Source organism: Balaenoptera acutorostrata, chromosome 20 (genome assembly GCF_949987535.1).
Source record: "Balaenoptera acutorostrata chromosome 20, mBalAcu1.1, whole genome shotgun sequence".
Classification (NCBI taxonomy): Eukaryota; Metazoa; Chordata; class Mammalia; order Artiodactyla; family Balaenopteridae; genus Balaenoptera; species Balaenoptera acutorostrata.
This window is the reverse complement of record NC_080083.1, coordinates 51,335,004-51,404,968: the sequence shown is the minus strand read 5'-3', so window position 1 is coordinate 51,404,968 and position 69,965 is coordinate 51,335,004. Positions and strand designations below refer to the sequence as shown.

The following is a 69,965-nucleotide window of genomic DNA, read 5'->3' as shown; positions in this document are numbered from 1 at the left end:
GGCTGGGGTCGCGGGGGCGGGGTTCCCAACAGTTTCCGGAGACTTGGTCCTGCGGGCCAGCTCCGAGCGCTCGAAGCACTGCCCCCCGGGCACCTCTCCCCAGGCAAAGTGCTCGTCCAGGGTGGACAGCCCAAAGATGAGACCATTGCCTCACGCCAACCTGCACTTCAGGGTTTTGTTCAACGGATAATTTCAAACTCAGCAAAGTCTATTTTACAGTGAACACCACCCAAATTCTGCCATTAGCATTTACATCCAGCAGTCCGTCTACTGTTAGGCATATAAACGTGTTATAAACACGTAAAACATAAATAGCATACAAACGTTGGGGGGAACCATTTAAAGCAAGAAAATGCTAAATATCTTGGGGAGAGGGACGGGGAGAAGCACACGAATAGATAGATGCAAGTTATTGGAAATGCTCTAGTTTTGGTGCTGGAGGTAGATTTGCAAGTGCTCGTTATGTTATTAAACCATTAGAGTAAAAACTATATAATATTATTAGATTGTAAATATAAGCACAATTCCCCCCACATACTGCAGCACGCATACCATTAACATGTAGTATTTGTTTATAGATTTTTAACGTTAAATTTACAATGAAGTACATAAATCCTAATCATACGTTTGCTGAGCTTTAGCAAATACACACCACTGTGTGAGCCAAGATGCTATCCAGACAAACACAACATGTTCATCACTCCCAGAAAGTTCCCTCTGGCCTTTCCCATTCCATGTCCTCCCCTACCGTGCAGAGGCATCCACTGTTCTGATTTTTTCCACCGTAGTTTTGCCTGTTCAAAGAGTCATATAAACGAAGCACAGAGTACACACTCTTGTGTAAGGCTTCTTCACTTAGCATAATGTTTTTGAGATCCATCCATGTTGTTTCGTGCATTGATCGTTTGTCATTTTGATTGCTGAGTAGTGCCCCATTGTAAACATCCTGTTGATGGACACTTGGGCTGACTCCAGTTTTTGGCTATTGTGAATAAAGCTGCTGCAAACATTCTTTTTGCAGTCTTTGCATGGACATATGTTTTTATTTCCCTGGGCAGATACCCAGGACTGGGTCAAAGGATAGGAGTTTGTTTATTTTCACCAGAAGCTGACAGATCTTCTTCCATCATGGCTTTCAATTTGCACACCACTAACAGTGTATGAGGGTTCCAATTTCTCTACATCCTCATCAGCACTTTAAAAAAAATTGTAGCCATTCTAATAGATGTGAAACGGTATCTCAGTGTGGTTTTTTGTTGTTGTTGTTTTTTAAAATATTTATTTATTTATTTATCTTTGGCTGCATTGGGTCTTCGTTGCTGTGCACGGGCTTTCTCTAGTTGCAGCGAGTGGGGGCTACTGTTCGTTGCAGTGTGTGCGCTTCTCATTGCGGTGGCTTCTCTTGTTGCAGAGCACGGGCTCTAGGCACGCGGGCTCCAGTAGTTGTGGCATGCGGGCTCAGTAGTTGTGGCGCACGGGCTTAGTTGCTCCGTGGCATGTGGGATCTTCCCGGACCAGGGCTCGAATCCATGTTCCCTGCATTGGCAGGAGTATTCTTAACCACTGCGCCACCAGGGAAGCCCCCTCAGTGTGGTTTTAATTTGCATTGTTCTGATGATGAATGACACTAAGTGCTTTTTTCTTCTTTTGAGAAGAACAAATCTTTTGTCCATTTATTTTAAAAAAATTGGGTTGTTTAACTTTAAAAAATTTGTTTTCCAACAGTGACATTTTATTAGAAATGTACTATCACAGGTAACTTCCAGGAGGGCATTTAAAAGGGATTATTACACGGAAAAGGAATTTTCAAATACCCCTCCCTGTGTTTAACCCCCTGTTTAAGATAGCAAAAGTGTAGTTAGCTAATGGGACCACTTAAACTTCTGTGTTGCAAATAGTGTTGCAAAAGAGGACTTTCAGGCCTCTGGTAATTCTGGGCAGGCATACCTCACTCTGCCAGCTTCAGTCACATTGCAGGGAGGGTATTTGATAACTGAAGAGTAACAAGGTTAGTGTATGTTTTATTTAACTTTCTATCATGTAGGCAGTTAAACTGTTACATCTGAAAAAAGCACACATTCCAATTTCTGCCTGTGATATGATACATTAACTTACATCTGGGCACTTTTGTTTTGTGTCCTTCAGTTAATGACAGCTTCTAATTTACTTTCTTGGGCTGGTTGGCTCTCCTCCTCAAGGTGCAATGGAAATAAACCCCAAACCATGGACTTGATTCCATAAAAGACAGTCGTATTCATGTCCACTCTTTGGCTGGCCCTTTTTCAAATGTGGTCAAAAAAAACAAAAGTGAGATAGGATGGAGTTTTCCAAGTGGGTTGTTTGACTTTGTATTTGGAGCAGTGGGAGTTCTTTATATAGTCTGGAGACCAGTCTTTGTCAGGTATTAGTTTTGCAAATATTTGCTCCCATCCTCTGGATTGCTGATTGTCTTAACAGTGTCTTTTCAAGAACAGACATTTCAAATTTCAATGAAGTCGAATTTCTCTATTTTCTTAGAACTAAGAAGCCTTTGCCTGTCCCTAGGTCAGAAGATATTTTCCTTTGTTTTCCTCTAAAACTTCACGGTTTTAGCTTTCACATTTACATCTATTGTGCATTGTAAATTAATTTTTGTACATGATGTAACATAGGATTCATTTTTGCCACGTGGATGTCTGGTTATTGTAGCATCATTTGTTGAAAAGACTTTCCTTTGTTTGTTGAGTTGCTTTGGCAACTTTGTAAAAAGTCAGATGGCATATAAAGTGCGTAGTTGACTTGTGCCTGTCTCGGAGAAAGCAGCGTTGGCGCAGACCCTCGGTGGGGGTTTGGCATTGGGCCGTGCAAGGAGCCCCTTCACACCAGGACTGACTCCTGGGCTCTGGCCCACCAAGGCGGGGCTGAGCCGCGGCCCGGGGCCCCTGGGGCTTCGCATTCAGACGAAGACAACGAGGGCCTCCGGCCGGGGGGTCTCCCCCCAGGTATGCTTAGCTGCCTGGGTCGCTGTCCACCTGAGGCCGCGCTGACAAACCCGGCCGGAGCATCTGGCTTGGTCCCCAGCCGGCCTCCTGGCCCTCCCGCGATCCTCAGTGGTCCCCGAGGCGCGGAGCGGAAGCCCCCAGCTCAGCAGGCTCCCCCACTTCAGGGGCGCCCCCAGAACGCTCCAGTCCGGAGTGGCCCGGGCACTTGGCCCTCCCCACCCCCTCTGTCCCCCGAGCACCCGCAGGTGGGCGGGTGTTGGGCTCTGAGCCTGCGCCCCTCCTCCTCCCCTTCCCGCCCCCACCCTTCCCTTCCCGTCCTCCTCCCTGCCTTGCCCCTTCCCCCTCCCCGCGATTTTCCTCCCCGACACCGCCCCCTCCGCGTCTAGCGACCCCTGTGTCGCCCTCTTCCCCTTCCTGCACTCTCTCCCCGCCCCTCCAGGCCGCGCCCCGACGCACCCCTGCTGCACCTTCGCGGGCCGGGGCCAACGTCGGTCTCGGTTGCCTCTTTAGCACCCCAGGTAGTGGGCAGTTCTAACTCTTGTGAGACTTTAATTTTTACAGGTCTTCAAAGAACAAAGGGAACACAAGGTTACTTTTGTTTCTAAATAGAGTAAAGCGCCTCCTGGCTTGCACTTAACCACTGTGGCCCACTGACCCCTGTCTTATTTTTCCTGTATCTTGAGACATTTTGCTACTTCATCATCCTAAGAATGTTACCCAACCAAACTTGGGTCCGCTGGCAGGCTCGCAGTAAAGACAATCTACTGACACCCGGTGGTGAAGGAAAGTGCAGCATTTATTGTCAGGCGCCATACAAGGAGTCTGGGACAGCTAGTGCTGAAAGAGCCCGAACTCCCAGTGGGTTTCAGGGAAGCCTTTTTAGAGGCCAGGTGAGGGAGGGGAGTCCCAGGGTGTGTGATCAGCTCATGCACAGTTCTCTGATTGGTTGATGGTGAGGTAACAGGGTGGTGTCACAGGGGTTAACAGCATCCTTAGGCTCCAGGAGTCCTGGGGCTCATGGTCATCAAGTAGTTAACGTCTGCTTTTTGGTGGGGGGTGTAGCATCTGTAAGACTACTCTGGAAATGTGTGTCAGATACTGTTATCTAGGTGCTTCAGAGAGGAACTAAAGCAGAGGATGTGGGGGAAGGCACCATAGGGTCCTGCTCGGTTACAGGAATTATTTCATCATGACTCATCAACTATTACCAACTATGCCCACAATGACTAAACTAGTAAGAAAACGGAAGAATGATGGCATCACCTGGAAGGATGACGCTGCTTCTTCAGTTTCCCACGGGGCCTCGGAAGTATCAGCCTCTTTCTGCAGACACCGCTCTGTGGCTGCAGTTTGCTCTACTGAACACAGTGGAGGGTCCGGAATCTCCCATTTGCTGCCCTCAGTGCAAAGAGAAGAAACAGGGGAAGCAAGCGCATCAGAAGATGAAAAGGGATAGAGCAGTCCTGGGCCCCAGCGATGGTGGGAGGAATGGTCATCAGGTGACCACATCCCAGTATTTTGCCACCAGCACCTAGACCATCTCACATGACTGAAAGGACCCAGGACAGTACTGTTCCATCTTTAGTGATGTCTGTGCCTTTTTTTAAAAAAAATATATTTCTTTAATTTGGCTGCACTGGGTCTTAGCTGCGGCACGTGGGATCTTCATTGCGGCATGTGAGCTCTTAGTTGAGGCATGCATGCGGGATCTAGTTCCCCAACCAGGGATCAAACCTGAGCCACCTGCATTAGAAGTGCAGTCTTACCCACTGGACTGCCAGGGAAGTTCTGATGTCTGTGCTTTAAAACCACTTGATAAAAGGACAAAGAGGCTTTCTATGTTTAAATTCCTATTAAAATTTCTAAAAAAGAATTTTATTATCCTTTTATTTTTACTTTTGTGAATTATTTGTGTTGACTGAAAAATTATTCACAACCTAAAAGTTGAGAGTGATGTTTTATTCTATGGGAATTTTTAGGACTTCAAGCCGGGGAGGCAGCATCTCAAGTAACCCTGAGAGAATTGCTCCGAAGAGGCAAGGGGGGCAGCCAGGTTATGTAGAAGTTTTGCAACAAAGGGCAGGTAGTAGGAACAAAATATTACTATTAATTAAAGAAAACTAGATACCTCAAGTTCAGGAATTTAGCCCTTTTCTATGTATGGGAAGATGCAGGAGACTGGGCTCACTGAAATCATTTCTTTGATATGCATCTTAGCTATGGGGGCCAGTATCCTGTGTTTTCACAACCTGGGTTTCCTCAGGGCTCACTGGCTCACGTTGGAGGGCTGCAATGCTGATGACTGTGACATCCTTTGTTTACTGATATGACAGGTAATATTCCATTTATCATTTGTAATCTGAATTAAAATACAAAAAGTGAAAGGGGACCATTCTCTGTTTCCTGTCATACTGGGGTGAGAACTGCCCTCAGCACCCAGGGCTGTGCTGGGTGGGTGGAATCCCAGCCCTCCAGGTCCTTTCCCTCTGAGACCGCGGGGTGGGAAATGGAGGTGAGGGATGGGAGGATGAGAGAGTGGTGAGAAGGATGGGAAGGAGGTATTTGCCTGAAAAAGCTGAGAGGGGTGAGGTTGGGGGGAAGAGTCCAGGGCCGGGGTGGGGGGGCGCATAATAGGAGGGGGACCGGGTGCACGTGTGTAGCAGGTGTATGTGGGGGAGGAGCACACTGTGTGTTTCTGTTTGGGGACAGACTGGGCAGGCGTCCCTGGGCCTGAGACGGTTCCAGGAACCAGCATGTGTGCTGGGATGTGGGGCTCCTGCCTCCACAAGAGCTTCCTTTCCTATATTTCCAGTGTGTTCTGAATCATCATCCCAGGATGCTTATTTTGACAAGTAGGTTCCCATGAAATACCTGACTCAGCGGATCTGTGCTCGTAAGCCAGGCCAGCATCCCCCAGGAAGGTGGGGTGGGGAGCTTCTCTGAGTGTGCCCCCAGCTGTTATCCCCAGACCTTTGTCCAGGGCACTGTGCACCCCCCAGGACAGGGAGCAGTATGTAGACTGGTCTGGGGGCAGGAGTGAAGGGTGTGGAATGAGAGGTACATTTGAGGCCCTGTGACTGTGGCAGAGGCTCCTGGACGCTGGTCAAAGTGGTGAAAAAAGATTTGATTCTGTATCTCTGCCAGTAGGGAAGGAGCTGAGCTCCATTCCAGATCTGTGCAGAGATGATGGGATGTTTTAAAGGGAAAATGGGGAAGTAGGGAGGGGGATGGCTCAGTAGAGTCAGAGAAGTGAAAAATTGCAAAAGTGGGAAGGGGCTTTGTCCATGTGAAGCCTATCTGGGCTTGCTAACTGGTGCTTATCAGAGCTAGGCTCCTGCCCTCCCGCAGACGCTGGGAGATGGGGCTCTGTCTTAAGGTGTTGGCCAGAAGCCCCCTCCATGGTCAGATGAGGAGGAGAGGTCAAAGGCAAGGGTCTGGAGCCCTGGAGCAGGATGTCTGGGAAGGAACAGTGAAAAGTCCATTCTGCAGAACACCTGCTGCAGCCACCGTGGGGAAAGGTCTTTATTTCACTCATGAAGGGTGATGGGCCTAGAGGTCTGGGGGTTGGCACTGAAAGAGAGAGGCCTCCCCACGCTGTTGTAAGACCCTTGACGTTGTGACAGGCCTTAGCTCAGGACTTCACAATTATAGAAGTTTTCATGCCTAGACCCGTCCCCAGAGCAAGGAAGCCCTGGGCGACCTCAGACCCTCTCAACTTCGGGGACATTAAAATCCCCAAATGCCATTCAAGGAGCCAAGCTGAGGGCAAATGAGAGGGGCTGGGGGGGGGGGTGGTTCAGAGGAGCAGATGCTCCAGGAGGAGGCAGTTAGAGGTTTAGAGGAAAGGAGGGGCCCAAAGGGCAGGCCGGCAGAAGGGCAGGTAGAGGCCAAGGGGGCAGGAGCAGCTGGATTCCATGAGAGCAGCCTCTAGCCTGGATGACGTAGGTGTCCTGGGAAAGAAGCAGACGCCCCTCATCATGGAACCAAACACACCTTGCCGGTTCCTCCTTTCAGGCTGGTCTGGGGGCCACCAGTCGGCAAAGCTGCAGTCACAAATTGTGGCGCCGTCCCTGAGCCTGGAGCACGGAGCCTGGAGCCCGGAGCCTGGTCCAGGCTGGGCTCGGGCCCCTGCAGAGACTTTGGTGAAACGAACAAACAGTGTTGCCCATGCCCCACACCCCCAGACCTCGACATCGGCTGCGGTTGGACCGTCCAGCCAGTCTGAGGGGTGAGGTGCCCTCCACCTGGCTGGCTGAGTCCTCACGCCTCTCCTGGTAGGCGGTGGTGGCCACAGGTCCTGTGCTGACGGCCACGGGTCTCGGCTTCTGGGAGCTGTAGTCCCCCGTGCCTGTTTTTCTCGCTGAGTTCATCTCTGTAAACAAGACGTCGTGTGTGAGGGGTCTGATCCGCACAGCATTGCCCACCCTGTATTACAGATTTCTGAGACTTGCTAAGTCGTGGGTGAAAATTGCACTTGACAGCTGCCCTTTGCTTTTCTTTAATTGTGGGTGAGCGTTTTCATGCGTGTCTATGTCAGCTGTTACCTTGTTTGCGACCTGCCTGCTCCTTCCTCTCGTTCTTACCCATTTCCGGAGAGCTCTTTCCCACGAAGAAAATTGGCTCCTTGCCCTCTGTCCCTCTAGCTCCCCAAATCATTGACTTGGGGTGTGAGCCCTGCTGGTCCAGATAACCCCAGCCTCTCGGGTTGATTGTTAAAGTTCCTAAACCCTAGACCCCTAAACCATCAGGAACGTTGTGGGGATGCTCATTTCTTGGGGACAGGGTGACAGTCTGGTGAGAACAGACTGGTTCGTGACCAGCGCCTAGCCCGCTAGGGAAGTCGTCTTGAAGCTGGGGGGCTCCACCTCTTGTCAAAGGCCCCTGCCACCTCTGGGACTCAGTTTCCCTATCTGTCAATGAGGAGCTGAACTCTGGGAACTTGGTGCTTCCTTCCAGGCCTGGTGTGTCAAGCCAGGAACACTAGCTGGGCTGGCTCCCTGCCCTGTCCCCGTCCTGCCGCCAGAGGGCAGGAGGCTCTGCTCTCTGCATCGCTCCGAGGGGTGGCAGCTGCCGCTGCTTGGACCCAGATCGGTTAGGGCTCCACGGGCTCCACAGCGCCCACAGTGGCTGGGGACCCTGCTTAGAACCTGACTGACCACCATGCTGTGCCAGGCTGGGTGCTGGGACACCATCTGGGAGCTCGTCACCTGCAGGCAGTAAAGGCCCTTGAAGGCAGCCAGGGGCCAGCTCTGAGGATTGCAGCAGACAGCGAAGAGAGTGGGTCGCAGGCAGGCCAGGGGCCGGTGAAGGTGTGGGTGTGTGTGCAGGCTGTGCCATGGACACAGCGGCTCCTCAGGGCCCCACTCCTTGCTCAGACCCTGCCTTTGGCTCCAGAGGAAGTGGATGGAGAAGCCTTAGGTCTCACAGAACCAGCAAGGGGTTCTGGGGGCAATGGGAGGATAGCCAGCTGAGATGATGGGAAGGGAGGGGCCAGGACATGCAGGCCCAGCTGGACCTCCCAGCTACAGGCACACAGAACGGACTGGGTGGGGCCATCAGGGTTCGGCTCAGACACCAAGGGGCAGAAATGGGGACATCTTGGGGGCAGATCTGAGCTCAGAGCAGGCTCTCTGGGTGAAGAGGGAGGAGGTGACAGCAGCAGGGAACCAGAAGAGAAATGGACGAGTTGGGAGGGGCAGTGCAAGCTGGCGGGTCTTGGAGCCCTGGCGCTGGAACGGACAAAGGGGTCCAGGCAGGGGTCCAGCATGCTTGAGGTTGACCTGGGGGACATACAATGTCCTGGGAGGGGATGAGAGAGGCAGACCCCCTTCTAAGTGGCCCGGCTACAGACAAGAAGATGTGACCGACCATGTCACAAGAGAGCCCTCCCAAGCTCAGTGACCAGGACCAGATATTCTTTCTGATGATGCTGATGAGGTCCGAGTGAGGGGCATCAGTGAGTCCCCAGGACACCATGGCTAGAGGATCATAGGAACACAGCCAATTTGGGGGACTGACCACTGTTCTCCAGCCCTGTAGCTTGGCAAGTGACAGCCCCTTGGCAGGGACCCAAGGAGATGGGAGACTGGGCAGGGGATCTTCCCAGCCTCTGCCCGGTCTCCCAGGAGACCCCCCCACCTCTGGTGTGTGAAGACCAAAGCCTCAAGCCCAGGTGAAGAGAAACCCACTCAGGCAGAAGGTGTGTGTGTGTGGGGGGAAGGCAGTCTACTAGAAGACTCTGAGGTCAAGGTAGTCGTTCCCTGGACGTGCTGAGAATAGCCTGGAACTTCTTGCTATGATAACCAGACTGCAGCCATGACAGAAGCTGCTCCAACTTGAGCAGTACTGAATCTATGGCTAGCACAATTCCAAGAACTGGCCTCAAGAGAATAGGATTAATATTATTGCTCATAATAATCTATATCTTTGAGGGCATCAAAATAATTGTAGCTTGCTCTGCCCATATATGTAAGCGGGCAATTAAAATTGTCAGTAAAGAGATACTACAGGCCCATGTTGACATCTTCCACTCTAAGTATACAGTGCCGTATATCAGCATGAAGAAGTTACAGAAGATGGACCTTCACCCATGATCTCATAGAAATGGAATGATGTTTGACAGTGGGGAATTGAAAGCAGCTCTTTTGCCCCTTTTCTGTTTGCCCATTTCTGTTCCCCTCCAACCTTAAAAGAACCTAATTATAGGAACAAGATCACTAGGCAATTTAACCAAACTCCTGACTTATGCGCTCCTGAATGCACACCATGCCTTGCCTAATCTGTTGATTTGTTTCCTAGATAAAAACAATGAAGAATTGAGCAGTTAGGGACTTCCCTGGTGGTCCAATGGTAAAGAATCTGCCTTACAATGCAGGGGGCATGGGGTCGATCCCTGGTCAGGGAACTAAGATACCACATGCCGCGGGGCAACTAAGCCCGTGCGCCACAACTACTGAGCTCATGTGCCTAGACTGGAGAGTCCGTGTGCCGCAAACTACAGAGCCCATGCACCCTGGAGCCTGCCCGCCATAACTAGAGAGGAGCCCGTGCGCCGCAACGAAATATCCCACATGCCTCAACGAAGATCCCACTTGCCATGACTAAGACCCAATGCAGCCAAAAATAAAATTAAATAAATAAATAAATCTTAAGGGGGAAAAAAAAAAAGAATTGAGCAGTTAAAAAATGACTAGCTCTCTACCTGCAACAGTCCCCTTAGCAATCCTACGGGCAGATCACGCAGGCAAGATAATGTCTGAAGCGTGCACACAATGGAGAATGATGCAGAGCCCAACATCCTCCCTCAATGGTTCACTGAGATTCTTTCCTTTTTTCCCCTTTAAAAACTGTCATGGCTGAGCAGAATCTTCAGAGTTGGTCTTGGGACATGAATCCACTTCTCCCCAGATTGCTGGCTTTTGTGATTAAAGCAACTTTCCTTTCTATTGATACTTGCCTCTTGAATTATTGGCTTTTGAGCGGCGAGCAGCTGAACCTGAGTTCGGTAATAACCTGAAGGGAGCCCTCCTTCCTGGGCCATCCATCAGGGTGGGGGCTGAGGTGGGGGCCAGTCACCCACCCTGGCTTGGTTTTGTCCCCGGGGGGGTGGGGCAGGGCATGGCCTTGTGAGGACTGAATGCCTGAAGCCCAGGACTTGAGTCTGAGAAAGGCAGATGCCATGCGTGTGTCGGGGGCCCGGTCCAAGGAACTGTGGGAGCTCCAGGCTGAGGAGACAGGCCACCTGCCCATGGCTGTCCATCCCCAGGGAGACCAGGGAGGCTCAGGAGGCCCTGAACGCCATCCACTAGAGGGCAGAATGGTCAGAGTCTGCAAAGGGATGACATCCCTCAGCCAGAGGACTAAGAACGGGGAGGAGGAAGAGGGGAGGGGGAGGGGACCCAAGAGGGGGAGGGGGAGAGGGGGACTGGGAAGGGTAGGAGGCAGAGGGGAGGGCAGGAGGGTGGAAGGAGCCTCCAGGAGCTGGAGACAGGTGGGGAGGGCTGGCCAAGGGCTCCAGAGGAGGTGGGAGCAGTGCCCAGCTGGTGGCGGCTGGACCCACCAGAACTGTGGCTGTCCCGGTGGCTGGGTGGGGGCAGGGGGTCAGGGCAAGGTGCACAAGCATCCTTGGCCCATGTTGGGGCTGTGGGTTTTCATTTGCCAAGGTGGTGATGGGGGGACATTTTATTAGCCGCTGGTTCCCTGGTTTAGGTGTGAAAGACGGTTGCCTGGATACGGGCACCACTTGTGCTATTGCCCTTGTGGGTGTTGGGGGCTGGGGAGGATGGGGGGCTGCAGGACTGAGCAGGGCTGGGGGCGGATGTGAGGCCGGCGGGGAGTGAGAATTTGGTGGGGGGCACCGCAGGCCTTGCCTCTCCTTCCTGCACCCAGACAGCAGCTCCCGTCGCGGCAACCACAGCCTCTGCTGGCCAGGCTGACAGGTGCCTGTGAGCAGACTGACATTTCTGTGGCTGCTCACCTCTGCGCCTGTGGGGGAGGGTCTCCTCGTGTTTACCCTTCCCCCTCGCCCAGGCCTGCAGACCTGAGAGTCCTCCACAGGGTCAGTGAGGGCAGCAGATGGACTTATCTACAGCCCTGACCCTCGGTGTGGTGTCAGGCTGAGGCCCTCCCCTGGTGTCCCCACGCTGGCCCCATGGAGCATTGCCACCCTCCCCCCGCCCCTGGCTCCCTGCATCCCCCTCCTGCAGTATTTCTCACCAGCACCCAGGTGCCTCTTTCCAGATCTCTCTCCTGTCACCTAGGAGTGCTGGCTCCTTGGGGGAAGGGCCCCAAGTTTGTTTACCGCTGTACCCACAGCACCTAGACCTGTGCTCTGTGCAGAATGGCCACTCGGTCAGTATTTGTTGGATGGAGATAAAAGTTGTTCATTTAGAAGAACAAGAACTGTCCCTGGCTCCACCTTTGGACCCCAACCTGGTTACATCACACGGACATCTATAGGGCACAGCCGGCGTGTTCTTCAGGGGCTGAGCACCCACTGCCCTTTAATTGGGTGTTCCCTACTTGGGGAGCCAAGAGCTGACGCCACAGCAATGTGGTGTATGGCAGGGCTGGAAAGTTCCTCAGTGGGGTAGGGGCTTGGGGTGGCCTCAGGCCTGATGGTCCAAGACGCTCACAGCAGACCCTCAGGGAAGCTTCAGGATGTGGGGCTGAGCTGGGTCTCTGACCTGGGATTGGTGCTGCCCCTCAGGTACCTGGGCCCCATCTCGCCTGCTGTATAGAAATGACCATCTACTCTGTGGCATCTAGAAGCTGTGCGTAGGTGGCTTGAGCTGGAGCTCAGGGTGGACGTATCTCCCAGAAGCACCCTGGCCGGTGGGCCCAGGCGGGTTTGCTATGTGGTTCTGACACTCAGGCCTCAGCCCCTCCCAAGGCCTGGAGGGTCAGGTGTGACGTAAAACTTGGTAAAGGTGTGTAACCACGGTGGTTCAGACCCCTGTCTCCTTCCAGTGTGCTCGTGTGTCAGGTGGCCTCAGGCTGGCCCAGAGCATCTCTGGGGCCTGGCTAAGAGGAAGTTGGGCTGGGGATACATTTAGTTGCTTAGTGGGTCTACTTATGAGTGTGCAGTGGCTTCAAGATGCATGAAGATTTTGCTATCTATCTGGGAGAGGGATGGTGCACTGAGGGTGAATGGTACCCCCCAAAATTCATGTCCACCCAGGACCTGTGAATGGGACCTTATTTGGAGACAGGGTCTTTGCAGATGTAGTCAAGTTAAAAGGAGACCATTCTGAATGGCCTTAATCCCGTTATGACTGGTGTCCTTATAAGAAGAGAGAAATTTGGATACAGGGAGAAGGCCATGTGGTAATGATCTTGGAGAGGCAGCAGTGAGAGGTGGCTTGAAGGGAGATCTTAGTTCCCTGCCCAGGAATTGAACCTGGGTAACCTGTATGAAAACCTTAGCCACTATACCACCAGGGGCTAGAGGCTAAGAAGCAAAACTCCCCCGGCCCTTGCCCCCATTGAGAAAATGCATTTCTCAAGGAGGCAAAAACTATAAAAACAGGTACAAAGCTTACTATTAAAGACACAGTACAACAAGTGGGAGAGCACACAGGGAAGCAGTTTGTTTAGTTAAGACAGAAGCAAGGCAGAGATACACACCCAGAGAAAAAGGGTGTGGGCGTCCCCCCTAATGAAGAGGAGCACGGTAAGGAGGCGGTGAAATAGTTTATACAGGGCAGTTCTTCCCGGTCTTTGTTTACCTTTGACCAATCATCTGGTTGCCTTTTCCACACCTGACGCCCTAGGACCCTCCCCAACATACGTGTGCAACATTTTTCCAAGATGGATTCCAGCCCAGAGGCCTATGGGGGGCCTTGGCATCACTTATTCTGGGGTGGTGCCCCCTCTTTTTTGACCCCCAAGGAGCCTTTCTGCGCATATGCAATGTCTCCCTTGCCCCAAGGATTGGAAATACATAACCTCTTGATCTTTTACTTAAACAGGATTTAGCCCCTCTCTGTTCCTGACGTGACTGTTATCTTAAAGTGTCCTGGCTATTTACCCTGTTTCTGTTGTTACTTCTATTTTGAAGTGCAAACAGGAGGCTGGCCGTAAGTGTCCGGCCTGAAGCCCATCTTCTTCTCGCCCCAAGGAACATAAACAGGAGGCCAGTTGTAAATGCCTAGCCTGGAGCCCATCTATCTCCTGTCTCAGTGACAGGGGCAGAGAGCAGAGTGATGCGGCCACAAGCCCAGCAAGCACACATCACTGGCACCACCAGGAGCTGGGAGAAGCCTGGAGCAGATTCTCCCTCGGAGCCTCCAGAAGGAACCAAACCTACCTTGGTTTTGTACTTCTGGCCTCCAGAATTGTGAAAAAATTAATTTCTGTTGTTTTAAACCACCAAATTTGTAATTCATTACGGACTCCACGGGAAACTAAGACAGGTTTCTTCCCTGCACACCCCACCCCCACCCCCACCCCCGCCCCCGGCTCCTGGGCTGGCTCTCCGGCTTCATGCCAGGAAGGTTTGGGTCAAGGGGTGGAGGACGGAGGGAGCCTGCGACTTTCCGTGCCTGGCAGTGCCAGGTGAGGTGTGTAAAACGTGAGGTTGTTGGCAGAGGCCTTGGTGCTCGTCCACGCCCGTCAAAACCTGTTTCACCTCCAGGACCACCCTCCATGATGCAGCCCGACACAATTACAACAGCACCGTCCGTCCTCCCTTTTTCTTCTGGTACGAGACTCTTGAAAAATAGAATTTTCTGAAACCCCTGTGTTTGTAGGGAGCCAAGGCACTTGTTCTGCATCTCCAGCTGGCCAAGCACATCCTGATCCAGCGGTGCTTGCAGAAGAATGGTATTTCTCTGTGCTGTTGTTGTTGTTGTTTTTAATATTTATTTATTTATTTGGCTGCGCTGGGTCTTAGTTGCTGCATGTGGGATCTTTAGTTGCGCCATGCAGGCTCTTAGTTGTGGCATGTGGAGTCTAGTTCCCTGACCAAGGATCGAACCTGGGCCCCCTGCATTGGGAGCGTGGAGTCTTAACCACTGGACCACCAGGGAATTCCCTCTCTGTGTTCTTTTGTGGTCATATCAAGAGGCCACCAAAGAGTAGGCAGTGAAATTATGGAGCATAAAATAGAATTGTTAATGATGTTCATTAATTTTAAAATATTGTTATTTCCTGGATATTTTGGATGCTTTTTAAAATTTGTGATTTCCTTTCTTTGTTCTAAATAAACATTTGCTTTTGTACCTGGTTTTGCACTGGTGATTTCGTGTTTATTTCCTTAGAGAGCCCCTCTTGGTGTGCATGAGCTCAGGCTCCCCTGGGCTGCACCTCTGCCCACACTTTGGAGTGAGCCTCTCTGCCACACCCTGGGGCGAGCCTGAGGTGGTACAGGGGGGTGGCCACATGGCCTTCAGGCTGGGTCCCTGACAGAGGCCCCTCCAGATCGTCCAGGATAACTCACAACCTGCCCCTCCTCAGAAGCCCAAGGCTGAGTTTATCACAGGCGTGTCTAGTTAGGATAAAATGTGCACCACTGTTTTGTGTGTGTGTGTTTGTAGCTCATGTCAACAGCGTTGGGCCTGTAGACCTCATTCTGTTTCTATTTTTGCTCAGCTCCTCTTGATAGTAAATGATCATTTTTTAAAGTTTCACATATGGTGTACAGTCATGTCTTATTTTCTGTTCGCTGAGTGTGGGATTCCACATTAACTAACAGCATGATTCAGATCTGAAGGAGCAAATTGAAATCTCAGGCTTAATTGGTTGATTTATCTATTTCTCACAGTGGTTACGTCCTTCCTGTTCTTATGCATTTTGTTATTTTTAGATTCATGGGTTCAAACTGGTTATGTGTTTTTGTTCTATTGTCGCTTTGCCAGTATTACTATTTTGCCAGAAGGTAGGATTGATAACTCCAGCTTTCTTGTGGTTCATGTTTGCTTTTTATATGTTTTCCATTCTTTTCCTTCCAACCTGTGGTGTCCTATTGTTCCTATTGTTCTTTGCAGACAATATAGTGTTGAATCTTTTCTTTTAAATACAGTTTGAGACTATCTTTTAATTAGTGAGTTTAGCCCAGGGATTTGGGGCAGGCCAACCTGGAGTGGGAGGGGTGCACCCCTGGGCCAGCTGAGACCCCACCCTCCGACCCCTCTGCCCACTGTGCCGGCCCCTCCCCATTGGCTGCTGTCCCGGGCCAGCCCCTGTGTCAGGAGGGTCAGTGCCATCCTTTGGGGGCCAGAGTGAGGAGGAGCCAGCGCCCGGAGGCCCATGTTTCCACTGCTGCTCCAGTGCTTGGCCAGCCTGGGCCAAGCTGACTCTGTTTCTCCAAGTTAAAAGCCCCCCACTGGAACCCCCAAAGCTTCGGTCTGAGGGTGGAGGCTGCTGCCACAGTCAAGGCCTTTGCCTCTAGCTGCCGTAGGCTCAGTCCACACCCGCAAAGGTGGTGAAGCATTTGCTCTGCGGAAGCCACTCTGAGGGCTGACCTGAGGTATCTCGGTCCTCATGGCCCCCCCGAGGTAGGGAAGCTGCTGGCCGCATTTTTTATTTTTATTTTTTGTCCGTGCCATGCGGCTTGCAGGATCCTAGTTCCCCGACCAGGGATAGAACCCGGGCCCTCGGCAGTGAAAGCACCAAGTCCTAACCACTGGACCACTTCCCTGCCCCCATTTTACACTGAGGAAATCGAGGCCCAGGAGGCTCAGACCCAGACACAGACATGTGAGAACCAGGACTCAGGCCACACTCGGGTTCTCTGTCACAATGGAAACAAAGCCAGGAGTACTTAAATGCCAGTGTGCTTACATGTATGTAACATGCCCAGCATGCAGTGGTGCTCAACGTGGGGCAGGGGGCACATGGAGGAGGGACCCAGCCCTGCCCTTCGTGTCATCACAGTCCTGGCAAAGGACAGAGAAGCAGATGATTAAGGGGTGATCATGCGAGGGGAGGACGGTAGGGAGCACAGCCCCGAGCACGGACCACAAGGAGGGGAGGAGGACCGAGGGGGCACAGCCTCTGGTCACTGGGGTGGAGTCGGGTGGAGAGATGCCTCCGATGACAAGGGCCTCTGGAGGTGGGCCGATGGCGCTGTCTGCTTCCGTCTCAGGTGGTGATAAGAGGGCAGAACTACGGTGAGAGCTGAGGGTCGGGGCAGTGGGAAGGGTGGCCAGTGTGGGAAACCACAGAGCCCAGCCCTTGAAGACAGCGTGGATCCCACTCCTCTAATTTACAGATGGGGAAACTGAGGCCCAGAGAGGCAGGACTTGCCCAAGGCCACAAGAGTGGAGACCAGAAGTCAGCAGGCAACAGGTGGACACCTGCTGTATACTTGGCTCTGTAGGGTGGCCTGCCTTTCCTCAGGGCCCTGGAAGGTAGGGGGTACAGGGGCGCTGTGTTCCTTGCCTTTGCCCCTGGTACCCGTTTGGGTCCCAGCTGCAGGTCCCGGTACCCTCCACAAGAACAGCTGAGATCATGTTCTGAGCTGCCCAGCCCAAGCCCAGGGTGTCCCAGTGACTCCCTGCCCCGGTGACACACACCTCACAGCGACAGAACCAGTGTCAACACCCCATTTGTTCTTCCATTATGTCATCTGTGTAGACATAAAAGTACTGCCATGTGTTTAAACAACTACATACACCCATCTGTGCTTTATAAATGTGGGATCATACACACACTCTGCACCAGCTTGTATTGTTATGGCATCTTGCAAAGGTCCTAGCGTGATGTTTCAGATTCTTCATGGTGCCCTTTTAATGCCTGCTGCATGTGCAAACCATAATCGATATAGCGGTTCTCTTATTTGGACATTTAGGTAATTTCTCAGTTGTTGATTTTTGTATTGAAAGCAACACTGCCATGGATATCACTGTAATCTTGTTTCTATGCCCAAAGATCTTTCCCAAAGATATAATTCCAGCTAAAACGAACATCATTCGCTAATGACACTTTAATCTTTGCAAACCCCATGGATGAAGGGTTGTCTCATCTCAGTTGGTGGGCAGCATGGTCTGCTGTTTCTTGGCCCCGAGTCCAGGAGGACGCAGCCATGGTTCACATCCACTCTTGGCGCGCCTGTTTCCCCAAGGTCGGTTCCCCAAGGTCCCATCGCACCCCAACATGAGCGCACACCGGGAGTGGCCCTCTATTAAGACCCCCAGACCACTGCTGCTAGCTCCCCTTCCTCCATCCCCACGTCACCCCATGGTGGAGGCTAGTGAGGCCAGGAGGACTCTGGTTGATTTGCCCCTTCTCCAGCCTAAACAGGGGCTGGAGTGAGTGTGTGTCCCCTTGCCCCTCCCTCCTTCCTGAAAACCTCACACATAATCCCTTAGGCTGTCAAAGTCCTTGGAGACTCTAGGGAGGGTGTCAGGCAAGCCTCCCCTCCTCGACTCTAAGCTGGCTGAGAAATAGACACTGGAGTTGGAAAGGGGAGAAGAGAAGCCCTTTACTTCTGGCAAGGCTGGGCTGGGGTCAGCGCTCAGCCCCCAGCCTCCCCAGACCCCCCAGCTGCCCACTGCCCCAGGCCCAAGTCCCTCCTTCAGAGCAGCCTCTTCTGCTGTGGAAGGGTCAAGGCAGCAGGACGACAGAAAAGCTTCCTTCCCGGTGGCTCCAAGGTGCCAGGAGCAGCCTCAAGGGTGGGAGGCAGGCAAGGAGGGCTGCCTGGAGGAGGCAGCAGCAGCCTGACTGCTGTGGGGAGCTGCCTGTGTGTCCGTGCTGGGTTGGATGGTCTGCCCAGAGCTCTGCTGGACAGAGGGAGGCCTGGGGTCCTGCCAGGCTCATTGGTACTGGTTGGGGATGGACATGGTGTTACAGCGGCTGTGGGACATGTCCTCGTAGATCACACACGCCGAGTTCTTATCCCTCGCACAGCAAAGTTTCTGGATCTGAAAGAAAGCCTGTGATCTACCACTGGGGGCAGCTCGCTCAGGGGCACCCTCTATCTTCAAGGCACCTCCCCACAGGAAGCTTTTAGATTTGGGGGCCTGCATGAATCCTTTTTAGGAGGGTCCTCGGCCAGACCCCCAGTTCTCCAGAGCTGCCCAGGCCTGGGAAAGGGTGGGCGAGGCAGGGCCCTCGGGCAGCGGCGGGGAGTTGCAGGTGGAAGTGACCTTGCTCCCTGGCCCTGGACAGGGAGGGGTCTGGCTGTTGCAGGGGACATGGAGTTGGAGGCGCTAGGTGAAGGTGGGGGCAAAAGCTGATGGACCAGGGGCAAGCTGACCACTTCCTGGCCCCTGTCTCTGTTGCCCCCTCCCCTCCTGCCTCCAGCCCATGATCGCACATGGATTTCACACACCCACAGGCCTGACACTCGCATATGCACACCCATGCACGTGTGCGCACACACGTGCACACTCTCACAGTCACGCGCGGCATCCCCATGCTCTCCGAAAGGATCTCTCTGGACCCTCCTCTCGCTCCCCCGTAAACGTCTGACCAGGACGTGTCTTCCTGGTCCCACACCCGTCCTTGCTGGGGACTCCAGTTCTTGGGTTTCCTCCCACCTTGGACCTTGCCGTCCAAACCCTCTGAGCTCCAGGAGACCCTGACGGAGGGAGTGGGTGGGTGCTGAGGTTTCCCATGTGGCCAACTCCCTGGGGCTTAACCACTCTCCTTCCCTCCTTGCTCTCTGAGAGGTGCGGGCTTATAGGGACGCAGATGACATCTGAGGGTCCACACTGACCTGTGTCCTTCTCAGAACACACACCGCTCCCAGCCCCAGACCGACGAGGAAGAAGCCCACAGCCAGGGCCATGGGGAGGGCAAAGTGTATCTGCTGAGTCTCCTGGCACGTGTTCTCTGTTTGGGGCAGTTTTTCTGGGAAGAAGGAACAGAGAGAGGCATTTGGCAGGTGAGGGAGTCCACGAGAGCCTCTGGGGTTCAGGGCAAGGGCGGGGCTCTGGAGTGTGTGTGCATGTGGGAATCCAGGAGGCTTCCTGGAGGAGGTGGGCTTGTGGTAACTCAAGCAAGGGTAGAGGGAGGATCCTCAGACAGGGGCAGATGGAGCCCGGGCTGGCCAGCAGGCAGGTGGAGTGGTCCCCGGGGTGGCACACTCCTTACCTGTCACAACGACCAAGGTCCCGGGCCCCCAGACCTCGTTATTCATGATGGCCTGGCAGGCGTAGTCACCGGTGTCGGCCAGCTGCAGGTGGTGCATGCTGATGGTCAGGTTGTGCTGCAGCCCTGAGAAGGTGATGCGGCCCTGGAACCGCTGGTCCACGGTGGGCTCCCTCCCGTTTTCATAGTAAATCACGTTGCTGAGCTTCCGCCACCTTTGCTTCAGGTAGATGCCAAGCAGGGGCCCCAGGGTGGAGCAGGTGATGTTGACAGAGTCCCCCTCTAAAGCGATCGTGTAGGTGGGGGACTGCCAGACCTCTGCAAGGGGGACCTGCCACTGTCACCATCAGCCTGGCCAGAGGGGCAGGGACCCACCTCTCTGCCGGGGATGGTGGCAGGGCAGAGGTGCCCTGGGTCAGCCCACTGGGTGTTTTCTGTTTTTGTTTTATTTTGGTTTTGTTTTTTAATTTAAAGAAGGCTTTAATATCTTTTTTTTTTTTTTTTTGGCCATACCGCATGGCATACAGAATATTAGTTCCCTCACCAGGGATCGAACCCATGCCCCCTGCAGTGGAAGCGTGGATTCTTAATCACTGGACCACCAGGGAAGTCCTGTACAGCCGGCTGTTGTCAAGGATGAGGCAACTTTCGGAAGCCTTGGAGCAGCTCATGGCGCCAGCACCCTGGGCTGCACCCAAGTTCCAAAGGGGCCCCAGGGGGCTGGGCAGCCTGTGACCTCTCCCCACCCTGAGGGTCAGGGGAAGTCGGAGCTGGGGCCTCTTCCTTCCAAAGTGGCAGGCCGTCCACTGAGACCTCCAACCACTCTCCCAGGCTCTACACCTTCTCCCCCTCTTAAATGACAGTTCCCGAGAGAGCCGGGGGCACTGTCCTGTCTCCCTGTCTCTTTCCAATGCCTACTGCCTCAGTTTCTCCACCGTTTCCAGGCATCTGAAGCCAGTGGCTCCATGGGGTGGGCATATCCTGGCTTGTCCGTGGGACACCCAGAAAGTTCCCTCATCTGCCCAGTGAGGTCCAGCAGGACCCACTTCTAGGTGCAAACATAATCCAAATACCAGCTCTCCACAAACTAAATTCTGCAGCTCTTTTTGGGAGAGACAACACAAGAATTGCACCTGCCGGGTCCCCCATCCCACCTTGCAGAACTAATCTCTCCTTCTTACTGCAGAACTTCGCACAAAAGGTAAACCGAAGGACAATGTTCTCTCAGGACAAAGGCAGCCTTGCTGGTTGTAGGAGAGAAAGTCCCCAGACATTCAGGTAAAGAGAAAGAAGAGATTCAACCATAGTGATTCTGCACCCAGATATCAGCGTCTTGGTGCCCATTGTTTTTTGTCTAAGTGTCCAAAGCTGGACCTTACTCTCTGGAGGGGCTGCCAAGGCTTCAAGGGAAGGTCACACTCAGCATCCCCAGCATCCCCGGGAAGGGGGAGCACCCACTTCCCAGAAGGAGAGTCCAGAGCGGGGAGGGGAGGGCTGCAAGGTTGGCTGGGTGGGAGCGCTGAGCCCGCTGATGGGTGCGGTGGGGGACGGGGGGACGGATGGTTGGGAAGTGCTTACCTTGGGCAGCCAGGTTGCAGGGGAGCACAAGGAGCATGGGGAGCAGCTGGAGGCCCAGGAGCCCAGCCATGTTCACTGCAGTGGGGGAAGAGCAGGGCCCCGCTTAAAGGGCTGTCGAGACTTCCTGTCTGCAGCACCTAACTGCGTGCCACCACCTCACAGACAGCCACTTCCAGGAGCAGTCGGGGCAGGATGGAGCAGGAGGTAGGCAGGGGGACTGCACACAGTGACTGTAGGTTGGGCACTCCAGGAGGGCTTCCTGGAGGCGGTGCCATGAGTGAGGGGTGGCGCTGTGGGCGAGGCTGGGAGGGGTGGCCCTCATCCCCCCCTCTAAACTGCTGAGTGTCTCCAGGTAGACCCATGGTCCTGGTCCTCTGCCCCTGCTTCACAACAGGGAGAGGAGAAAGGAGGGTGAGGTAGGGGAAGGCCCAGGAGAAAGATAAGGGGGTCCCCACGTGGGGACCTGATTTATGCCCAGAAACTTGGAGTATTATGTCAGTCACACCCACAGCGTGGAGGCTTGCTGTGGCTGTAGGGACGGGGCCAGGGCGTGTGCCCAAGGCTACGGCTGCCCTGGTGGCTTACGATTCTGCTTCCTGTGGGTGCAGGGGCTGGAGGCATCTCAGCTGGACTAGCATCCTATGTTGGTGCGCCAGGCCCTGGTGATCAGCCCCCAGGGCAGAGGGAGACCCATGCCTGGCCCCTGACCCCGAGGACACGGAGGCAGACTCTAGGCAACCAGGAGGTCATTCCTCTGTGGGCCACAGGCCAGATGGCCAAGCCTCAAGTATTGGGCCCAAAGCCACATGTGCATGTACACAGGTGTGTGCACATGGCTCACATGTGGTCTGAAAGCCTTAAGCTGTTTCTTCCCTGGAAGCCCCCTCCACTGGCCAGATGCTCCTGTCTGTTGATGGCTCAGGGTCCTGAGTGGGGTTTGGGGGTGGGGGCAGATTAAGTCTGCTAGGCTGACCCACAGACGCTCCTTGCACGAGGGGTATCTATTTCGGGGGCAGAATCTTGCCAAAGGCCCCTAGGAACCTAGCAAGTTGTTTGCAGGAGGTGATGAAAGCATAGGGCTTGGCAAAACAAGACCCTTCCTAATCTCATTCTGCCTTTGTTTATCACCAACACTCACCGGGAGCCCGTACGTGCCAGTGACTGCCAAGAGCAGAGGGCAAAATGGACAAGTGGCCTGTGGCCCGGAGCTGACCTCCAGGGATGGAGAAGCAGACCTGGAGCAGGACACAGAGCCTGTGTCAGGAGAGGTGGCCAAACCTCAAGGGGCCATAGGAGTAAAGGACTGAGGAGATGAGGGAGGGTCACGTGGTGTCTGGGAACAGCGTTCCAAGCAGAAGGATCAGCAGGTGCATGATCCCTGAGGCCAGAAAGTGCCTGGTGTGTCTGTGGGTCTGCACGAGGGCCAGTGTGGTTGCAGAGAGGCAGAGGGAATCAGGGGGAAGGGCTTCTAGGGCATTGCAAGGACTCAGAACTAAACTTCCTTTAGAGAAATCCTTGAAAATACAGACAAGCAACAAGTAGAAAATGAAAATTAGTCAGAGACCCAGATGCAGTATTTCCTTCTAGGTTTCCTGCCTTGGGTGTGCAGGGACTGAATGACTTACATGAGCCCTTCCCACCATAATACCAAAGTTAAAATAACCTTTGAATTACTTCAAATGCATCAACACTTTTTGTCTGTTTCAGGCAAAATGGAACAGATTTCATGGCCCCCAAAGCATAGCGGTCCCAGGTGCTGTGCACACTGTGTCCCATGGGCTTGGCCCTGTGGTGGCACAAACCCAGTATTTCTCGTGTGAACGTTACTTTAACCTGAGAGATGCAAATGCAGCCCATTCTAGACCTGGACTCTGGGTGCCCGCAAAGCTGCTCTGGGGTCATCCTTCTCCTGTGAGGCCACAGTCGTCAGGCACCGCGCAGGGTCTCCAGTTTTGAATTCTTCATGGTGAGTGAGGACTCCCAGATGTCTGGTCTTTTGGATGCCTTGGAACTTTTTAGTTTTTAAGACTCGAAGCAGCTTGTTTGAGATTTTTATTTTCTCCACTTAAAAATGTGTTTCTCAGCTCATTTGACGATTTGCTATTTGGTTTAGTTTATTCATCTTGAGGGTTAGCAATACGGATGTTTTGCAAAGCACTGAATGCAGTACTTCTAGAAAAATCTTCTTTTATCACCTTATATGTACCTTTTAAGAATACACTAAACGCACCACCAAACCAGTTCTACAACAAATACTAAGGGAACCTCTGTAGGCGGAAAAGAAAAAGCCACAACTAGAAACAAGAAAATTATGAAACGGGAAAGCTCACCAGTGAAGGCAAACACACAGTAAAGATAGCAAATCATCCACACACAAATATGATATCAAAACCAGTAATCATGAGAGGAGGAGAGTACAAATGCAGGATATTTGAAATGCATTTGAAATTAAGAGATCAGCAACTTAAAACAATCATGCATATGTATAGACTGCTATATCAAAACCTCATGGTACAAACAAACCAAAAATCTATAATAGATATACACACAAAAAAGAAAAAGGAATTCAAACACAACACTAAAGACAGTCATCAAATCATAAGGGAAGAGAACAAAAGAGGAAAGGAAGAAAAAAGACCTACCCCACCACCCCCTGCCAAAAAAAAGAACACACTCAGTGGAGTTACACAGTTTTGATCATGAAGACATCTGGCATAAATGGGTTGGGGACCTAGAAGAGCCAGCAGGTGGGGCAGATGCGGGGGAGGGGAGCCCCAGGGCTAGGGGAGACCAGGGGGCTGGACACAGGTCCCCAGCAGCCACCTGTCCTGCTTCCCTTCCAGAGGGGCTGCTCTACCCCCTGGTGGTGGAGGAGGGGCCCACGCGCCATCTCAGGCCCCTGATCCCCGCATCCTGGCGCCACAACTGCTGGCAGGAGGGTCCCCAAAACTTGTTCTTGTTCATAGTCCAAAGCCGGAAGGTGTCCACGATCAACACAGGACCCCAGACTGGGGTGTCTCCGAGGTGACAGCAGCATGGCCCTCCTGCCCCAGGGAGGAGCCCAGGCCAAGAGGCCTGGATGGAGCAGAGGAGGGGGAGGGTCCTGCTGGGTCAAGTGCTTTGGAACTTGAAACTTTTGCACTTTTGGCCACAGGAGCTGCTGAAGAGCCCTCCTTGGCTTGCCTGTCAGGGTGAGGCCAGGACGCTGCCAGGCTTCCTAGTCCTCTGCTTGGTCCTCCCCTCACTTTCCCTCTGTGTAGTGCAGAGTGTGATGCACAGAACTCCCCACTCTGGCTCAGAGCCTCCTTATCTGGGGAGAGAGGGAGGGAAGGATGAGAGCCATCGGCAGACACCTGTGCCTACAGGCACACCTGAGGACACACCAACTGCCCACACATCGTAGGTCTCCTGGAAGGAGCAGGGAGTCCAGCTCCCCCCATGCCATCCTCCAGGGTGTCCTGGGGACAGTGGGGACCCGGTGGTCTGGCTGGGAGTGGGGCATCTGTGTTCTGGGCCTGGAACTGGCATAGTGGGCTGGGGTCCTCTGGGGGAGGGGCACCAGCGCTCTGCAACCTTGCACGCTCCCCACTCTCCCACTAGCCCCGGTGGGTACAAGGCCATGGGGCCGAGTGTCCGTGCTGAGTCTCAGAAGACCCCATCCAAGACCCCCTGCTTGGCCCACAGACCAGGCACAGGGGCCCATACCTGCTGGAGCTTGGAGAACTTTGGGGAGCCAGACCTTCTGCACCAGGCCAGCAAGCAGACCAGCAGGATGGAGAGGGCGACCAGGGCGAGGATGGGGAGGACCACCTGGACCTGGCTCTTGTCTTCGGGGTCAGGCTTGAGATTGGGGAGCAGCATCTCCGGGCCTGTGGGGAGTAGGCGGGACCTCCACCCTTTGTTCACTGGTGCAGGAGCCACTGCCTGCCTTGAGGGCACCCTCGAGGGGGACATCACCTCCAGCCAGGAAACCCATAGGTGGGAGAGTGGCAGGGAGATGGGGTGCATGGGATGGGCAGGGTGCCAGGCACAGAGGGTGCGGGTGTCTGATGGGGGGAGACCCAAGGGGGCTTCCTTGAAGCTCCCCTCCTGTACCCCAGGATGAAGATAGAAACACCTACCCCAGGAAGGTGTGAAGAGTGTGTCTTGGGGCTCTGCCAAAGAGAGATTCCAGATAGGTTGGTGGGGACCTGCCCAGGGCCAGCCCTTATGCAGCCCCTCCACCCCAGGTATCAGATGAGCTCTGGATACAGGAGTCCATGAGGGCCTCACTGGCTTCCCCTCCCAGGGCCCGGCTAGGCTGAGGGTGCCGTTCTCAGCCCCTCCCACTGTACCTGGTCGGGGGCAAAGCTGAACCCCTGCTCCCTGTCCCCAGAGCTCGGGGTGACCACGACTGCATTACAACCAGGTGTTGGGGGGTGAGAGTGAGGGCTGGTGACTTGGGGAGTTTTGCAGCAAAGGAAGAGGGGGTGGGTGGGAGGTTTTTAGGGAGGGAAGGGACCAGCTCCCTGTGCAGGCAAACAGGGGATGGTGCCCAGGGCATGCGTGCACGGGCTGCCCTGGGGAGAAGCTCGGAGGGGGCACAGATGTGGGGTGGATGGAGCCAATGGAAGCCCTCTTTAGACCCCATCCCTGTAGCTCTGGGCACCTCAGGTGGGCAGGAATTGCTCCTCCCTGGTTGCTGCCCCTCCCAAACAGGAAAGCACCTGGGGGTCAAGGCGCTCCTGCCCTCACCTGAGACGTTCAGGGTGGTGATTTTGAAGTTTCTCTGGAGCCCCACAAGACTCCACTTGTACTGCCCTGCCTGGGTGTCCTGGGCTTTTTCAATCACCAGATGCGCCTCGCCCCCTTGAACCCAGAGCTGCCATCCACCCTGGCGGAAGTTTCCTGGGGCCTTTACACTGAAGACGAGCTGCCAGCTCTCCCCATGGTAGGTTTGCAGGGAGATGTTGATGTGGGAGAAGAGGTTGGAGATGTTGCAGGCCATCATGGCTGGCTTGCCCCTGAACACAGAAACCGCGTCCTCGGTGCAGCTGGGGCTGTCCCAGTCTGTGTGGGGATACAGTCCAACATGCGGGTCACGGCTGGGCCTCAGGACATCCACTGATTGCCCTCTCTGGGGTCACTGACACTACCTGGGGCCTGGGCCCTCCTGGCCTGACCTAGGTCTCTCCTTCCACCCCTGTCTCACCCCCGGGGGGGCCCCCCTAGCAGAGTGGGACCACAAAGTTTACCTCTACTCTGAGCACTCCCAGAGGTGGCCAAGAGCAGGAGGGCCCAGAGCATGCTGGGAGCGGGAAGGGGAGATGCCGAGGTCAACATGGCCGGCAGGACGGAGAGCAGGCCTCAGGGGTCCCTCGTCTTCCTTAGTGGTTTTTGGGACACTCCCTGGAGGAAGGAAAGCCGATGAGTCAGAGGCCCCCTGGCCTCCTTCAGAAGCCAGTGGGAGTGGCCACAGCCTGGCCAGGGCGGGTGGGGGTCCCCAAGCTCCTCCCTGACCGCTGTGCCTCGACCCTTCTCTGTACCTTTATGATGTGTGCAGTGGGGCCAGTGTCAGACAGATGAGAAACATGGACGAGACAGGAAACAAGTCCCTGGGAGACAACCCCATTTACATCGCAGGGGTTATCCTTCAATTTTATATAAAACATACAAAACTGCCTGAGCCGTGTGTCCTGTAGAGACGGGTCGTGACACACAGAATCTCGCGTAGCCGCTTGAACCTGACACCAACCTAAGACCACCCTGGAAGCCCCCAGCCCCTCTCCCGCTCTTGCATTCCACAGCTGGGCATTTGGGGACATTTGGCCCACTTGCCAGATTTATTAACAAAAAGAGTCTTCCTGTGGAACTCGTGAGTTCTGATCAGGAAAACTGAACTTTCACTTCCTCTGAAACAAGTGCCCATCTCAGGCTTCAGCCTCCAGTAAAAGTGACATTTATCCTGATTAGTTTAAGCTATTTAAACTATTGACCCTTTGATTAAAATAATAATAATAATAATAATAATAGACTTTTTAGTTTTGTGTTTGAGCAGTTTTAGGCTTACACAAAAATTGGGCAGGAAGTGCAGACAATTCCCACACCCTCCATTACTGGCATCTCCAGTCAGTGGGGCATTCATTACATCTGATGAGCCTATAGTGCTTTGTTCTCACTGACTGAAGTCTACGCTTTACATCAGGGTTCACTCTCGGTGTTGGACATTTAATGGGTTTGGACAAATGTATAATCACATGCATCCACCCTTAGGTAACAAACAGAGTAGTTTCACTGCCCTAAACATCCTCTGTGCTCCATCTATTCATCCCTCCTTCCCCCCAGCTCTTGGCAACCACTGATCTTTTTACTGTGTCCATAGTTTTGCCTTTCCCAGAACGTCATAGAGTTGGGACCCTTCCGTTTTGAATTCAGCCTTTCTGAGTTTTTTCCACTTTGGGGGGAATTGGGCAGAAGGGCCAGGAGCAAAGAGAACTGTGAACGCAATCGCTTCCAGGAGCTTGGGGCCGTCGGTGAACAGGCTCGGTCCTGACCTCAGGAGGCTCTGGGCCGAGCAAGGAGAATGACATTGGGAGGGACAATCTCAGTCGTCCCCCCCCACTGTGGCCACATCGCACCCTCATTCCAAGCACTGCATGTGTGGAAACTCGTCAAATCCATGGGACTTTGACCAGGTGGGGCCTGTGGTCCTCCCTGTTGTCCCATCTCCCCACTCTGCCCCAACCCCCTCTGGGTTCCTGCCTCAGAGCCGAGCTGACAGCTGACTGCCTGTAGTCTTGCCCCCTCTACCTGCCTCGCCCCTGGGACTCCTGTTGGGCTAGTGGTCTTTGGACCAGCAGGTCCTGGCCAGTGTACTGGTGGCCCTGGGAGCTCCTGGTGGGAGTGGGACAGGGTGCACGGCCCTGCTGATCTGGGGGCCTCGGAGCAGCAGGAGAGGGAGGCCCACTCTACCCTGGAAGGAAAATGGCTACATCCAGCTTTTGAAAGAAACATCTAATTTGAGTCAGGAAGGGTTTCGAAAACGTAAAATGCAAACCAACCCATGCTCTCCTGTCCTCCTCCTGAATGGGTGGGTCTGCAGGGGCTCTGGGTTGGCGGCCACACTCCTGGGGAGGGCAGGGGTGGACCCTAGCATGGTGTGCCCATGGGCCCAGGGCTGGTCCCAGTCGGCTCACCCTCCAGGGGGATGGACCAGGCAGAGCAGACAGACACATGGCCAGGCTGATGGATGGGTGGTGCTTTCTTTCTCACTCAATCCACATGGGATTCTGGAGTCCCGGGGTGGGGTGTGTACAGGGTATGGTGTACCGGTGACAACGCATCCCCCTGCCCTTAGGTGTCTTGGTGCTCTGGTCTCTAGTAGATGGTGCTGACCCTGGGTGCATCCTGGATGAGACCCCATGGCAAACCCAGAATGGACTCTACGTGGTATGTACCTATTCTCTTAAGAACAGGGACCCTGAATCTCCCTGAGGTTTGATTAATCGCTGTGCTGCATGTGCCCAGGCATCTTATGACAGTGCTAGCAGCAGTGTTCCTAAACTTCATAAATCAGAGGCAATTGCTATACCCTGGATGCCAGTTTTCCATCTATGCATGGATACCTGTTTAATCTAAGAGCACACATGGCCCAGAGCTGCGTTACTATGATTCCTGGTGTGTGTCTTCCCACCACTGGTCCAGCTCATTCATTCATTCACTCCCAATAATCAGCACCCATGAGCCCACCTCCCACATCAGGCTCTGGCTGACCTTGCCCCTAACCTGCACCCACCAGGCAGCCCCGCCGGCCCCCCCGCTGCCTCCCCCCACCAACCCTCCACATCACTCGTTTGCTTTTTTATGCATTGTTTTGCGCCTCTGCATTCCTAAAAAATAGAGAAGCTTTATTTTAGCTGTTTTTAATAGTATGATAGGCTACTGGCCAGTCTCCGCTGGGGAGCCTCCTTTTGCCATCCTTCCAGGCTTAGCCGGCGGACCCGGCTGCCAGGAGGCAGTGGCAGGTCCTGAGGCAGCGGAGGTGTAGGCCACCCTGGAAGCTGAGTCGCCAGGCCCCACCAGGTGTGGTCCCTTCCAGTGGCTCTGAGCTGCGTGGGGCCGGGGTCGGGTTCCAGAGTGGTCAGTGGGCCAGAGTCTGAACTCGTGTGACCGGTGCTGCTGTTTCCCAGCTTCCTTTGTTTGATTTTCTAAACTTGTTTCTATTCCTAATTCACTGTCAGAAGGACAGCCTTCTTTTCTCATATATGTACCATATCTGTAGCTGAGGAAGAAAGAAGCACTGAAAGATGTCAACTGAGAGACACGTATTCTTGTGCACACGTGTGCACACACACGCGAGTAATTTTACATATGTGGAATCATATTAGACGAGCTTTATCAGAGATGCCCCACTGCCCATCCTCTCTCCTTTCTCCCTTCATACTGTATGTAGTGGGGTGAATGGTGACCCCCAAAACACATGTCCATCCAGAACCTGTGAAGGTGGCCTTACTTGGAAATAGGGCCTTTGCAGCTATAATTAAAGATGAGGTCGGGGACTACACGGGGCAGACCGGCTCATCCTGCTCTTGGCCCTTTGGGTTTCTGCATTGCCACTGCCTTTGCAAGCCCTTTGCCCATTTTCCTGGGATTGTCTGTCTTCTCCTTACAGGTTTATAAGACTTTCACGCCTTACAGAAACAAACCACCATCCATGGCAAGTGCCTCCCCAACATCATTTCTCCCCTGATTGTTTCTGGAATAAAGACTCCACATGTTTATGTCATCCTGTCTGTCTTTTCCTTGAAAGTTTCAAGATTTTGTTTTAAAGTGGTTTTTGTTTGTTTAAAGTATCCTTTTAAAAAGGCCTCCCAGGACTTCCCCGGTGGCACAGTGGTTAAGAATCCACCTGCCAATGCAGGGGACACAGGTTTGAGCCCTGGTCTGGGAAGACCCCATATGCTGCGGAGCAACTAAGCCCGTGTGCCACAAGTACTGAGCCCGTGCTCTAGAGCCTGTGCTCCGCAACAAGAGAAGCCACCACAATGAGAAGCCTGCGCACCGCAACGAAGAGTAGCCCCCGCTCACTGCAACTAGTGAAAGCCCGCGCAAGCAGCAGTGAAGACCCAACGCAGCCAAAAATAAAATAAATAAATTTAAAAGAAAATAAAAATAAAAAGGCCTCCCAGACCGTTGAGAATCCATCATGGCCAAATTCTGTCTATTTTTATGTTCAAATATTAAATATTAAATCCATCTCAAGGTCTTTTTGCAAGTGGCATGTGACAGGGTCTAATTTTGCTTCCTTCCAGGAGGGCAAGTGGTGCCCGAGGCACTGAAGAGTGAAGCACCCTGTCCCCTCTGGCCGAGGGACCCCCACCAAGCGGGGCCACTCAGAGCCTGCCAAGCCATGCGGTCCAAGCTGCTGTTGTCCATCATGTGTTTTCACCCCTGGGATGGCAGGCTCTCTCTACCGCTCTGTTTATCTTTCCTTGGACGTTTGTCTTCCATGAGAACATTAACATAATTTTAATCAATTTTTTTTTTTTAGAACCAAGTTTTTGATGATTGAGTGGAGAGGGGCCATTGTCCCGATCCTGCCCGAACCTGCTCAGCATAACACAAAAGAGGCTGAGATTTCACAGTTGGACACAATCCAGTGGCTACCTTTCTGATTTCACTGCTAGTCAGCAATTGCCAGGATGGGTATAAACAGCTCATCACCATTACATGTTGCTGAGAGCCTTATGTGATAGAAGGTTCTAGAAAGAGGTTTTGCAACTTTCTGTGCTGGGGCTTTTCCTGGCACCTCAGATAAGATCTGCTCAGTCCTTTTCCTGAGTATTTTTGCAAAACAAGTTTTCTTAAATTGGAATACACAGAACGGTGCCGAGCAACACATGGGGCCCAAAGGCATCCTTGCTGGTGGTACACAGTGACTCCTGGCCCCCTGGCCAGAGCCCTCAGGGCTACCTGGAGGGAGACCCCTGCACAGGTGTGTCCTACCCCGAGCCTGGCTGAACAGACAGGAAACTCATCTTGTGTGGTCATCTCTGGCCACTGGCCCTCCCTAGAGGAAACCTTGGGCAGGACCCCCAGCATTTCCAGTCTCCTCAAGGTCTCCCCCCCAACTCCTGCCACTCTGCTGCCTCCACCGACCTCAGAACAGTCTTTGGTCCCCACACTTCCCCGGCCATCCAACGTGGGTCTGTGTGCCCCATCGACGGGGAGGCAGGCCAAGTCTCCCCAGGCTGGAGATGCGGGAGGACACGCTCCCAGGGAGGCCTGCCTGCTGACCCCCAAGGCTGGAGCGGGCAGGTGTCCTCAGGGCCACGTGAAGGATTCACCCCCAGGGGACCAAAACATGAACGCCACCTAAGCCCATGCATGCTCTGGGAGCCTGGCCCTTCAGCGGCATGCGTGGTGGAGCCCCCTGCTGGTGGTCTGGCGTATCCACCGAATGCCCAGAGCACAGACTTGACACCCGGAGTCCTCTGAACGCGAATTTATTTCTACCATGTTCTTTCTGTGCAACCTCGAGACTTAGCAGGCGTCTTCTTTCTCGGAGGGAGATACCCAGGGGTCTGTAGTATCCAGAAGGAAACCCTCCCCCTCAAAATCTTTCCTCATCACATGTTTTCCTGACTCTTGTCCGGCGTTTATCCTTCCTATAAATTTAAGAGTCGTGTTTCAAGTTCCAAGTACACTTTCTGGGATGTTGATTGAGAATAAATGAATGGGTGGGTTAGTTCACAATCCTGGACCGTGCAGGGCCTCACCAGCCTGGAGAAACCACCTCCTCTTCAGAGGCTTCCTTGATCCTACTCCCACTCCCTGCGAGGCCCAGCCCTCCACATGCAAGCAAGCACACAGGGCACACACACACACACACACACACACAGTGCTGGGGGGGGGCCCTCAGGGCCTCCCACTTGCTCTGCATACAGTAGGTGCTCAATCCCTGCAGACCTGCTCAGCCTCCTCTGCAGGGCCGTTCCCATGAAGGGTGCAGTCAGTCCCCCATGATGGGCCCTGGGCAGGGGCCTCAGCTGAGCTAGGAGGGTAAAGGTCAGCCTTGGTTCACACCTGGATCAGGTGACATGGAGAGGGGGTGACCTCAGCAAAAGTGTGTTCACGTAACAGAGGCTGACCTGCCTGGCTGGACTTTGGGAGGGAGCATGTGTGTTGACAAGTAAAAGGAAAGCAAAAGGAAGCAGCAGGCTGAGGTCCAGAGGTTGGCTGGGAGGACAGCCGGGGACCTCCAGCAATGAGGACGGGGCCCTCTGAGAGAGGTGTGCGGGGGTTCCCCGAGCCTGAGTCAGGTCTGCCAGGCCACCCTTTGCCCTCAGTATTGGTATGTCCTATTTCACCTGCCTGCCAGGGAAACACCCTAGTGAGGCCAGCCCACCAGTCTCCCGATCCCGCCAGCCTCCCGCCCCAACCTCTGTGGTTTTCACCACACTATATACCCCAGTATCCTAACAATTATTTTATTTATTTTTTTATACGTCTTCATTGGTGTATAATTGCTTCACAATGCTGTGCTAGTTTCTGTTGTACAACAAAGTGAATCAGCCATAAGCATACATATATCCCCATATCCCCTCCCCCTTGAGCCTCCCTCCCACCCTCCCTATCCCACCCCTCTAGGTCATCGAAAAGCACCGAGCTGATATCCCTGTGCTATGCTGCTACTTCCCACTAGCTAACTATTTTACATTTGGTAGTGTATATATGTCGATGCCACTCTCTCTTCACCCCAGCTTCCCCTTTCCCCACCCCCTGTGTCCTCAAGTCCACTCTCTATGTCTGTGTCTTTGTTCCTGCCCTGCCACTAGGTCATCAGTACCATTTTTTTTACACTGACTCATTATTTTAAACATTAGTATTTATTGTAGCCTCACCTTAAGAAACACCCATCTGTAGTCATTAGATGTGCTATTTATAGGTATGTTGTCACACACAATGAAATGACCAGAAGAGTATTAAACCAGGAAGTGTCACAGACCTCCTACCACCACCTGGTGTCCTCCTGAGGGGGTATGACCTGTGTAAAGGTGACCCCTGGCCATCCTCTGTCATGTTGTCAGAGGGAAGCCAGAGGCTGCTGAAGGTGTGGGCTCCCAGACAGGCCCTGGTTGGGACTCCAGGCTCCTTTTCCCACTGCCCAAAGCCTCCAGTCTCCTCTGAGCCTTCCTCAGGCCATGGGGGGGGCTCTGCCCTCACACACAGGAACCTCTCAGTCAAACTTCACGTGCTCCCTGAGGTTCTCCTCACCAGGAAAGCCCCTGCATGGTTCCAGAATCCAGATAAGAGACACCTGGGTCGCACCCATCTCTGCCCCCAAACCACAGCCACCTTGGGCCTGGCTCCTCACCATCAGAGGATACAGCCTAAGAGCTGGGAAGACCTCCAGCTCGGGGCAGATCCCCAAAACTGTGGACAAGTCTTAACTCAACTGAACAAAATCTATAAAATGGAGACACAAACTTCCACCTTATAGAGCACAGAAGGGCTGTCTGCAAAGAGCTATACTGGAGATGGAGGAGCTGGACTGGGGATGGAGGGAGAGCCCCATGTCCTCAGGAACATTCTGCTGCCCTGATCTGTCTGGGGCTCCACTGCTGTCTTATTTTTAAACCTAGGTATATTCTATGCAACATTTGCGACATACTTGTATTTCAAAGTGATTCATTATCTGAAATTCAGATGGGTTTTTAAGTTTGGCAGCTCCACTACTCTGCTTGAGTCTCCCCTCTTTTCTCCAATGCTGCAAAGGACAGAAAAATGGGAGAGAGGGAGGCCAGGGCACAACAGGGAAATTGAGGAGTGAGAAGGCAGAGGCTCAGGTGTGGTACAGGAAGATTGCATGCATGGGGCAAGGACTGGAGGGGCCCCAAGACTTCTGGGATTGGGAAAACTGAGGCAACAATTCAGATTTCTCTCAAATCATGGACACAGGTGCTGGCATGTGCGCATATCAAGATGGGACAACACAGCTGGGATTTGTGCAGTCACTTGGGAGCTGTTCACATTTGGGAGTCAGTGAAACACCTTGGGAAGTGCATGCCATTGCCAGCACCTTGTCCTGCCACAGGATCTTGGGGAAACAGAGGCAGCAGGTTTGTGGAATCAAGGGTGTCGGCTGGCCAGGTGCACAGGGGTCCTTGGTCAGTGGGGATCTCCATTCCCACAGCACCTGAGAGCAGCTGGAACAGCTTTCCCGCCTGCCGCAGAGGCTCCGGTAACACCCACTTGTATGTACTTGGATGTTTACATGGGAAGGTGAGCACAACGCTGCCCCGGCCGGCTTTTCACCAACACTGTGGAGGGAGGTGACCAACCACCTCCAGAAGATAGCTGAAAAGGTGCAGAGCCCCAGTTCCTGGCTCAGAGGGAGGAAATGCCCCAGTCCAGGGCGCCACTGCCCATGTCCTGTCCCTGCTGCTGTGGCCTGGAGGGAATCCCCACTGGGCATGAAAGTCCTCCAGGCCTAGGGGCCGAGCCTGAAAACCCTTGCCGCCTCAGCCTCAGCACATGTCTTCCCTTCTGCCTTTCTACCTGGCTGCTTCTCACTCTCGTTCACAAGGTACTTCCTGGGGACTTCCCTGGTGGTCCAGTGGGTAAGACTCTGCGCTCCCATTGCAGGGGGCCCGGGTTCTATCTCTGGTTGGGGAACTAGATCCCACATGCATGCCGTAACTAAGGATCCCGCATGCCGCAACTAAAGACACAGTGTGAGCCAAAAATAAATAATAAACAAATAAATATTTTAAATAAACAAACAAATACATTTGGATATCCCATAAGACTTTATAAAATAATAACAAAAAAAAAACCACAAGGCACTTCCTCTGAGAGCTCTCCTCTCCCTGCACCTGCTGGTCGTACCCTCCTGGGACCTCGGCACCTCCCCACCACCTTCACTATCACTATCACTATGTCCCTGGGGATGAAGGCCTCCCAGGGGCTCTGGCACCACAGGCATGTAAAGTGGTTTTCCAACTGCAGATCATTAACCAGTAGTGGGTGGTGAATTGAATTTAGTGATTGCTGCTGCAGTTAAACCAAAAATGAAAGGGCAGCGTGGAAAGGGGCAGTTGAGCACCCACACCACCTTAGGGGAAGTCTCTGGGGGGTTTCATTCTGTTTTACGAGTGTTTGTGAGTGAATGAGCTGAGTGCCTGTGAGTGTGAGAGTCCACGAGTGTGCGTGTGCACCCCTGGGAGTGCACACAAGTGTGAATGTGTGCACGAAAGTGAGCGTGTGTGCGCGAGTGGGAGAGCCGCCGTGCTGGCCTTGGACGTGAATGCGTTTCGCCACAGACGTGGTCGGGGGCAGGAGGGCCTCTGTCCGGATGGGTGGACGCCTGGGAGCCCGAGATGCCACCTCTCTGCCCCTCCAAGAGCCGAGCCTGGGGACGCCCTGCAGAGACGCAGTTTCCCACCTCGACGCGAAGTCCCTGTCCCCTCCCTCGGCGTGCAACCTGCGCCCCTGGTCGCTGGCTCGCAGACCCCGGCCCGGAGCTCTGGGCGCATCCCTGTGGCAAGAGGCGGCCAGCGTTGAGTGAGGGTAGGGAGCTCCGCGCCTCGCCGTCTCCATCCCAGAGCGTACCTGAGTGCACCAAGCTGTCCGACACCCGGAGCCCCGCCCCCGCCCCTCTGGGCCTCCCCTCCCGGCCCGCGAGCCCCTCACCTGAGTCCAGGGTCCCGATGCGCCCGGCTCATCCACGCCCGCAGCTGCAGCTCGTCTGTGCGCTGTGGGCCGGTTAAAACTGAGCGATCCCGGGGCGGAGCCAGGCGAGGAGGAGGCGGGAAGGAGGATCCAGGATCCGCCTGAGGTTGGGCACCCAGGTCCTATATTCAGGAAGGAAACCCAAGTAACGGGAAGTCACTCGAGTTTCAGGAACTGCCCTGAGTTCACGGGAAAAGTTGATGATTTTCTTGGTAGTGATTTCCTACACTGTATTAGATGATCATTCTAAAGAAAACAGCAGGTGGTTGTTTTCCTGGAGAGCCAATCCCTGGAGTTCTCCATCCTCAAGCTTCCTCAGAACAGATGCCTCTTTGGGGAGCTGGGTGGGTTCACTGCCCTTCGTGGATCAGGGGACCTGCCAGTCCCCTCCTGTGTGCACCACCCACACACACAGGCTCGCACCCAAGGGGCAGAGCACTGCCTATTGAGACTCCTCAGAGCCTGATTCCAACTTGTCAGAAATGCAAGTTGGGTCCGCTTGGAAGTAGGACTGGGGGTGCAGACAGGGATAAGGAGCCATAATAAATAGGAGCAGGGGTACAGAGTTAAAAGGTTAAACTGCACTGTATTAGCCCTTGAGCAGAAGGGGCTCCTCCTCCCAGCTCCCTCCCCACGGCGGGTCATACCCAGGGTGGGCATGGAGACACATGGTGGGCAGACGAAGGTGACCTAGGGGCATACCTGTGTGAGATCGTTCCCAGAGGGTGGAGGCCGATAGGTGCTGACCTTGGAGAAACATTGGAAGCTAGGGGTTCATTACAGGGGTTTGTATGTTTCTCATGTACAGATGGTTTTGGTGCTTATTATAAAAATCACTAAGATAAAAGTTTCCCTTTGAGACTCTGAAAGTGGGGAATAAGGGGAATATGTGAGCGTTACACGGGTGGGGAAGGGCGGAGGTGTTTGAGTCATTCTTTGTTCACTCTAGGCTCCGTTTTTCAAATTGCTGGAGGGAAGCAGGTGTTGTGGACTTGAATCCAGAGTCCTTGGTCCATGTCCAGCTTCGCCAGCTTTCGGGGGCTCGTCAGCAAGGCCCAGCTTTACTGCAGACCAGGAGGCAGCTGCTGACCCTTCATCCACTCGTTGTCACTCCCCACTGACCAACCTGCTTAAACTCGCCAAGCTTCATCTTCCTTGTGACAGAGGGGCAGGTGTACAGATGCAGCTGCAGGCAGTCTGTGTCCTGTGAACTTACACCTGGGGCAGTGGAGTCATGAGTCAATGGCTATGAGAAATAAGGGGGCGTGTGCAGGGCTGTGTCAGGGGATGGGGGGCAGGAGAAGGGGTTTGTCTCCATCCAGAGTGGGACGTCCCTCATCAGACCTGAGCTTCCAAAAGCCCCCCGGAAGGCAGGAGTGAGGTGGAGGCAGCGAGTCTGGAGATGCTTGCAGTGGTTCCATGGGGGTGGGGAAGGCTCGGAGGTGTATGGAGAAGGGAGAGCCCACAGATATTGGTGGTTTGGAGGTGGGGTGAGGAAGCCTGGAAGTCCCCAGTGCCAGCTGGGTGGCACGTGGACTGTCCCCTTCCACTAGAACCCAAGGTGACCTGCTGGCAGGGTGCAGTAAGGGACAAAGACGTGTTTCTAGGCCACCAGGGGAGAGGTCCCACAGGCTGTGGACCCATGGTTGGGAAAGTCCTTGTCAGGCAGGCAGTGAGAGGTGCCGGGGTAGGTGATGCCCCACTTTCATGAAAAGAGAGGAGGATGCAGAACTGAGTTCTGGGGGACCCTTGAATTTTGTGGGTGGAAGAGGAGGGGCCCAGACTGGACAGGACAAAACATTCCATCTGTCCCACAGGTGGAGCATCTCAGCCTTCAGGGAGGTCAGAGGGCAAAAGGGCCACCTCTTCAGTTGGACTTGGGCCTGAAGGTTGACCAGCAACCTGGCATCTGAGCTAGGCAGAACAGGACAAAGTCCTGGCTGGACGTGCCAAAGGAGTAACCTTTGTCTACTGGGCAGATAAACCTCAAAGCCAGTCGTCCTCATGGGAAGGTGGCACCAAGGTCAGTGTGAAATTCAGCCCCCCCACAGAGGGGCGCCGAGATTGGGGTCCCCAGCCCCATCCCGAGGGCCAACGAGGCACTAGAGAAAGGTCTCACAAATAACCTGGCCTGGGGACCAAAGTGCCACATGCCATCCCCTTGCCCATCATGCCCACCTGGGCTGGAAGGAGCGTCTGATCCCTAAAGCCACCTCCCAAATCAGTCCTTCCTTCCCCTCCCATCCAGCCCTGCCTAGGGTCTCTCAGCTCAACGGAGGGTCCTGGGCAGGGGCTGTTCAAGCAGGAGAGGAGAAGGGTCCTACACACTGAGGGGCCTCGAGCATCAGCTGAGGGGTTAGAGTCTTGTCCCTACGAAGTGAGACCCACTGGGACTTTGATGAACATGGGTGTCCTGATAAAGCATGGGTGTCCTGAAAAAGCATTTACACTTTTGAAATGAAACTAGTTTGTTTGTATTGAAAGTAAACCAGTCACATGTCATAAGAAGAGAAGCTAAAACAAACTGTGCTGTATCTCGCTGGGACTCCTGTTTACTTCCCAGAGGTAACGCTTGTGGACACTTCCTCATATAACTTTCTAGAAGTTTTCTGTGTCTGTACAAACACAGAATGCTTGTCCAAGGTGTGCATCTTTCACGTTTTTAGACAATCCTGGGACCCCGTCTTTGGAGGGCACTGGGCTCCCTCATGGTCTTCCCTTCTCTTCTCTCAGAAGTTTCACACTAGAATCTCAGCCTTTGCTGAGAGGTGGAGTTTCATTTTCCCTCGGTTCTAGGAATTTGTAGATTTCAGTTCTGATTTCCTATCTAACTAAAAAAAACCGTTCAGCAGCATGTTCTTCATATTCCAGAAGTGCTGTGATGTTTATCTTTTTGTTGCCAATTTGTAACTTCGTTCTAACTTCTGTCCTCATTCTCTGGGCTCCCTCACTTTGACACCTTGCCATTTTGTGCCTCGGTTGAGACACACACACACACACACACACACACACACACACGCACATCAATTGTTGTAAATGCCTCGGGGTCCTTGAGACATCCTTGTATCCTCTGTGGTCCCTCCTGTCAAGGTGATCGGTGGGGTAGTACAGATCTTTTATATACTTGCCGAATTTTATTAGCTTGAGCTGATTTGTCAATGATTGGGAGAGGTGGGTTGGAATTGCTCAGATGATGGGGAATCATCCATTTCTCCCTGTAGTTCTAGCAATCTTTTATCATATATTTGAAAGCTATTTTATTAGATGTAAAAATATTTAAATTGCTGTATCTTCTTGGTAAGTTGAGGCTTTGTCATCAGATAGTGACCCTTTTCACCCTAATCATCCAATTTATCTTAGTCTCTTTTGTTTGATATCAGTACAGCAACACCAACTGTTTTTGGTTAAAATATTCCTGATAGATCATTTTCCAGATTTTACTTTCAGCTATTGTGTGTCCACATGCTAGGTACGTCTCTTGTAAGCAGAAACTATCTAGACTTTTATCCAACCTGACAATCTCTGGTAGTTGAGTCCACTTTCCATGCATCAGGATCATTGTGGACCAGCCAACACCCATCCGACGCTGACACGTGTACATTTCAATTCTCTCGTTCTGGATGAGCAGCTTCCCCGAGGCATGTGGCCACCTTCATGCCACACCTGTCTGCTGGTGTCTCGGACGGTCGGCTCTCCTGTGTCAGGGCAGGTGTCTGAGTGCAGACCCTCTGCGGGCTCATGGGCCTGAGAGTGTGTTTAAACACACCTTTGTGTTTGGATGCCTTGGGGCTGGGTGCACAGTCCCAGAATCCTGGCTTCTCGTTTCCTTGATACTTTGAAAGCCCTGGTCCAGTATCATCTTATTTCCAGAGCAGCTGAGGAAGAATCGAATGGTTCTCGTTTCTTTATGCATCATCCTTTTGGGGAGGTAAACTTTCCCTCTTGTGTTTGGTTAGGGGAGGGGAGTATTTTTCTTACTCCTCTCCCTGGTGCCTGTGGCCCCTTTCAAACCGAGATCTTTCACTTTTTTAAAAAATATATTTATTTATTTTGGCCGTGCTGGGTCTTAGTAGTGGCATGCGGACACTTATTGCGGCACGCGGACTCTTAGTTGCGGCATGCATGCGGGATCTAGTTCTCCGACCAGGGATTGAGCCCGGGCCCCCTGCATTGGGAGCTCAGAGTCTTACCCACTGGACCACTGGGGAAGTCCCACTTTATTTTTTTTTAACTCCAAGAAATGCACTTCCTTCCTCTTCATTTTCAGTGCTCTCCCTGGGGCTCCCGCCATCCAGATGTCAGCACACATGTCACAGCCATTTCACTCCCAGGTCCAGGAGGTTTTCAGCCAAGCTCTTCCAACCCGTGATCTCACCCCTCAGTGGCACCCATGTGCCGTTTATCCCAGCGCTCATGTTCTTTAATTCTGCTCTTTGTTTTGTTTTAGCTAAGATTTTTGCTTAGTTCTTTGTTCTTGTTGTTTATTCTTGTTCTTCTAACTTAATCTAATTCTATATGTTTTAGATTTTTTTTTTAGCCAAGCCACACGGCTTGCAGGATCTCAGTTCCTGCACCAGGGATTGAACCCACGGCCACGCACGGCAGTGAAAGCGCCGAATCCTAACCACTAGACCACCAGGGAACTCCCGTGTTTTAGAAATTTTTAAAGTTTTAATATTTAAGACTAATTTAAAATTCTTGACCCATTAATATTTTTCTTTCTGATGGAGTCACAAGCAATATGATGTTTTCTTTCTGAAATGGCTGTGTTCCTCAAACATCTGGTTATTTTGTCCCAAGTTGACCCACCCTTCAACGCTCTTGGGATTTTATTGTATTTATAGCTTCATTTTAGAAAGAATCACATTTTTAATATTAATCCTTCCTCACCAAGACCCAGCTATGCCTTTCCATTTATCCGAAAGCTCGTTTATTTTCTTCAGAATATTATAACATTTTATTTATAGAAGTGCTTCTCATCCTTTATTAAGTTGGGTGCTTTGTTGCTGCTTCAGGGAACGTGAAGTAGCCCCGCCTCTGCCCCCACACGTGAGTTGGGTGACACCATCCTTAAGGTCTTGCTCCTGCAGTGGCCTCCCCAGAATGAGGGGGGAAGGGGGCTCCGAGGGTCTGGATGGGCCACACTGCGCCCACAGCTCCTCCCAGGGTTCCTGCTGCTTCCAGGCCTCCCAGGCCCTGGCGGATCATCAACAGCTGATTGGATGCTCTCCTCTCCTCTCTGGGGACGAGCCAGGCCAGTGCACCTTGATGTCACCTTGCTGATATGGCACCAGGAACGGAGACACAGTGGCCGCCGTAGCAGAAGGGCGGCTCTGCCTGGAGGGGGAAGGGCAGGCTCTCCTGTGCGCCGCCTCCGTTAGGTGACATTAGAGCACTGTCTCCCCCTTATCAGGACAACGTGTTCATTGTAGAACATTTACAAAACGTAGGTAAACAGAAAATAAATCTCCTGGGATGGCATTCCTAGAGGGAACCCTCTGGTGTGCTCACGAGCGTAGTGGTTTAATGCACTCGCTGCATGGCGCAGTGAGGGGGTTGGCGGCTCCGTCCCTCTGTGGGCCCTGACTGAGGCCACCTCCCACCCCCTTTCCTCCGCTAAACGCCCATCCTGCTACTGCCCCCCATATCCCCTCGGGCTTGCTGGCCTTGGCCTCCTTCTGGTCCCCAAACAGCAAGTCCCCCCTTGTTCCAGTGCCTCTGAGCTCAGAGTAGGTGTCCTGCCCCCGGTGGGGCCCAGCTGGACGTTTTCCTGGGAGGAAAAGTCATGTGTAAGTGTGACGAGCTCCCTGGCACCACCCCTGGCGTGTGGCAGACAAGTCAGGCGCAGGATCAGTGGACACAGGAGGTAGGTCCCGAGCCAACTTGGCCCTTCGTGGGGGCTGGCCTGGAGCCGGGCTACTCTGGGCCCTGGGGATGCACCCGTGGGCCCTGCCAGAGTGCCGGGCGACCTGCAGTGTCCAGACCTGCTCTCCACAGAATCCTCACCTGCAAGGTGGTGGGCATCCCCACACGGGGTTTTTTTCGGGAGCAGAATAAATCCATTTTTATGTCCTCAATATTTATTGGTTTGTTTAAACTACTCTGTTTTAACAATGTAGATTCTTTCCCAAATCAGCCCTTGTTTATTCAGCAAATATTTGCAGAGGGCTGAGTGGGAGCCAATGCCAAGAGGGGTGAGTCTTGTGCCGCAATTCCGGGAAGTCCCAGGACCAGCAAGCGCGGGAGGGACAGTGCGAAGTTTACAAAAAATGTAAATGCTAGAGCCCTTCAAAGCAGCTTTCCTTCATCCCACTGAGCATGAGCGTGACCCACACAGCCTGCCTCCCTGCTCCCCACCCCCCGGCCCCAGTCACCCCAAGTGTTCCCCGGAGATGGTGGTGGAGGAGCTGCCACATCCACACACCGTCCTCTCCCTTCAGCTGTCTGCCTCCATTCCCAGAATTACCCGAGAATCAGGATGCTTCCCTGGGAAGACTGTAACCCCAAGTCAACTAGAGGGCAGGGCAGGGCCCTGGGATGCAGCTCCTTCTCATCCTGGGAGACGCCCTCCCTCCGCAGGAGTTTCCGAGAGGCATCTCGGAAAGAGCGGTTCCAACAAAGGGAGACTCCTCAGCTGTTCCTGGGGGGCGGGAGCTGGGAAAGACCTTCTTCAGGGGCTGCTTGAAAATGGTCATCAAGGGGGAGGGCCCCTGGGGTGTGTTGTGTGGGAGAGGGGCCACCGGGCGTTCCCCTGGAGGTGCCGTTGACCTGGAGGTGCTGGTGCTTCTGGGACCACCTGAGGGTCTGGGGAGAAGCAGAGGATCTTGTTGGGGATGCTCCTGTGACATCAGCTACATCAGCTGCAGGCTCCATACACAGTCCCTGTGCATGGCAGCGTCTGGTGTGGATTGAGGGGCTGTGGTGAAGCCAGGGCACGTCTGACGGTAGTGTCTGGGCATCAGCAGAACCTGGTGACAAGATCCCCAACTGTGCAGACAGTATCGTCCCAATTTCCTTTTGAATACATATAAACATATATACTTCCAGAAAAGCTAGAAGGACATAAAATGTCGTCAGGAATTAAGTTTGAGTAGGGGAACTACAGGTTTTTACAGTTTCTTCTACTTTTTTTTTCCTCCAAAATTTCTCCAATGGACATGTGCTTAAATAATCAGAGAAAACTGTGTTCCTTAAGAATAAACCACGATCTTTATTAAAGAGAGAGAGATTGACTGGGGGAGAAGGGACAGTAGGGTGACCCCCCAGGGCTATTTTGGGCCCTCCCCAAGGCCCCCGGGGCAGTGGGTGGAAGGGGTAGGGACAAGCTGAAATGCCCATGGGCTCTAAGTGCAAAACCATGGGTCCTTAGAAGGCCATCGCCTCTCCCCTCCGACCCACACCCAGCCTTTCCCAGGGGAGGGTCTGTGGGGCCCTGGCCACCACCACGCTGCCCCTCCTGGGTGGAGTGTCAGCTCAAGGCCATCCAGGGAAGGGCAGGGGCTCCCAGGGACTCCTGGATGGTCACCATGGCTGAGGGGCCTCCCCTGAGTGGCTCAGCTGAGGGGTTGCAGCCTAGATAGGCTCAGCCCTGCACACAAAAGAGGAGCAAAGAGTGTCTTGCTCACCGTCCAATTCTGCAGAGATCGACCCACTGCAGCCGCTCACCCACAGTGCGCTCTGTGCTCAGACAGGAATTAGAGATGGTAACAGACGTTCTGCACTCCGGACAAGCAGCCCCTTAGATAGTTAGATGCATGTCTCAGGAAGAATTTTAATGACCCCAGCTGCGTGCATCTTCCCACACATAGAAAAGCACTGTAATCATTAACTTGCGATGTCTGTTCTTTGTGACAAGCAGTACAGTCATCTTTACCAAGATGGATGCTTGACCACCTGAACTCCCGGCCGAAAGTCCCATAGGAGGTGGCCTCCCCCACCTCTTGGGAGGGGTTCGCTCACTCCACCTGCAGCTCTCTCATTGTGTGATTTTGTTTCAGTCGACAGCCCCCTCCCTTCAGAGGCTCATTCAGCCTTGTGCAGGGGTTGGACGTCTAGAGGGTCCTTCCACCTTCCTGGCCTGAGAAGATTGGCCCTCAGCTCCAGGAATCTTCAGGAGCAAAGAGGCCCCTCCTGGCCCCCCTACCCCTAGGCAGTTCTTTCTTCCTCCACATCCTCATTTGACCTCTGACCTCCCCTCCTGGCCAGAGGCATCCTGGCCCAGGGCTAGACCAAACAGGTCCGAGGCCACCAGGTCTGAGACTGACAGGGGATGAAAGTCCAGTACGGGATGAGGGGGGGGGGGTGTCCACACAAGGCCAAGTGAGGGGAGGGCTGTGAGCAGGAGACTAATCGCAGGTGGTCAGAGACCCCTGAGCCAGCCCTGGGGACAGGTCTGGGTGCCCGGGCCTCAGCTGGTCAGCACAAACCTGTCCTGGTCCCCACGTTTTGGAATGTGCCAAAGCCGGCCCAAAGGGGAGGCCCAGAGATGGAGGGCAGAGCTGAGACAACTGCTCGCCTGGCAGAAGACACTGCTCAGCCTTCATAGAAACCCCAGGGGACTCTCCACGCTGGGGCTGGGCTACCTGGGGTGGGGGGGGGGGAAGGGGGAGAGCCATGCACGTTTCCTTCTGCGAGGGGTCAGTGAATGAGGGCGTTTTGTCTTGACGAGCTCCCTGCTCTTCCAGGGGGACGAATGCCTGCCTTTCTGTATTCAGTAGGTGAATGCTGCTGAACAGCCACAGGTGGGTGCCCCTGGGGCAGAGGAAAGAATAATGTTTGCAGCACCTAACCCCCCCAGCCGCCTCCCCCCCTTTGGAGGTAGGCTGCTCGGCAAAGGAGGTGAGTGTGCTTTCTGGAAAATTCTGAGCCCCGCCTGCTTCATAAAACACGCAATGTGTTCACAGAGCTCAGTGCGCTGCCGTTTGGCACAAAATCTCAGGACTTGACAGGTGGCGTGTGAGCGGAGGCCCCATGCTCCCTCCCTCCATTCCTTTCCCAAATGGAGTGTCTGCGACTCAGTGTCCATTTTGCTGTTGGATTTTCAGTGGCTCAGCTGATAAAGGGTTTGAAAAAAGATTCAGAGACTAAAGGAATGTGGGGATTGTTTGCTACTAAAGGAGTGGATTCACCTGGAACTGAGGAAGTGGCCTTGAATCTGGAATCCCTCATCACTCCTGTGCATCCCTAGCTTGCGCTCTGGGCGGGGAGGTGGGGGGCGGAGGGGCACTGAGTGGGAGGTTGTCCGGTCTCAGAAGCCAGGCTGGTGACTGGACAGAGGCCTTGACAGAACGGCCAGCCCACAGAGCAGCCCAGCCTTCTGCGTCTGTGTGCCTACGACGGCTGGCGTGCTGGAGAGGCGAGAAGTCTGGGAGGCGGACGAGAAGATCCATCAGGGTCGGGGTGGTGGTGAGTTGAGTTCCTATTCCCACTTTTCCAGGAATTGTCATGATTGTTCCATGTTTCCTTGTAGAGCTGAGCCTTAGTGGCGTCTGCACAGATGGGCTGAGTCAGCCAGACGGCTGCTTCCTGCTTGCTGCCCCTCTGTCCTGCGGTCTCACCAGGCTGCCCTGAACTGTGCCCGCTATTCTGGGAATTGGGGCTGGTCTGACAGGCTGTCCGTGGCCTCACCCCTAAAATCTGAAGGAGCTGGAAACGTGGGCACCTGCTCTGCTTAAGGATGCAGGTGCTGGGTGCCCAGGCTGCAAGCCCAGATGGGGACCAGGCTCATCTGGGGAGGTACCTACTACCCAGGCAGACCTTCTGGGCAGCTGCCATCTGGGAAGGGGGGTCCCATTCCACACTTGGCCCCTTGTTGGCAGGTCCGAGTCAGCCTGCCTGGGGGGCCTGGCCCGGGGGCCTGCTGACACTGAGGGAGCCTGGTGCGCAGGAGCTGCCTCTGTGAATACATGCACCCAGCCAGGTGCCCCCTTGGCTGAGGGTACCCTCTGTCTTGGAAGAGGTGTCTACCCGGGGGACCTCCTGGTGATGACCTGGGGTGGGGGCTCTGTGGAAACAGGGGCATCCACAAGTGCCCCTGCTCCTGCCCAGGAAGCCTCTGCAGGGAGCCTGCACCACATGGTCCCCTTGGGGCCCAGGTGGCCAGAGGCACCTCCAACTGGTGACAGGGCCGACTTTTAGAACCACACCGGGGCTCGCCTGCCTTGGATGCAGGTGTTGCCGTCACTTCTGCAGGGCAGCTCATGAAGGGTTGGGAGCGCCCTGGGTTACTTTGCCCCGTGTCTCCTTCCAACTCAGATCTACACTTTGTTCTCATAACAGTTGTCGACATAAAGGGCATTAATCTTTTTTTTTTCTTCTTTTGTTTAATCTTTACCCAGACAGCTTTGAGGCTCTGCAGATCAACTTGACCTTGGAGCCCAGTGTGGGTGGGGGGGCTGGAGCCCATCACGCCAGGGGAGGTAGCCCTGCAGCACTCGGTGCTGTCCTGCTGGGTTCACCGTGCACTTCTGTTAGCCCACTTGCCCCGTGATGGTGGCTGCTGTCCTCGGGCTCGGCTTGACCCATAGCCAGGTGATGGAGACTCTCGGGAGAAATACTTCTCCCCCCGCCACCCCCCAGAACACCGACTTCTCGGCCTGCACTGCTTCTCGCCAGCTGCTCCTGACTTGCCCCCGGCACGGGTCACACAACCCTTCAGGGAAGCCCTGGTCACCTCAGCCCCAAGCCATCTTCCCCATGATCTCTGTTGGCCTCATGGGCCCCAGACCATCTGCTCAGGTCACATTGGGGACCACGGAGGGGGGGACTTTTATTCTTTCTAAAATGGGGTTTGAACCAGAGATTAAGCCATCGAAGTAGGCAGATGGTGGAAGGAACATGACTGTATTCTGTTATCACGTTCTTCTGGGTCCTTTCCAACTTTACGGAAATAAAAGCAAAGAGAAATCTGTTTTTTTACACAAAGGCAGCACATCAGTCTGAGTTTGGATCTCGGCCTTTCTTACCAGCTCTCCTGGAGACCTCCCTGCCTGGGGCTGCACAGGGCCTGCTGGGCCACGATTACTCATGGTCCACATTGCACGTGGGCTTTGGGCTTACTTCTGACCTTGAGTGATCTTGTGATGGATGCCCTGGTTCATTGCTTCCCTAAGCGGGCTGCCAACTGCCTCTGCTCTGCGTGTGCTGTGGTGGGGGTGGGTTTGTCCATCACCCCTGAATTGGCTGCACCAGGTCCCACTCTTGCTGGCAGGTAGAGGGCCCTTGTGGCCCTGAGAATGGCTGTGTTCTGCCTTGGTCCCTGAGCTGTGGCCTTCCCTCTCTGCGCTCTTGCCTCCTCAGGCTCTGTGCTCTAATATCACCCAGGGCCATGCCAAGTTCTGGACAGTCTGCCCCCCTGTGCCAGCCTGAAGCTGCTTGTCCCCAGAGAGCCTCCTTGGCAGGATGTCAAACAGCCACATGGGTCATTTCTACGAGCAGAGCCCCACAAGGTTAGTCTTCTGGATGCAGCTCCACATGGCAGAGCTGCCCAGCCGGCCCCTGGTGTCCGAGATCTCTGCCGTAGACACCACTGGACTGAACTTCCCAGACCCTTTGCATCGAGGCGGGACCCAAAGATACCCGTTGACCTGAAATAATAAAATTCAGTGCCATTCCTAAAAGAATTTTTCATGAGATTAGAAAAACTCGTTCTGAAATTCATATGAAATAGGAGTGTCAGGAGTGGCCAAACCATCTTTGAAGAAAAACCGGGGTCTTACCTGCTGACCTTAGGGTCCACATGGCTCTTCTGGCTTCCCCGCCCCGCAAGCCTAGGCTCCGATTGTGGGGGCAGGGTCACCTCCGGAGCAAAGAAGCCAAGAAGCAGGTGGCCAGAGGTCTGGGTCCTCAGAGAACATGGCCAGCCCAGTCCAGAGCCAGGAGGGGTGTGCGTTCTGGGTAAAGCTCTCTGACCTTCCACATCTCGGGTGGGTGTGTGAGGGAGGTAGTGTGGGTGTTGGGGTGTGTGCGTGCGTGCATGCGAGTGTGAGGCGGTGCGTGAGTGTGAATGTGGGGGTGAGGCACGGCAGTCCCGAGCTGGGGGCTCTGAACCAGACGTGATGGATGAAATATCCTAAAGGCACAGTGAAGGTGCAGGTGAGCTTGCCCCCTAGCGGAGGGCTGAGCAAATTGACCCCCAGAGGGCGGCGGTGACAGCCGGCCACACTGCCCTCAGACCCTCGGACGCTTATTCAGAACTTGCTGCAGAGCAGAGGAGGGGAAGCCTAAGCCAATGGCGGGATGCGGCCCCAAGGAGGCAGGTGGCCAGCCCAGCAGGAAGCGCCAGTCCTGCCCACCTGCCCTGGAGAACAAACACACACAAGCCCTCAGGGCAGCACTAGTGAGTGTACGGTGCAAACCCCCATGCCCCCTTGCACACGCACACTGCACACAGCCTCACATCTGTGTATACGCACGTGTGCACTCACAAATGTGGGCTCACACGCCTGGTGTGAATGACCCTGTCTCCAGCCTGTGCACACCTGGGACACCTAGTCACATGGCGGCTTTGGCTCCGCAGGTCTGGGCGGCTGGGATGCTGTGCGCTGCTCACCAGCTGCTGCTGATCCTGGACCACCGGGAGCGAGCTGTGCCCACCTCACACACCTGGTGGCCATGGAAATGTCAGAGATTTGTTTCAGGTGGGTCCAAGCTGGCTCCGCCGGCATCCGATGGCCGGCCTGCCCAGTGGTGAAACCTTCCCCTGTGGCTGGAGACCGGAGGGAGAGGGGTCCCTGGCTTCAAGGGCTGGTCAGTGGGCAGAGTTCTCTGTCTCCCAGGACACACAGCCAGGGTAGGTCACAGTACAGCACTGGGAGAATCAAGGCCCGTGATGCCCAAAGGTCTTTTACGTGTTTTTCTTTCGTTAGAGCCGATGCCTTCTGACTTTCTGATTGGTGTTTCCTTCGAGGGACCTCATGTTATCCTGTCCCCACTGTAGAAAGGGGGGTTTCGGTTTCTATTTCAGTTCTGGGGCCTGGTGGTTGGAGCGATGGAAGATACTAGAGTCTGAGGCCATACAAAATGTACCTGGAGCTGGAGGGGCGGGACCCCAACTGCTGGCCAGGGATCCTCGGGCTGGCTGCTGCCACCGTCCTGCCCTGGCCATCATCTTGTAACATTTCATCAGCTCTCTCTCCTCCTCAAACTCACCCACCCCCACATCTGATGCACATTTCTAAAGGTATCTATTCATTGTAGGTTAGCAAACCAACGTTTCTCTTTTTTAAAGAAGAAAAGACCATATTGGTCAATTTAGAGCTACTGTACAAGTGAAATAAATGTAAATTTTCTTCCCTATGCTTATTCAGAAACCCAGCCCTCAGCTGGAATTGAAGAGTCAATAATAAAACAGGCGGGACCTTCCACCCAAAGCGTTTTCACTCCCCATGATCCTCCATGAATCATTGACAGAGATACAGAAGGAGAGTCCACAGGGACCTCAGCACAAAGGCTGGGCTTCACGCCTGTGACACGGACTGGATGTGGGTGTCCCCCCAAATCCACTTGTGAAATCCTGACCCCCACTGTGACTGTGCTAGGAGGTGGGGCCTTTGGGAGGTCAGGAGGTGGAACCTCATGAAAGGGATTCGTGTCCACATAAAAGTGATGGGAGAGCTCCCTCTGCCTTTCACCATGTGAGGACACAGTGAAAAGGCACTGGCTATGAACCAGGAAGACGGCCCTCACCAGATACTGAATCTGCTGGCACCCTGATCTTGGACTTCCAGGCTCCAGACTGTGAGAAATAAGGATCTGTTGTTTATAAGCCGCCCAGTCTGGGGTGCTCTGTTGTAGCAGGCCAGGCTGACTAAGACACTCCAAGTGAACAAAAAAAAAATCCAGTTTTTAAAAATACCAAAGGGATCGTACATGTTCATTATGGAAAATTTGGCAAATTCAAAGCATTGTGCACGAAGACATAAGATACTCAGATTCCCGGCATCTAGAGGTAGGGTTTCCGTTCATTCATTAAGTTGCAAAACAGTCTTGAGCATAGCTGTGTGCCAAGTTCTATCCATGATTTTGCGGTTTTCTTTCTGGACTTTCCCTGCCAGGTCATTATTTTCAGACATTCCTTTGTACGGTTTCCTTAGGAGTCTGGAAAGTACACCTGGCCCCCGGGGCCAGGGCGGGGTAGGGGGGTGGGGGGGTGGGCGTGTTGACCCTGCAGGTCGCTGGGCCATCCTGGAGACGCACCAACCACACAGGTGTGGAAGGGTTTCCGGAGGAAGGGAGGTGCTAGGATGAGGGTCTTCATTGGGATCACAGTGAAAAGTCAAGGTCACAGGGCAGAAATGTGGAGGTTGGCAGCCTATTGCAAAAGCAGCAGGTTCTCCTCCTTCCTGAAACATAAGTGCCCAGAATCAGGGGAGCAACAAGCCCAGCCCCTTTGCCCTTTCAACCTCAGCGGCTTGGAAGCCAGGCCTGGGGCATCAATGGTTTTAATTAGTGGGTGATTCCATTACCTCCTCCACCACATTCCTGGCCCTCCTGGTTTCCTGATGCTTGGGAAACGTGCTTCCTTTGCTGACTTGCATGCAGCTTAGATTTGGAGACCACATGCATGGTTTAATAGCATCTCTCTTAGTGGTTTTCCTAATTATAAAACGGTTGCAAGTGGGGAAACATCTTCTAAGACCCATCAGTCCTGTGCCCCCAAGCCACTGATGTAAAGGACTTTTAAACTTCTTCTATTACCGGGAGAACAGTGTCGACTTAAAAAAAATGCACAATGTGAGAGCTGTGAGTTAAGTTTTATTTGGGGCAAAATGAGGACGGCAGCCCGGGAGAGAGCATTTCGGATAGCTCTGAGAAACTGCTCCAAAGAAGCAGGGGGGAAGGTCAGTATATATGTGATTTTGGTGAAGGGGGAGTACATGCAATCAAGCACATATTTTTTTACAGAGGGTTTCTGCTAGTCTCGTGCAGGTTACTGCTAGTCACGAGGAGCAGATGTCACCATGAAGGATTTTAGTGCTTTTCTAGATACAAGGAGATACAAGAATTGGGCTCATAAATTCAGGTCCTGAAAATATCTAACTATCTGAAGACCTGTTCTGCCAGTTTTTCCCAGAGCACAGAGTGCCTCATTTCTGCTCTCCACCTGAACTCCCTTCAGGGGGGTGTTGAAAGTCAGCAGCTGCAGCAGCACATGATTTAATCCTCGTAGAGGTAGACGGCAAGTGCCAATGGAAAATGCCAATTTGTAGTTGACAACTGCATTTATTTATTTATTATTATTTTTAAAATTTTAATTAATTAATTAATTAATTAATTTATTTGGTTGCGTTGGGTCTTCGTTGCTGCACGCGGGCTTTCTCTAGTTGCATGGAGTGGGGGCTACTCTTTGTTGCGGTGTGCGGGCTTCTCATTGCAGTGGTTTCTCTTGTTGCGGAGCTCGGGCTTTAGGCGTGCGGGCTTCAGTAGTTGTAGCACGTGGGCTCAGTAGTTGTGGCTCGTGGGCTCTAGAGCACAGGCTCAGTAGTTGTGGTGCACAGGCTTAGCTGCTCCGCAACGTGTGGGGTCTTCCTGGACCAGGGATCAAACCCGTGTCCCCTGCATTGGCAGGCGGATTCTTAACCACTGCACCACAGGGGAAGTCCTGACAACCACATTTAAATTGACACAGATTTCCTGTGTCGTCTGGGGCTGAGGATGTGAGCGCATTTTAGCCCAAATGTCTTGAGAGTCCAACACCTAGAATCCTGCTTTTTGAATGGGAGCAGAATTTGCAGCTTTAACCAAGGGCTGTGCATGGGTTGTCTGACATAAGGTGTGTCGTTTCCTCCCTAGGCAGGCCCCATCCCACCGCAGGAACAGCATGTCACTCTGCCCTATTACTTGGTGTGTTCAAAAAGCATAGATATTAAGAGATGGTGTTTTAGGCCAAAATGACCCTGGAATCAAGCCTTTTCATCGTGATGCATGCTGTCCAAGCACGGGCCCTTCTCGAGCCCTCTCCCCAGTTCCCTCAGGGCAGAGAGTGTGGTTTTCAGAACAAGATGCCCAGGGTGCGAACCAGTCAACATCAGGCCCTGAACAGGCTGCAGAGAAGGTTCTGTGTGTGAGGGTGACCTTTGGCCCAGGATGCAGGGCCCTGGATTTTGACACGGCACCTCACGCTTCTCTAGTTCTCAGGAGGCCTGACCCAGCCTGGAGCCCAGCTGAGGGGACACACCCGGCTGTCGGGGCTCTGGGCCCCATCAGCCGGTGTGAACTTGGTTGTTTGAAGCCTCTCAGCGCTCGCCTCACACTGTCTTGGGGTTGAACGCCCTGTGTAAGTACACGCATGTCATCCGGGGCCTGGCACAGGGTAAGCCCCAGAAAAGCGTGACTGTCCCTGGAGTTGGGTTACAAAGATCAGCTCCAGGACCCAACTTGGAGTCCCCCCAGCAGCGTCACCTGCTCCCAGAGTCACAGGGAGTGTTTGTGGGAGCCCATGCTGCCAGCCACGGCCCGTTTATTGCAGAGAATCTCAGTTGTCACAGAAAGAAGTAAAACGGTCCTTGAGGACAGTGCCACATCAGTCCTGGCTGGGTGGCCTCAGGCCCCCCACTGCTGGTGGAGCTCAGCACAGTGACATAGCACCCCGCACACCTGCACCCCACTCACAGGCCTTGTTGCAGCAAAAACAGAAATGAGTAAACGGCCTTAGGCACATGCCAGCCAAACAGGCCTGCAAGAGTTAAGCAATCTTGGTTATTCTTTGGCTGTTACTACTAACAAACACTTGTAGCTAGACTTGTCCTTCACAAAGCTAAACAAAACTAATCACTCTCTGATTCCATATGAATTATACTCTGTACCTGGCGTTCTTCTCCCCCTACACTCCCTTATAGGATTCTGCATCTCAAAAGGAGGAAGGTCACCGCAGATAACTTCAGGGACACCAGACCAGGTTGCTGGGCCTCCTGACACCAGCTTTTGGCTGTAAATTTGCAGATGAAAAAAAAAAAAAGCAAGACCTTCATTGCTTTGAGCCTTATTACCTACCCGCAGATCATGAGCCCCAGGATGTAAACCTCTCTCTATTCCCAGAAATGGGGGGCACAGTTCTTGAGGTGCTAGCCTGCTATGTTACCCCCTTTGCCAGGCAAAGATTAAAGCCATTTTTCTCATTCCTCCAAAACCCTGTCTCGGTATTTCTTTTCGGCATTAGTACAAAGAGAGCCAAGATTTCCAGCCTCAGCCTCTGCACGGCCTGGGTTTTCCATCTGCAGGGGGAGCCTGGATGGGTCACCCCCTTGGCCCTTCTCGATGCTTCTCTGTGTCTCTGCCCCACCCAGACTGTGGACATGGGCTGCAGACAGGGTGAGAATGTTACAGTCGTATGTTTTCTTATTTCCACAGTAGTTCTTGTTCATTTTATTTATTTAGATTTTTTTTTTAATGTGGACCATTTTTAAAGTCTTTATTTAATTTGTTACAATATTGCTTCCGTTTTATGTTTTGGTTTTTTGGCCACAAGGCATGTGGGATCTTAGCTCCCCAACCAGGGATCGAACCTGCACCCCCTACACTGGAAGGCGAAGTCTTTAACCACCAGACCGCCAGGGAAGTCCCCAGTTCTTGTTCATTTTAGAAGCCATGGAAAACACAGGCAAGCAGAAAACCCTCCCCAAAGGTGGCGTTGGCCAACATCTGGTTCTCAGTCCTGTAACTTTGTGGTCCCTGCGTTTGGGGCCCAGCCCTCTGTACCCCAAGGTATTAATCAAGTCTTCTATTTACTTCAATTCACCAGAAATGGACTGGGTGGGTGGGGTCTGGGAACCAAGGTACCTGTTCTGAGGGCCCCGGGGACGAGCCCAGTGGCAGGGGAACATGCATGCACCTTAGACACTGCACACCTGCACTTGCACACGCAGACATGTACACAGTGCACACTCACAGCAGGTCTCCAGGGCTGGGGTGGCAGCAGAACTGGACTGGGGGGTGGTTTGGACATGCCCCCAGCCCACCAGATGGGGCTCTGCCGAGAGAGGACTCAGGACCCTGAAGACCCCATGTCAACGTCCTGATTCTACAGATCAGAAAACAGAGGCCAGAGCAGATCGCAGAGTCGGGAGTTCTCTGGAGGTTTTAAAGGACAGGCCCTTAGTTCTGGTTCCGTCGGGAGCTGGGCCGGCATTCATTGGGCTGGGGCTCCTTTTACGAGGCCGTGGTTTGGGGTAGGGACACACCAGTCCACGCAGCCTGAAGTGACCACCAGGGGATGCCATTGGTAAATGGTAAGTTGGTGCCGGAGTCCCAGGCCTGGAAATGGATGCTGCCGCCCCAGGGCTGCTCCCCAGTGTCCCTGAGATCCCCAGGAACGAGGGCCCTGCCACAGGCCAATAGGGCAGCTCAGGGGCGCCTGGAAGCTCCTAGTTTCCATAATCTTTTCACCACCCAAAGATTTATGGGTGTGATTCAGTCTCATGTTTATGTGCTGGTTTTCTCTAGTTGTGGGTCTTTAAACAAAAGTGCAATGCAGGGCTTCCCTGGTGGCGCAGTGGTTAAGAATCCGCCTGCCAGTGCAGGGAACACGGGTTCGAGCCCTGGTCTGGGAAGATCCCACATGCCGCAGAGCAACTAAGCCCGTGCGCCACAGCTACTGAGCCTGCACTCTAGAGCCTGGGAGCCACAACTACTGAAGCCCGTGTGCCTAGAGCCCGTGCTCCGCAACAAGAGAAGCCACCACAATGAGAAGCCCACGCACCACAACGAAGAGTAGCCCCTGCTCGCTGCAAGTAGAGAAAGCCCGCGCGCAGCAATGAAGACCCAACGCAGCCAAAAATAAATAAGTAAAAAAATAAATAAATAAATAAAAGTGCAATGCACAGCAGGGACAGGGCGCCTGAGAAGGGTCCTTGCACACAAGGGGCTGTCATATCCACACTCCTGCTTCCAGGTGAGGTCCTCATTTGGCAAGGGGTGGACATGTTCCCCCCACCTTCACTGGAGAAGGGAGGCAGCTCAGAGCCCACTGCCTTGGCAGGAGCCCAGGAGCCCACCCACCTGGAGCTGGAGCTGGGAGCTGGGCCAGTGTGGTAAAGCAGGAGGCATGGCTGTGCTGCCCCGCTGGGGCCGTTTGTGCGCCTGGTGGTGTCCCCTCATGGCATCCCCTCCTGGTATCCCCTCTGAGCGTCCTCTCACGGCTCCCCTCAAGGAGTCCCCTCATGGCTGCCCCCCTTGATATTTTCCTCATGGCATCTCCTCGTGATGTTCCCTCATGGCATCCCTGAATGATGTTTCTTTCCCTCATGGTGTCCCCTCATGACATCCCCTGATGATGTGTCCCTCATGGTGTCTCCTCCTGGCCCCCTCATGATTATCCCCTCATAGTGTCCTTTCTTTGTGTCCCCTCATGATTCCCTCCTGGCATCCCTTCAGGACACTCCCTCATGGCATCCCCCACTGTGTCCAGCAGTGGGATCCATGGTGGTGACGACAGCTGCCCACGTATGTTCGGTGGCTTCTCCAGTGCAGGACTGTCCACGGCCTGTGGATGGGATCCTCATGGAGCGGAAGTTGAGGCAATGTGGCCTGTGCCTGTGTCAAATGTCTGACCCTCCCAGCTCACCCTCTGTACAAGTTTGGTTTTGCTCTGACTTCAACACGAACAGATTAAACTGAAATGAATATGAAAACTGTTTTTAACTGACAAATGTGTTATTCATCGAGAGCCTCAGCCTTTCACTCCGATGACAGACAGTGATGAGCCTGGTCTCCATGAGGGCAGGCCGGCAGTTGCTGAGGCCACAGCGCTATGATTTGCCCAGAATTTTTAATCCTCAGCATTTTTCCTCAGTTTCCTTTAATGTGTGTTTTTAAGGAGATGACATTTTTATAGGGTGATGAGAGGAAAAAAGAGAAAATCTACCAGGAGCATCCCAGGTTTACGTCTTTCATGTTTGGTGTATTTAAGCAAAGGGGTCTCTGGCTCACGGGTTCCACATCCATGGGGCCGTCTCTCCATTTCTCACTTGGGGCCAGAGCGGGAGTCTTTGTCCAGATCAGCACCACTCAGCCGAGTCCCTTCCGCCCCCTCACTTGCCATCCCCCACCCAGCCTGCAGTGACCCCACCTGCCTCAGGCACCCACGAGACAAGGGGGTGAACCCACGGCCACCCTCTCCCGACACGTGCTGTGCTCACCATGAATTTGGAGGGCAGGTGGTCTGAAAACAGAACCCTCTGCAAGAAGAGGCGGCTTTTAGCTGTGAGGTGAGATGGACATTTTGAGGTATCAGGTCTCGGCTGCTAGCCTCCCATGTAAACTTTCTGAAAGAAAAAAACAATATTGCTACATTCCAGGGAAACAAACACAGTAAACCCAGGTGGTCTGTGTGGTCCTGAGATGGGGCTGGGAACCCCAAAGGCTGGAGGAGTGTCAGCCAGATGCAAAGGCATTTTTGAGGGATGACCTCTGCCCTCAGACCCTGCCCTGGGCCCGACCTGGTCACTGGCTTGGGGTCTGGCCTGTCTGGGGGCAGCATTTCCAGAGGTCTGAGCCTCCGGAGCACCTTGTCAGGCCTTTCCCTGACCTCTCCCCAAGAAACACCAGTGCCCCCCACTCATGGGACTGCTTAAAGCTGTGTCAAAGACCTTCCCAAGCAGGTCTCTGCTGACTCCACAGGGCAGCCTCTGCCCTTGCTGTTGCTGGTGAAACCCCACCCCGGGGAGGAGGGGGCTCTGCTTCCACCTCCCCCACCCCCTAATTTGGTCCCCAGCTGCCCAGAAACCCACCTTTAAATGGTGTCAGGTTATCTGCTAATGTGTCCGGCTACAGTGGCAAGGACATGCATATGGTGAGGAAACCCCCGTGCCCCTTCAGGCAAAGGGCTCTGCGGTTCCCACACACATTTGCTCCTTTCCTGCTCAGGGACTATTGTCTACACAACCTGCTGGGGCTTCTGGACCAGTCACAGACTCTGGATTCAGAAGGGGAAGCCCTGGCCATGAGGGAAAATAGTGGACTCTGAGCCTCAACCAGGCTTTGGACCTGCCCGGGGCAGATGATAATACCCACCTCACCTAGATCCCAGCCCAGAAGTGCTCAGTACAGTGCTGGCCACAGCTGGATGTCGGTGCCCGGGCCCTCTCTTCCTGCACCTCGCGAAGCCATTCTTCCTACTTAAGAGTAACATGCAGAGACGACACTTTAAAAAAATATATTTTTTAGACAAAAAATTCTAAATATCTACAGAAAAATGAATAGTACAATACATACCAAACATCGACAGCACTCTCTCTGAGAGTTGTGTTACCGGTGATGTTAATTTTCCTCTTACTTACTTATCTGTTTCCTAAATTTTGGACGATGGATATGCATTATTTTGAAATAAGCAAACAATACTGGAGGTTATTTTTTAAAGGACAGTCTCTCAATGCATGATGACCAGAGCATGAGAAGACGGACTACAGAGGTTCCCGGTCTCACAGAGCTCTGGTGAGAGACGTGACCAGGGCACGTGGATATGCTTCCACACTGCAGTGTCCTGGTCCCCTGGAAGGAGAGAGGCAACAAGAGGTCAGTAGGTGGGCAAAGCAAATAAGACAAGGAGGGGTGGGCTGGAAGGGATGGAAGGCTCTCTGGAAAGTGCCTCGCTTGGCACATCTGACTCCTCATTCACCACATTCTCCATTCTCAGGTGTCTTTTATCACCCGTCTCCTTCCTAGAGCGGAAACTCCATCCCGTAGAACCCTCCTCCATCTGTTTTCTGTACTGACATATCCCTTGGGCCTGGAACAGTGCGTGGTGCACAGTAGGGCTCATTAAATGTTTAGAGATTGATGGTTTCCAGTACCAATCACAGAACAGTCATCACACAGATGTGAAATGTTGACCCCAGAATTTACTGACATTCTATTCACCCAAAGGTCTGCATGGCACGTGCCTATGACACAAGGTCATTGGTGTGAGTTAGTGTAAATGTGAATGCGTTCGTGTGTGTTGGATCCAAAGTTCCATAAACCATGCCTGGGATTTTGACTGGATATTCACTTGGTTATCAGACTATCTGGGGGAAGAAGGGGAAACAGACACTGCTCACCATTGCTTCCACTCTTCCAGGAATACTTTCTCTGGGCCAATCCTCTGTCCTTCCCAGGGATTGAAATAGGAAAGGCCCAGACAGGGTCACCCTCAGGCTTCCTAACCATCACTAACCTGGAAGCTATAGATTTTCTTAGCCATCCTGGTCAACTGTGACTGGGGAAGCGGGAGTTGCCAGGATTGATCTGTTCCTGAGAGGGAGAGGAAAGGAGAACCAACAAAGACTTTCTGAGGAAGAGCTCTGGACAACACTGATGCAAAACTCTATGACTTTATTTAGTTAAAAATGACACAAAACAGGAACTAAATAGGCAAACTGCATAAAACTGCCAATATTTGAAACAAGGTCTCTCCCACTGCAGAGTCCCCAGTGCTGATAACTGGGTCCTGTGGAACCCAGAGGCCATTGGGTAAAGGCAAGCACATGTCCCTGTGGTCCCCAAAGTCCAGTGTGTTCCTGGGAGTGTGTCACACCTGAGACGTCCCTCCCCACAGCCAGGGTGGGGCTGGTGCACAGATCTGCGTGCTGTTCCCCACTTCACACACTGCATGGCAACCACTCACCCAGCACATCCTGAAGAGCCTCAAATTCCATGTCTCTCCATGACATTTGAGAGAGAACTTCTCTCCCAGTTACAGGTGTTTGGGTCCCTTCCACCTGATGCTGTGGTGGGTCCCATTTCTCAGTCTCTGGGCCATTCACCATTCTTCCTCCCCAGGCCCAACTCTCCAACCTTTGCTAATTGCTAATTGCTAATAACAACCCTGACTGCTATGGAGGGGTCAGTCCTTCCCAGCCTCTGGTGTCCTGGGGAAGCCAGGACAATGGTGACCACTTGGGCCTCAGTTCCTCAGTTCAGGGGCCCTGGGCTGAGCATCTGGAAACGTGGCAGCTCCCCCAGGGCTGAGGCTCCCATGACAGCCAGGCTCTCCCCAGGCCCTCTGGGCCCACTGGTGCTGGGATCCCATCCTTGGGTGGAGGACTGTGGCCTAGAGGCCGAGTCCCCCTCCTCTGCCTCCCTCTTGGTCCAGGGTGAATAAGAGAGGATGGTGAGTCCCCTCTTAAGCAGGGCTGAGTCCGCAGGGACCAGCTCTTCATTCTGCCCTGGAGGAGAGGATTCCAGAATGCTGAGCCTCCACCGGTGCAGGTCCTGCTTCTGGGGTGCAGGTCCTGCTTCTGGGGTGCAGGTCCTGCTTCTGGGGTTCATCTTGGAGTCTCACCACCCTCACCTCATCAGGCTCCAGCAGCAGTTTCCAACACTGGTCTGGGGTCCTCTGGGCCCATCCTGGCTTCATCTTCCAGAGGTAGATGGCATCATAGCAGCCCACCATAAAGATGAGCTGCAGGTCCAGTAACGAGGCCTTGGCCTCAACAGGGTCCGTGGCCCGGGTGGTGCCCAGCTCCAATACCATGGGCTCCCGCCGGGGGCAGGTCTACTTTGAAAACCTCCTGCCATGGAGGAGAGGGGCTTGGCCAGTGTGAGCAGGTAGGGAGTCCCCCAAATCTCCAGGGAAGGCTTTGGGTCCAGTCAGCATCCTCAGCACCCAGGCCCAGGGCTGTGGCATCCTGAGGCTCCAGCTCGGTGGGCACAAAGTGATCGTCCAGGCCCACCTCTTCTGACTCCACAGGGCCTGACGCCAGGGTGCCCGACTCCCAGTCCACAGACCCACCCTGTGCAGGCTGCCCTTGGCCCTGCCCCCAGCTTGGTCCCATCCCCGGGGATGCCCCCTGCTCAGAGCCTGCCTCAGTGTGGTCCATCAGCTCAGGGTCCCAATCTTCATCTTCCCAGTCTTCCGGCTCCAGCAACTGTCTAAGGTCCAGAAAGGCAGCCTTGAAGCAAGCGAAGCAGACCCTTAGCTGGCTGCCATGTTGAAGCTGGTACATCCAGGACGTGTAGAGGTAGGACATGCCCTCCGCCTCACACCGCATGCTGACTGGGGGGCACATGGACACGCTGCCTACAGGACTTGCTGGGATCTTAGGGGGTCTGGCCCACAGGTGCGGGGCACAGTGAAGTGCTGGGGGGGCAGGGAGGAGGGGGCGTGAGAACGAGGAGGAGAACGGTGCGGATCAGGAGGAGGACAAAGGTGTTTCCTGTGTGGGGATTTGGGGTGGGGGGTGGATGAACTGGGTCCTAATCCAACAGGGACCTGCAGAGGTTGGGAGGGACAAACTTCTGGAATTATCTTCAGCTGGTGCAAGTGTTCTGTCCTCTGGGAACTGCAAAGGAAAGCAGTGAGGTTAGGGCCCCCCAGCAGGCAGGTGGGAGCAGGTCACGCAGGGACGAGTTGGGTGCAAGGACCTTTGGGGTCAGACCCGGCCCTTTCGCTCTGCCTCTGCTCAGTTTAGCTGATCTGGGGCCAGTGGGCCACACAGACTCTCCCCCATCCAACTCCCTACCCTCCCACCTCAGGGATCCCCAAACCCAGTCCGCCTTGCCTGATGGAACTGAAGAAAACTGAGGCAACCTGTCACAGCCTGAGGGAACCTGAGAGAACCTGACTGAACCTGACAAAACCTGAGGGAAACTGTCGGAACCTGATGCAAGCTGTCAGAACCTGAGGGAACCTGTCAGAACCTCAATAAATCTCACAGAACCTGTCAGAACCTTATGGAACCTGACAGAGCTGTCAGAACCTGACGAAACCTGAGGGAACCTGACAGAACCTGAGAGAATCTGTCAGAACCTGAGGAAGCCTCACAGAACCTGAGAGAACCTGACTAAACCTGAGAGAACCTGAGGGAATCTGTCAGAACCTGAGGGAACCAGTCAGAACCTGACCAAATCTGACAGAACCTGACAGAAAGAGCCTGACAGAACCACCCCTACCTGAGCTAGCCCATCTGGCCTGAGGCCACGCTGGACCACGGGGGCTCTTCAGCCTCCAAGCCCCACACTCCACCAGCCCGCAGGCCCCAGACCCTCTCCTCAGTCCGAGGGACTCTCTCCTGGCCTGGTGCCTCCCTGCTGTGGGCACCTGGGAGGAAAGGAGGGGGTTACAGCCTGCCTGGGCATATAAAAGGCCATTTCCCATGGTGCTCTGGGCTCATCTGCATATCTCCCATGAGCCTCAGCCCACCAGGAAATGAAACTGCTGAGTCATTCCTCTCCTCCCCTCCCCCCAGCCCCCGCCCCTCCCCGGAGAGCCTGTGCAGCCCCCATGGAGGGCAGGGCAGTTTCCCCAACACTGTCCGCAGGGTGTGCCTGTGATATTTGCTCCTCTGAGGGCTGAGAAGACTGTTTCCATCCCTCTTTCAATCTGCAGGTTTCTGAAATTCTGTGGGCAAGTGTCTCTCTTATGGTCATTGTTCAATCCCTGGGTCCCCTGGGTGACCTGCTTGGTCAAGGGTCCTTGCCTTCTGTGGTTATAATAGATTCCTTCTTTGTACCTCTTGGTTAAAGTTTCTTTATGAATTTCAGAAACTGATCAATTGCCAATTATTTACATTTTAAGCACATTTCTGTCTCTTTGGCTCTTCTCACTTTTAAAATAAAGGCAAGGAGGCCAAGAGTGGGCATCTGAACCCTGGCCTGTCGAACCTTCTTCTGCCACCCGACACTGGGGCTCACCATCGAGGGGCCTGCCCTCAGCCGTGAGCTCTCATGGACTCCAGCATTCAAGGTGACAGTCTTGGCTCGTGGACCCTGAGCCTGGGTGGGAATGGGCTGCCCACCCTGGCTCTCCCGGCTGTGTGTGTGTGTGTGTGTGTGTGTGTGTGTGTGTGTGTGTGTGTGAGACGTAGGGGAGTGAAGGCACTTAGACACCTGGCGGGGGCAGCCCCCATCCTCCCATTCCCTCCCCCTCCCGGCATTAGGGACCCACTCCGGATCCACTCCAGATTAGCACGGAGGATCAGAGGACAGTCTCGCTTCCTGTGGATGCGGTCCTTGATTTTTTTTTTTTTCAAAATTGTAAAAAGGTTAATCATGTGTTCATATATTAAACCCAGTGCTTTAATATTATAATTTCTTCAAAGAATAATCACTTCTTAGATGAAAATGATTAAACTTGCTCTTAATCTGTGTGAATTCAATAACAATTTAAATATGTTTTGTTATAAAAATCTTATCATTCCTGACGACAGAGTTAGGGTTACGCAAGAGAAACAATATCCTCAATATTTCAATCAATTTTTCTTCAGTGAATTCAGACATGATTAACTAAGATCTCTCTCTATGAGGACTAGTTTTTTAAATGCCATTTTTTAGATTATTTGTTTTTATTTTTACATCTATAAAATTCTGGTCATTGGTTTTTCATTGATCCATCCACACGTCTGTTCAACAGGCTCTAACTGCCCCTGCCCTGTGCTGAGCGCTTGTCCTTGCAGGACGCAAAATTGTCCAAAGACAGGCCGGAACAAATGGCCAGCACGGTGCCAGGACGACGTGAGCGAGGTTCTGGGAACAGTTTCCCACACTGGGGGCCAGCCAGCCTTCTGGAGCAGTTCCCAAGCTGGAAGGGACAGCGACTTGTTCTCGGTGTCATGGAGACATGGGCACAGGCTTCCCAACATCCACGCACCGTTCAGAATGCTCGGGTAGGTCCACGGAAGGAACGATCTAGAACTTAGGACAGCCTGGGGAGCCTCAGACCCGTGGATTCTCCCCTCAGGTCTCTTCAGAAACCAAAGGCAGTGGCCAAGGACGAAGACAATAATGAACATCATGAGAAAGACAGAAGGGAATGATCCTGCACGACAGGAAGATTGCAACCCATTCCCGCAAGAGGTCAGCAAAGACGCTGATATTTACAGGAATAAGTTTAAAACTGCAAAACTGGAGGTCCATTTTGGAACGACGTGAGGAGTGGAAATTGGGAAGCAATATCAGTGTCCACCGGTAGGAATGCACAGGATACGGCCACACCATGGAACACACACAGCCACATGATGGAACACACACAGACACAGACAACAAGCTTCAAAGAAGATCTACTGTGAAGTGATCAGCATCTGCCCAGTGAAAAGAAAAGAGCAGGTTGTAAGTTGTATACATAGTATTTTTTAAAATATTTTTTTAATGTGGGCCATTTTTAAGGTCTTTATTGAATTTGTTACAATATTGCTCCTGTTTTTATGTTTTGTTTTTTTGGCTGAGGGGCATGTGGGCTCTTAGCTCCCCGACCAGGGATTGAACCCACACCCCCTGCACTGGAAGGCAAAGTCTTAACCACTGGACCGCCAGGGAAGTCCCTGTGTGTATACATAGTATTGCCTTGATTTTGTAGAAGAAAAAAATCTGTGGCCACGTGTGCAACTGTCAGGTGTGATACATGCAGGTGGATTCCTGCCCGCGTGCACACATAAGTGCCGTGCATACATAAGTGCCGTGCATCTGGGTACGTATGTGCCCTGTGCACACATGTTGGGTATCACATGTCTGCAAGCATATAAAGAATGGAAACACAATATCAGCGTGATTACCTCTGGGTGGTGGTATTGTGAGTTATTGAATTTTCTTCATAGATTTCCATATTCACCTAATTTTCTAGAATAAATATGTGCTATGACCACAGCTCTGGAAGCCACTGAAAGCCCTTGGAAGTGCTTTGTGGGTGGTGGTGGGGTCTAGACCAGCCCCTCCTGGCTGGAGTCCTGAGCACGGCTCTCCCCACTGCTTACCTCCCCCAGCCACCCTCCAGCACCTGCCTGTTAGGCTGCCATGGACTGTGGACCCTCACACCTCCCGACTCCAGCCAGGGACTGGCACTCGGTGAATGGATAGGATGGCGAGGTGAGTGCTGTCCCGCGAGACCATGGCGGGGCTGGACCTCCTTCCCAGGGTCTTCCGCTGCCTAGAGCCCTTGGGGGGATGACTCCGGAGCCCCTGGAACCACCCTCAGGTTCTTTCCTGTCAACCCTTGTGAGTGTCTGAAGCTCCCCTGTAGCCACAGCCTCCACGTGCACGCAGACCCTGAGCGGCTGTACACACATCCATCAGCCGTGCCATTGCCACGGTTACTTCCAGGCAGTGGAGGCTCCAGCAGCTGCAGCAGCCGTGAGAAGAGCCAGATTCAGGGTGAACATCCCCCAGCAAGTGATCATCACGTGTTCCCCATGTCCCCACATGCAGTGACCAGCAGCCCAGCCTAGCTCTGGTCGCACTCTGCTGGGAGGCACCCATCCCCGCTCTGGATGCCACTCTTGACATGGCTGCCTCCACCTCAGGGAGCGCACTGGACATGGGACGTCTCAATGTCCCCTACTCCAGAGCCCCCCAGAACCATCCAGGCAGAAGCACGTTCATCCTGTGAGTTTGCGGTGGCTGCCACAACTCAGTGGCTTAAAGCCACACAGTTTCTTCTCTTAGAGTCTGTAGGTCTGATGTCTTCAGTGGGTCCAGGGCTGGTTCTTTCTAGAGGCTCCAGGGGAGAATCCCTCCCTCCCCTGTCCCAGCTTCTAGAGGAGCCACACGTCTTGGCTCACGGCCCCTTCTTCCGTCTCCAGGTCAGCAGCGCAGCATCATCTGTGACCGCTTCTTCCGTCCTCATGCCTTCTCTCTCTGACTCTGCCCCCCTCCCCCTCCCCTTGTAAGGATGCTGGTGATGCCATTGGTCCCACTGGCGTCCAGGCCACCCCCACGCCCACCCCGCGTCAAGGTCCCTAACTTAATCACACCTGCAAAACCTCTGCTGTGTGCGGTGACATACTCACAGGTCCCAGGATTAGTGGACATCTTCGGGGACGTTGTTCAGCCATCCTGTGCTCTCAGTTGTTCCTGTCCAGCTCTGGAATTCTGGAAACATCTTTCCTCTCAGGACACATGGGAAGTGTCCTAGCTCTCAGAAGCCGACTTCTTGTACGGGGCCGAACTAGAAGCTCCCATGAGTCAGAAGTGGAGGCTCAAGGCCGCCCTCTGCTCCGAGTTCTGGGACAACTTGTCACAAGCATCTTCCCAAGGGGCTGAGAAAAGCCAGGCTCTCGGAGCACACGCCTCCTTTCCCTCTTGTTCTGGCCTTTTTCATGCCCCACACCTGACAGAACAAGCTTAAACAATGATAAAAAAAGATCTCCCTTCAGTGTCAGATATGCAGAGGGTTCTGTTGCCCAGATGTTTCCAAAATGAAATCTCTGCACAAACCATCCATGTTTCTAAAGGGCGTTCCTACAACCCTTGAGAAGAAAATGAACTCATCCAGTTACAGATGGTTGGTGCTACAGAGACTGGAAATGCACATTTGCTGTGAGAAGCAGCAGCAGAAGAGAGAAGGAAGAATTAAACGGATTTCCCGCGTCTGCCCGGGATGTTGAGTCTCCCGCGAGCATTCCCCTCCCGCACGTGCCCTCTTCCTAGCTGGGATCGTAGCATCAACTCCCGCAGTGGCCCCACTGTGTCCACGGCGGCCCTTTCCTGGAAACCCTACAGCCCAAGTTCCTGCTATAAGACATGGCCTGTTAGTATCGTTTGACAATATCATTTACCTCTTTCTGGTAAAACACAGAACTTTCAGCCCCAAATCTGAGTCTGGCAGGTCAGCTTGGTATGGAGGGCTGAGCATGTCTCCCCTACATGCAGGTCCAGCTGCAGTGACATAGTGCAGCTGGATTCTGGAGCCCAGTGGGACTCCTGCTGCTGGGCCTGACAGCCCACCCGCGGGACAGATGCCTGCTGAGGGCCTGTCCTGGGCTGAGGAATTCAGGGGGTAAAAAACACGTGCCATTTCTTGCTCTGCAGGCTCCATTTTAGTGAGGAGGAGCTAACAATAATCTCCCCAGCAGAGAAGCACCTTAATTTTAGATGGTAGAAGTCCGGGGCGATGTCGTGGAGAGTGCGGCCACGCACAGGGCATGTCCCCGCAGTGTGACACGTGGCAAGCCCTGCCTAAGGAGGCGCAATCTGCAATATGTTATCCCCCCAGGAAGCCCCCAAAGTTTGTGCTGCCTGGAGACTGGAAAAGGCAAAAGGCCTGTTGGGGGAAGGTATCCTTTGAGGTCAGACCTCTAATTGGTGGTAGCTGGAGGCAGAAAGGATGATGGGGCCGTGACTGGATGTGAGACAAAGACCAGTCAGGACAGAAGGAGAACAGAAGCAGCTGAACTCTTTGATTCTATAAAATTCTAATGGTAAGAGGGAAACAAATGAAAATGACTCTCACACGCTTAGGTGCAAATGATATGAAAATGGAAATCCAAGATATTTGCTATTTCTTCAGATTTACCATGGCATTCAAAATTTAATGTCCCTATAGGAGTATGTGCCTCTAAGGGAAACCGGAGCATGGTGTTAGAGGCCCCCAGTCGTGTGAGACCCCAATTATACCCCAGGGGATTGCAGAGACAGAAACCAGTGGCTCTGTACATTATTTTACAGTAAACTCATGAACCTTACTCATTACTATGGCTGACTTTGAGTCTTATTAGCATAAGTTGGTCAGAGAATTATTATTCGTCCTTGTCTTTGTGGCTTTTTGTTCCTTTTGGAAACACAACTCTAGTTTTATGGGCAAGTCAGTAAAAAAATAGAAAATCAACAGACAAGCAACTTTTCAGAGCACATCTGTTCTCCACAGCAATGGGGGTGTCTCACGGCCTCTGGGCCTCACCGGGTGCCTGCTCCCCGTGGAAGCAGAGGTCTTCCTTTGCATCAATAGGCAGCGTCCCTCTGAAGAACTCTCTGTAGTGAATTCAGGCAAGAAAGTGTTAAACTGTTCATCTCCTCCTTTATTGCCTGTGAGGAGGAATGAGAGGGAAAAGCCAATAAAAATCTACTGAAGTGCTTGGCGCAAATATGGAGACTGGAGGTAAGGGCTGGACTTTGCTTTGTAATATAAGAGCAACGATGTAAATGTTTAAGATCCAAGTACTTGGACTTCACTGGAATAGGCAGTGATCCCTTCCTCATCTTGATTATTACAACAGTTTTCAAGAAGGTTTTATTTGGTGAGTCACTTGATTGTCTAAACACACTTTTCTTTCTTGTCAGGGCTTGACTCCAGCTGGGTCACCTGCCCACGCATCCAAGCCCGTGGGGCCTTGAGGGCTTCGTGGGTTGGGTGGTTTCTCTGGGCACGACTGGCCGTGTTGAGGTCAGATTCCCGGACGCGCTGGCAGAGCCTGTGCCTGGGAAAGGCACCGACCCAGGCTGCCTCTGAACCCATCCAGGGATGCAGGGACCATGCCCAGGGACACAGCAGGTTGGGAATGCTGTGATGGCTGGCTATCCTGAGGATGGAGGTCACCAAGCCAGAGAAGGAGCAGGAATGTGTCCACCCCACAAACCTCTCTGGAATGTTCTCTGAGCCTCAGGAGCTGCAGAAGGCTGAGTGGGTGAGACTGGTAACTTCTGCTGCAGCTCGAAGGCGCTGGTGCTCTGGGGGCACATGGTAGGGCTTCGGTCTCCTTCCTCCCATGGGTTTCAACCAGTGTTTGCGCCCAGCCCCCCGGGCAATGGGGCCCTAAACTGACCAGGGCAGTCATCCTGGTGCCCTTCTGGTCTGTCAGCCCCACTGACCCTCATCTTCTCTCTCCCCCTTCTCCATTGTGAGAACTCATGTGTCCCGGGACTGTAGGGGTGGGCTTTGGGCAGTGGACAGGTCTGGGTGCCAGATTCTGGGCCCTGCTGGCCTCCCGACCATGACTCTGGACCCATGAGGGCCATGTGGGTCAGGAACTCGAGGCAGGACCAATTACTCAGTTTGTGGCAGGTCACGGTGGGGTGTTTGAGTCACAGGGTGGGGCAATCAGGTGGTCAGAGGACCATGGCTACTGGGGGTCCCTGTGGAGATTGGATTGGGTATCGACTGGACTCAGACCACGTTTACCAGGGAGGGAGGAGGGATCAAAGGACCCAATATCTGTGAAAAGTTCTAACCTCACCCAGCGGTCTAGGCACTAGTTCTTGAAGTGTACATTTTGGAAGCACCTGCAGAGTTTAAAAAGATACTGATGCCTGCGTCCCCTGTGTGAATTCCGCTATCATTGGTAAGGGGTGAATGTAAGTTTTCTTTTGCTTCGTAACAGATCAGCAAACTTAGTGGCTTAAAGGAGCACACATTTATTTTCTCAGTTTCCATGGGTTAGGAGAAGGGACATGCCCTGGCTGGGCCCCCTGCTCAGGATCTCACACAGCTGCAACCAAGGTATTGGCCAGGCTGTGCTCTTAGCTGGCAGAATTCACTTCCTTGTGCTTGTAGGGCTGATGGCTTTGGCTTTCCTGGCTGTCAGCTGGTCCCAGAGGCCATTCACAGTTCCCATCCACAGTTCACAACATGGCTGTGTCCCTCTTCAAGGCCGGCAGGAGAGAGCAAGAGCTGTGTAGGAGTCTTATGTAAGTTTAGGGTAATGTCATCGCAGAAGGGACACTTTGCCACATAATGTAACCTCATCAAGGCAGTGACATCCACCACCCTGACCACTGCTTTTGGTTGGAAGCAAATCACAGGCTCCACCCCCAATCACGGGGAGGGTGTGACTGACTGGAGGTCACCTTAGGTGTGTCTGCCACATGCTGTGATGTGGCCACTGGGACTCTTCAAACCTCCCAAGAAAATTTTAACCTGCGGCAAAATCTGGGAGCCACTTATCCAAGAACCTTCGCTGTTGTCTAATTCTAGAGGTGGTTGTGTCTCCTTCCTGCAGGCACTGCCCAATCCAGGCCCAGCTGCTGACTGCTGATTCCTTCATTCTGGGGTGCTCGACAAACATCTAGGGGGAGACGTTGCTGGTGTGCTTGAATATATCTGTTGAAGTTTGGAAAGAAGGACTGACTTACCCAATTAACTTGGCAAACCATCCCAAAAGCTGCCTATCTACATTCTTATACTATTAATAAAAGCAACTTCCATTTAAATTGCATTTTGTATAAAAATGCAAAGAGAAGGGCTGTAGACTGAATTGGTCCCTCCAAAATTCATATGTTGAAGCCCTAATCCGCAATATGACTACATCTGGAATAGGATCTTTAGGAGATAATTAGGGTTAAATAGAGTCATAAGGGTGGCGCCCTAATCAGATAAGACTGTGGCCTTATAAGAGGGAGAGAGAGAGAGATCTCCCTCTCTGTGTTATGTGATGACACAGTGAGAAGGTAGCCATCTGGGTAGTCAGGAAGAGAGCTCTCACCAGAACCCAACCATCCTGCACCCTAATCTAGGATTTACAGTCTCCAGAACTGTGAGAAAATAAGTTTTTGTTGTTTAGGCTACTCACTCTGGTATTTTCTGATGGCAGCCTTGGCTGACTAATACAAGAAGCAAACAAAAATATTAGGGAGTAAGAATTAGATGAAGTAAACTAACATCATGGCCTTGGAACTGTAGGATATACTTTAAAAGACAAAAAAAAATTTTTTAAAGAAAAGATTAACATTTGATTATATCTAAAAGGCTCTAAACAAGTCTTTGTTTTAAAAAGTGTCTGTTACCTACATAAATATAGTCAACTGATCTTTGACAAAGAGGCAAAGGCAATACAGTAAAGAAAAGATAGTCTGTTCAACGAATGGTGCTGCAAACAGTGAACATCCACATGCAAAAATATGAATCTATTCACAGATCCTGCACAAAAAACCAATGCAAAATAGAGCATCGACCTAAATGTAAAATGCAAAACTGTGAAACACCTATTAGATAACAGGATAAAATCCAGATGACTTTGGATACGGCAATGACTTTATTTATTTATTTATTTATTTATTTATTTATGGCTGTGTTGGGTCTTCATTGCTGCGCACGGGCTTTCTCTAGTTGCAGTGAGTGGGGGCTACTCTTCATTGCAGTGCGCAGGCTTCTCACTGCAGTGGCTTGTCTTTGTTCCAGAGCACAGGCTCTAGGTGTGCGGGCTTCAGTAGTTGTGGCACACAGGCTCAGTAGTTGTGGCGCACAGGCTTAGTTGCTCCATGGCATGTGGGATCTTCCCAGACCAGGGCTCAAACCCGTGTTCCCCTGCGTTGGCAGGCGGGTTCTTAGCCACTGGGCCACCAGGGAAGTCCGGCAATGACTTTTTAGATGTAACATCAAAGTCTCAATTTATCAAAGAGATAATCGATCAGCTGGATTTAACTAAAAATAAAAACTTCTGCTCTGCAAAGGACACTGTCAAGAGAATGAGAAGACAAACCAAAGACTGGGAGAAAATATTTCCAAAAGACACATTTGATGAAGAACTGGTATCCAAAATATAC

The 69,965-nt window shown here is 53.1% G+C and overlaps 2 protein-coding genes across 4 annotated transcripts; both read right to left on the bottom strand.

The window, feature by feature from the left end:
* Nucleotides 1–17,388: 17,388 nt before the first annotated feature.
* LOC103019049 (T-cell antigen CD7) lies at nt 17,389–35,849 on the bottom strand. 3 transcript variants are annotated; one of them, XM_007185911.2, is made up of 10 exons: nt 35,766–35,849; nt 26,327–26,480; nt 25,827–26,141; nt 25,214–25,246; nt 24,798–24,961; nt 22,231–22,327; nt 21,093–21,167; nt 19,518–19,832; nt 19,141–19,274; nt 17,389–18,343 (listed from the first exon to the last, which is right to left on the bottom strand). In XM_007185911.2, the coding sequence occupies exons 2-10, from the start codon at nt 26,412–26,414 to the stop codon at nt 18,236–18,238; spliced, it is 1,329 nt and encodes a 442-aa protein (XP_007185973.1). In that variant the 5' UTR covers nt 26,415–26,480; nt 35,766–35,849; the 3' UTR covers nt 17,389–18,235. The 3 variants fall into 3 exon arrangements, with proteins under 3 accessions (XP_007185973.1, XP_007185974.1, XP_007185975.1); XM_007185912.2 differs by lacking the exon at nt 25,214–25,246; XM_007185913.2 differs by lacking the exon at nt 25,827–26,141.
* A 23,360-nt stretch (nt 35,850–59,209) lies between these two features.
* Nucleotides 59,210–59,788, bottom strand: LOC103020067 (testis-expressed protein 19-like). Its single transcript, XM_007185993.2, has one exon. It carries the CDS (start codon nt 59,786–59,788, stop codon nt 59,210–59,212), a length of 579 nt encoding a protein of 192 aa, XP_007186055.2.
* Nucleotides 59,789–69,965: the final 10,177 nt, after the last annotated feature.

Bases quoted from the DNA above. Each gene is read 5' to 3' on its own strand.
- LOC103019049 (XM_007185911.2), bottom strand. From the start codon at position 26,414: ATGTTGACCTCGGCATCTCCCCTTCCCGCTCCCAGCATGCTCTGGGCC. The intron at 24,962-25,213 runs GTAGGTGTTTCT...TACTCCCCACAG, and splicing joins ACTCTTCACACCTTCCTGGG to GCCCGGAGATGCTGCTCCCC. The intron at 22,328-24,797 runs GTATGGGCCCCT...GTCCTGCTCCAG, and splicing joins AGTTCTCCAAGCTCCAGCAG to GTCTGCTTCTCCATCCCTGG.
- LOC103020067 (XM_007185993.2), bottom strand. From the start codon at position 59,788: ATGTGCCCCCCAGTCAGCATGCGGTGTGAGGCGGAGGGCATGTCCTAC.